A 72,089-nucleotide genomic window follows, 5' to 3' on the forward strand; every position below is an offset into this window, starting at 1 on the left:
AGAAAACTTAAATTGATGCTATAAACTTCTTCTCCCAATGTTTGTTACCAAAGACACTGCGTTAATGCTTATGGAGTATCCAAAGTTGTTTTGCTATTTATTATCAAATTTTGGAAGGGTCACCCACTTCTCTGGACCTCATACTTTAATCATCACGATTGTTGGTAGCAGAAAAATTTCAGTTCCTTTAGGTCAGGGTCTTTGTTTTGGACACGGAAGCATCACCAACAGCAAAATAGTACTTGACACTTAGTAGATGCTCAATGAATATGTGTTGAATGAAGGAATAAAACTATTATAAAATTATGAAGTATTTGGGTATGCAATATTTGCACTGGAATCCATTTTTGCATTTAAATGTAAGAAGATGGGACTATTTGGAAGAATTTAAGATATACCGTAAGGAGTGTGCATTTCCAAGGAAAGTTGATACATTATATTATTACATCTTTTTTTTGTCATAAATTGGAGTAACAGCAGAAATTTTCAAGAATGGAGGAGAAATCAGAACTTCTGGCTGTGCTTTCACTGTACGTACTTTTAAACTACAGAGATTGAGATGAATTTGTATCAGCCAACTGAAGGAAAAATGCTTTGCTTTGTTGATAAATAAGGAGTAAGATATGGATTTATCTTTAACATGATGCATGCCTGAGAGGGGAGATATCCAAATGGTGGTTGCAGGCTGTTGGATGGAGTCTTTTATATTTACTAGTTAGAACCAAGAAAGGCTGAGAGAGCTCAAAAGCTATTTGACTTGATGTTTAACTTTGAAAAGGGAATTTACCAACAGAGAAATCACAGGAAACACGAAGAGAGAAGGTCAGAGTTAGTTGGGGTATGTAATGGAGGAGAAATGGGGAAAAAGGGAAAAGGTGCTTTTTTAAAGAAATGAACTAATAGTGTGATAAATTCAGGGGAAACTGGTGCAAGAACTGGGCAGCAAATAATATGGGGGACAATGAGCGTAAAGAACTGGGGTTTTCTCCTTCTAACTGTCCAGAGAAAAATTCCTAACTTGGCAGTCACATACACTAGTCAATTGCATCTATTCATATCTTCTCTCCTCCCATAATCCTCTTTTGCTTTTCAAGCTCTACCCTACTCCACAGTTAAAGACTGCTTCACTTTTCATTCCAACTACTACTTCTGTTCTCAGCCGATACTTTATTATTGCTCCCTGGGATGGAATCAACTTTTTTATCATCTCTTCTCTGAGCCAGATTTGGTGACTAGTTTCTGCGGTTGTTTTAATAGCACTCTTCTATGCCCATAGTTTTTTCTAATAAAACATACAAACTCAGGAATGAATTCAAAAAAGGACATTCTCATAACATGAATACACTTGGCCTTGTCTGTACCCTCGTTCTTCAGCTAACACCTGGGAGAATCTGATCAGATTGGGTAACCTCCCCTGTGTAGGCTGCTGCCATGGCTTCTGGCACTTTATATTTCTGTGTTCCTCTGGGTATAGATCAGATTCTCTACCTAATTATCTGAATGTGGTATTTGTGGTTTAAACCATCTGACATGTTAGTTTAAGCTGTGGAGGTCATGTTACTCACATTATTCATCCCACGCACAAATAAAGACTTTTTTCCCCTCTTGCCAAAGTCAAAATCAGGTCAAGTTGTGCGATATGAACAGGTGTGGAAAAAATCACAATGTACGTCTTCCTTCTTATTTTGGATTTAGAGGTTCTACAGCAGAGAGGCTATAAAAGTACATGAAGATTTATTTATGTGGAAGTATCTTGACTCCTGCCATGTGAACTTTGGGGATCTACTTCTTGTTGGCAACTAAAATATGAAAAATCAAACTGAAGTCACTCTGAGTTAACTTTGAAAGAGAAATGTGTAAGTACCTCAACCTCATAGGGTTATTTTGGCTGTTAAATGGAAGATGTATAGAACAAAATGGACTGTTCAACATATGACAGTAAGACAAAAAACCCAACCATGAAGCTTGAAGATGTTTGTAGAATGAAGGGTTCTTTGGTGACAGAGGTAGATTCTGTAGATATGAATCCCTGCTAAGTCAAACCTGGAATTCAGAATTTGGGGTTCCTGCTAAATGTTGACCTTTTGGGGTATCTGCATATCTATTAGTGTGGATAAGCATATGCATTTTGTTTGTTTTTCTTAGTCTGGCTTTGTTGTGACTGTGGTTATTTTGTAGTTATTTTTTTTTCTGACCAAGAGCAGATATAAATAAATATATGTATAAATAATAATAATGTGTATGTGTGTGTATATTTATATATATGGAGAGAGAGAGAGAGGGGGAGGACAGAAAATTATACACAAGACAGAAGAGAGTAGGAGCGTGGAAATACATACCTTTTCCCCTTTACCTGGACCCAGGAATAATTGTTCAGTACCTCCAAAAAGAAGAAAAAAGTCAGAAACTAAACAAGTCAGTCTCATAGAGGACTTTGTGAGAACTGAAAGAAAAACAGTGCTGGTTTAGCACCCTGGGAAGCACCAGGAGTCACCACCCCAGGCAGAGCACTGCTTTTCTAGGCAATTAGCTAGGGTAGCTGACTCAGCAGAACCCTGGCAGGAAACTGCAGCTACTCAAGGAGCACTGAAATGCCCGATGGGTACAGCAGATCTCCAGTGGAGACCTGGCAGGACAACGTAATACTCAGATGGCATACATATATCCTGATCACATGTGCAATATCCCTTGGGGACTACAGGGAATATTTGAGAGCACAGTTATTGCAGAGTTTGGCACTTTGGGTGAGAAGATGAGGTCCAGAGCTGAACTAGAGCAATTTGCGTTGCCCTCCTAGCTATACAACCCCATGGAAAAACTTCAGTGACAGGGACTAAATTTCTGTCACTTGCTTTACCCAAAGGCCATCACCAAAAAAAAGCATTACCAACAAGTGTCATGTTAGGCAGTCCCTACAAGAACACTGAATTCTGATATATCACTACAGGCACATCTGCACAAATGTACAGGTTCATATGGAACTAACATTTCACAGGAACTCCACAGCTTGAGAACTAGAAAGAGCCTTTAGGTAATTCAATCCAGGTGATTTTCACATATATTCGAGCTGTGGAACTTTTTATCAAAAATGCTTTTCTGTTCAACATACATTTACTGAGCACACATGCGTGTATTTAAATATAAACATGAATAAGATGGTGCTTATCTCAGAAATGTTTCTGTTTGCTAGAGGAATCTCTCCTCTTTTACACATGCACACCCCACAAATTTACAAATATGAAGGAGTGATATAATGGGCAGAGGGGAAAGGGTGGGAAAGGATGGGGAACAAGTGGGAAAACAGGAGAAGGGGAGGTTTCATGGGAACAAACATATTTCTTGACCTGGGGTTTGAGGAATGGGGAACATTTTCAAAGGCAGAAATCGTTAAATAAGTCATTCACGGCATAAGGATAGATAAGCAAAGGCACTGGCTTAAAATATGAGGGGCTTAAATAAGTCATTCACGGCATAAGGATAGACGAGCAAAGGCACTGGCTTAAAATATGAGGGACTGTGGGAAATTATTTGGGGTGCAACATTACGGACCTGAAGTCTGACTTTATTTTCAGGACAGTGTGGGTCCATTTTCAGAAGGATATTGATAATGAAAGCTGTGCTTTGAGGAGGCTGTTCCAGCATCTGAAGATGCCCTTCCCCTGGTAAGGGCGGGGGAGTAGGGGAAGGGACAGTGTGTGACTGGAGCCTCACCCAACTGCTCTCTCCCCACAAACCTGCAGTGACCCTTGAGGTGACTACGAAAACTAAAAGCCTCGACAGACAGGACTGAAACCTTTTGATGAGTGTCTCTCCCGCTTTTTTACAACTAAATAAACTGAGGATTGGAGTTCATGCATGATTTGCATACGATCCTATAGTCATCAACTGCTGGGCATTGCTCCCCAACCCTCAGCTATAGATTTCGGATAGCTGAAAACTGCTTCAAGACGTTTTTCTCCTGGTTCACTTCATCCCTTCATGATCTGACTTTCCTGGAAATAGTCTCAGTCTTTCATGAAAATACCAGTCCTGTAGGTCAGAGTTCATAGACAAGGAGACTGGCAGACTACTGGTTACTGCAGTGTCTATACATTCTTGACCATTATTATATTAATTGTCATTGTTATTATTTGTAGGGATGGAGGCCGTGTGTGTGTTTTCAGAATGATAAAGGGTCTTGACATCTAATTCTTTTTAAGATCCAGAGGTTGGAAATGTATAGTTGAGGAGACATTTGGATTTTGACAACTCCTTTTAGAATGAAGTATTCGGTTAATATCCTATCTATACCCAAGGTAAGTGCAAAATTACACTATGATGTAGCTTTGTAAGTATGCTGCATTCTCTTAAAGATCAGATGGGCACTGCGCACACCTACCTGAGAGACAATCCATGAAACAGCAACTTCTAGAGTCCCTGGCAATGAAGTTACAGGATCCTGTCTTGATTTAGGTCAGAAATGTATGGGAGAAGCTGATACAATTGAAAAGAACTCTGATTTTGCTGGCTATTACTTTAGCCTCGGAGGGGAGAAAAAGGTTTTTCCTTGATCCTATTAGGGTCCATGGCTGGGTATGAAAATAAACTGACAGACTACCAGGAGAAAACCATACATGTTTATTTAAATAAGTTTTATGGGACAAGGATCCTTCATAAGGAAATGAAGAACCAAAGAGACAGACTTTGTATTTTTGTGCTAGGTTTGACAAGGAGTGGATAGTCATGGAAGAATATGATAGGTTAAGGAGTATTAGGTCATTGTAATAAACTGGGGGAACCTTAGAAAGACTTATTTGTTAGGATTCTTCTTTTATGTCCCTACTCCCTTCCTCTGGGTATAGGGAGGGTCCCTCTCACATGAGGATTTTATGATCCATTTCAGAGAAATAGGGTAAGGGGGGGATAGGAGAACAAAGAGACCTTTCTGCTTCTACCATTTCCCCAAACTCCTTCAGCTTAAGACATTCAATATGCCAAGCTGCCCTCTTTTGGGGTTGTATGTCCTGAGCCCCAACTGCCTCTTCATTCTTTGAGTCTCCTCCCTCTGTGTTGCCCAGTTGGGACTACTGCTATAACTCCTAGGGAGTATTCTGGTGCTTAACTGGGAAGGCAGTGGAAGTATTCTTTACACCATGGACATATTAAAGGGCTTACTGGATGGATTGAATTTAACAGTGGTTAATAGCTGGATAGGAAAAAAGTCTCAGTAGGTTCACTGTAATTAAATGCATTAGGAAAAACTGTAAACTAGGTATCCACTTGGCACATGGCTAAGGGACACAAGTGGTTATTAGATCATCCTTAATTTCCATCCCTCACCAAGATCCTAAGAGTCTACCTTGGGCTTTTAGTGACTCACTATTAGCTCTTCAACTCTCCTGTCCTTTACCCTGCTATGCCTGCTCCCCCAACCCAGAAACCTACTTAAGTCGACTTTTCAACATAGTTTCCCTCCTGGCTAGCAGACGTGTTTAGACAATTAAATGAAACCTACCCCTGCAAAAGTATCCTCTAAAGAAGATACTGACAATTTAAAAGTAGAGTTTTAGTAATTAAGACCGTTTTAAGACCCGAAGGAATAATTCCTAAAGGGCACTTTGGGTACTGTGGAAGAGGGAGGAAGGGGTTTTGAGGGGACTTCATGGCATACCTCATCCCACATGTAGCCATCTTCCTGTCTAGGTTAATTGTACAGCGGAGAATGAAACTGAGCCATGATTTCTTTTCCGCGCGGTGCCTCGTTACATATTTTTCCCTTAGGCTGAGTCTTCAATTTTATGCAGAGCCAGGTGTTTTCCAGCCGGTTGAAGTAACAAATCAACCCATTTGAGCTTTTGAAAATACTAATTTGCCTTCGGATATCTTTAATCCAGCTGTATATATCCCCCTTTCACAGCATTTCTGAATTTAAACACTATCCAAAACAACATGTGGCAGTTTCTCTAATTACTTATGATTAACAAAAAAAGCCAAGTCGGCCCCTCAAGGCATCAACACTTTGCCATTTTCCTGGAGAAATGAATGCTGCAGAGCAAAGCAGCTTGAAAATGAACGCGCGGCACAACACAGGACAGCAGTGCAGGATCGCATTTCTTTCCCGCACTGTATTTCAGAAATGTTTCACACAACAGGAAAAGGGGGAACAAAGAGCAGATGGAATCAGTTATAACAGCCATTGAAAACAATGGTGCAAAGACATTTCTGGGCGGTAAAAACCTCATCAAAATTGTCAGTCACTGAGTCTGTGGCAGAGTGAATGAGAGAATAGATGAAGAGCAGAAATAAAAATAGAGCTGTTTTGATATGGACCCTAGAAAATGACAGAAACATGGTTGAAAAAATTGAGAAGGGTGTGTCAACTGTTAGAAGTACCATGTGGAGTTTCTCCTTAACAGAAAACCATAGTAGAGAAACATATATATTTTGCAAACCTATGGTAATATTTTTCCAGGTCTTTCCTTAAGAAGTGATTTGTAATTTGTTTTCCCCTTAATGAGTAATTTATTCTTACTGAATTTGGGGAAAAATATTTCTCCTACTTGGTGGAAAGAAGTTTATCCTATTTGTCTATCAAAAGCTGAAGGTACAGAAGTGAATGCCAAAAATCAGCCTGGCAGCTGACCCAGAGCAAAATGTAGCAAAAGGCTTAAAGTGGATAATTAGCAGTTTTACAATTCCTGGAATAAGGACTCTTGGTATATTTTACTGTATAATTTTTCCAAGTTCAGCAAGGTTGCTCTTGTAATTCTAGAAATGATCTCTATTGACCAGCAAGTCATTCCCCTTACCTTTGAATAGACCTGGTTTCTTTAACATTTGCCACACTCCCCAATCACTTAGTAAAATTCTATTCTTGCATCTACAAAGGACCACACTCCATCTTCAAGGTGCATAAGGATTTATGGGGTACCCAGGGCAAGAAATACCCTGTGAAACTCTGTTCTCTAAAATATTATTTGCCTTGCAAATACTTCCATGGTCATCATAAGTGATGCGCTGTCATAAACTTGTCTTGTCAGAGATGAGAATCTTTGACTATGTTTAGCGACATTTCATAGGATTAAAGGAAACAAAGCTTAGAGAGTTCTCAGAGCATAGCCTCATAAATGATAAGGATAAATAGAAATGCCATCAGTAGCAGCTATAGAGGACGTTGAGCTGTATGACTTAGGCACTGTAATGGCTTCCTTGCTTTTGTGCAATGTTTATATCCTTTTTTTGAACAGGGGGGGTTGAGCCCCCAAAGTGAAATAAATGTGACACAAGAAATGGTGTGGATTAAAATCTGACAAGTATCAAAGAATGCTGATTGAGGTGGAGAAGAGGAGCCTGAGGCAAAGTGTAAATATTGCTGAGAACTTTAAGTCCAAACAAATTAAACTTAACCATTCTGAAGTTACAAAGTGAAGCAGACAGAACATCTAAGATCTGAAAGAAACTCATTAAAGTAGCACTTAAAGTTAACTTTGAGTCAGGGCAAGTGTAAAGATTAAATTTTTTCTGCAAACAGAGTACACTCTGCAATAAGGAAGTGACCAATCCGAACATGGATACCTTGAGACAAGTATGGAATAGGACCACTGTCCATTCTGGTGTGGGATACGGCAGAGGATCACACTTGGAAGAAGAGGATCTCAGTGGAGACCAGAAGTTTTCCTTTCACCATCCTGAATGCAAGACTATTACCTGGGCCGTACTGAATTGTGCTTGTGGCACGTTCAAATACAGAACTAACTGTAGAATTCGTTTCTTTTATTGAGTCGGTTGAGCAGTTTCTAAAAATCCCTTGCAGCCTTCAAAAAGCCCTAAATTATTCATTATAGTACTAGTGTACCTAATATGAATAATGTTACCTAACATTTATTTTGCATTTATTTGGCATCACTTCAGGCATCCTGCAATCGTCAACTTTTACTCCTCACGAAAACCTTTTTGGGATATGATTAGCCTTGTTTTAAAGATGGGAAAACTCAGGTACAAAGAATGTAAGAAATTTTGCTCAGATCACATAGTTCGCAAGTGGCAGAGAGAGAATTTGAGCGCCCGCAGTGGCTGCTAGGTTTTACTGTCGGAACCTCTACGCTGTAGTGCCTCAAGGTGTGTAGTGATCTGATGGGTTTTCCCTTTTATTCTCACTCTTTTTAATTCTTTCTTTCTCCCTTTCTTATTGCTCCCTCAGTATACTTAACTCCTTTTCAGAAATCTGCTGGTTCTGAAAAGCATTATGACTAGAAACAGCTGGGCTGGTACACATGTCATTCTCTTCAAGCCAGGAACTTCTCTCATGACTGGTTAAGAACACTTTTCTCTAAAATGTGATAAATGTACCAGGTGGGATAAATGAACATGATTTTAGTGGCAATGGAGTAATTTTTAAATTTAGTTTCATATTTATCTTAGTGTGTATTAGAAACTTATAACCAGCACATACATACCTTTTGAATTCACTGACACTATTACCGAAGATGAGACATCATAGTATTAAACGTAAACAAAGAAAAATGCTTAATATTTGTACCAATGGTGCAGAGACATTGCAAAATAAGTGTAGGTGTTACAAGAAATGACTAAAAAGTAGAAAAGGCCTAACTTAACCTTTGGTTCCATGCTCATTCCAGTGTGTCCCTCCCTCATTACCAGGACCACTTACCTTTAGGCATCTCTTGCCCTGACTCTCAGCTGGCTGTCAAACAACTCCCACAAAGGTGCTAAGGGTTAAGCACTGCTATCTAAAAGCATCTGTTTTTATACCTCACATTCTTGCAAAAAGGATTTAGAGTAGCTTAAGATAAAAACCGAAAACACAAGACAGAAATAGCTAAAGACCACACACACACACACACACACACACACAAGTACGTGTCAAACTACCATTGGTTAATTAATTTTCCAGATTCTGTTCATGATCCCTTCTCCTTATACTTTAAGCCTACGCTCTTAGAACTCCATGATTTTGCTATTCCTCTTGCCAGCAATTTCCTTGTCCACCTACTAAGACTTAAATTTTAGATTTCGGCTCAAATCTTGCTTCCTCTGGTTCCCTCGGCCAAGATTAAATTCTCCTTCCTTCATGCTTGCATACCTTTCTACCTATAGCCATCATAAAAATCAACACACTGCACTGCAATAATCTGTGTGTGTCCCTTCCTCCCCTGTGAGGATCCTGAAAGCAAGAGGGAAGAGATATGGGAACATATGTATATGTATAACTGATTCACTTTGTTATGAAGCAGAAACTAACACACTATTGTAAAACAATTATACTCCAATAAAAATGTAAAAAAAAAAAACAAACATGCTCTATTCACCTTAGGAGCTTCTGCAGTCTGCCACATTGGGGGAAATAGTGATAATAACTAACTTATTGTACAAAATTTTTAATATATTAACTTACTTAATATTTCCAGTGACCTCAAAATGTATGTTCCAGTATAATCCCCATGTTATATTGAGGCACTGTGATTATCTAAATTGCTTAAGTTTGAGACATAAGAAAATGGCAGTTTAGATTTTTAAATCTAAACAAACACTAGGGTCCACTTGCTTAATTCTACTTTGACCCTCAATGACTATAATGACAGAATTGTTAAAGAGTCCTGTAATAACATTTAAAGAAGTGACTCATAGTTTAAAAACTTAATATACAATAAAAATTGACCATGATATTTGAGGGGCCACGAGCCTATTTCCCAAGCCAGGGAGTAAAATGAAGATGTTTTTCTTTGAAGACAGGCCCAGAAACTGGTCACTGCTATTTACCTTTCAGTAGATGGGTGACAGTATAGATTTTCTTTGGAACTTTAAACCTCTTCCTACCCCATCCCCACTTTAGGGCGATGATTTCCATTGAACATCAAAGACTTGAGAGAACTGCAAAGTAGGTATTCAGAAGAGCTGAGAAAATTATGCCATGAAATTAAAGAGGTGAGCAGGAATTGAAATGAACTGTACAACTAGAGCAGCAAGGAACTGTATTTTCAGGGGGAAATGAAGAACAGAGACTGTAATGAGAGCAGAGAAAGGACCCTAAGTTCTTAATAGGAAATGAAGATATACCAGTCAGGACACTATAGGTTATATGCTAGTAGCAAACAACCCCCATATCTTGGTATCCTAATAAAAGTTTATTTCTCTCTCCTGTCCAAAGTGGGTGGACAGGGTGTTCTACTCATTATGGTCACTTAGGATTCAGGCCAACAGAAAGGCCTAATATCAAAGGGGGCAGGGAATTTGGGGGAGTGGAATCATATCAATTGCCCAGGAGGTGGATGGCAAGAAACATTTGGTGAACAGCACTAATTACTACTCCAGGAGTTAATGATAGTTTCTAGTCCCTAGGGTTTCTGTGTGTATTTAATGAGATCATGCTTAGAAAGTACCAAGTGTTAGCTATTAATGACAGCAATAAGCAGACCTATTTTCTCACAAGTTTTTTTTTCCCCCTAACGAGGAAAAATAGAACACATTATACACAGCATGTCAAATTGGCGCTCAGGCCAATCAAATTTAATTTGTGATTGGAAGTATTATCCCTCGGCCTTTTAACACAATTATAAATTGACTCTTGGCCACTGAGGACAAAGTTTTTTAAAGGCCTAAAGAATATCATAATAAATGTACCATATTTGCTAGGTTTAAGGTACTTTTTACTTCTTACCATTTTAATATTTCTTAGTCTGTGTTGTATTTTATAATCAATAGAATGTGAATACAATACACCTTTTCCATTTAAAAATTTTTGTTCCTGAAAACCTGCTAATAAATGATTGGTATATCTTAAAAATTTTGGTGTTCTTGAACTAAGAAAAAAAAGAGTTGAAAAAATGAGTTAATGTCAAAAGAAATGAAGTAGCTTTCACTACAATGCTCCTTATGAAATGATAAGCCCATGCAGGATTTGGGCTTCAGATGTGTAACTATGTGCATTCGATCATTCTTTCCCTTCTTGTTATTATACCAAAGTTTCTTTGTCTGCTGCACAAGAAATGTGATGCAAAAATGGTTATTTTTGCCATACTGAGAAATGTCTCCCAGTGGACTTTTTCTAAAAGGCAGCTATTGTGTTCTGAATCATCAGCTGACAGCAGCAAAGAAACAGCTTCCTCTCACTGGTGTGCAAAAGGGAAGCAGCAGGGATCTCCACATGCAGTGTCAGTCTAAGTAAATGACACCTGTTATAAAATTGTATCTGTGACCAAGACATCCATTAATGGATTCAGGCACACCTCAACTACAGAAGGCAGCTGCCTTATATAGCAGCAGGGTTCGCCAGCTACAACAGAATCAGTACCAGCAGTAATTTATGAATTACCTCAAATTAAAACTGCAAACCTTGTGGCTGACTTAGAAGCTTCTTTAACATGCCCTAGCCTAAGTTTTCTCACTGTTAGTTGATTGAGGAAACACTGAAGGGGCTGGCTTGTCCAAAGAAAATCCAAATGCATAACAATTGATTGTACTAGGGGAGCACACCTAACCTGGAAGATACCAAAGCAACTGCTCTGCTCTGTGGGTAAGATGAAGGCCAGGCAGCTCCACATCACGGTGGGTTAGTGAACAGGGAGACATCGCCAGCACTCTTGTCTGTGACTTTCCTATTGCCTCACTGGGAAAGAAACTTTTCAGACCATTTAAGTCTTAACCTAGGACAATGATTCTCAAATGTTGTTGTGCAAAACATTAGCCTGGGGAATTTATTAAATTTCCTAGGCCCTACCCTTGGACATTCCAATTCACTGGCACTAAAGTTGAGTCTCATGTAGAAAGTAAGTGAGCTCTTCTGTGGTGAACAAGGCCCCCCAATCAGATTTATTGGTTCTTCAGCAGGAAATCAACTGTGAAGCCAATCAGATTTATTGGTTCTTCAGCAGGAAATCAACTGTGAAGCTAACTAAAATTACTCTTGGTTTTGCTCCACTCTTAGAAGGTCACACTCTCCAGGACCCAGGACAAAAGAAATAACTTGATAGGAGACTGGGCCAAACCTACATCTTGGAGAGTCTCCTAGAGAGGTGTGTGTGTGGGGGGCGCTGTGGCTCACTCTGGGAACACAGACACTGGCAGCAGCCATTTTGGGGAGCTTATTCAACCACATGGACAATGGTGCTGGAGGCTGCCATTGTGGAATTCTCCTTCTAGCTCATCAGTGCCTAGACCTGGTCCTACCCAACAACCTGTAGGCACCAGTTTGGGGACGCTTCAAGCCAAGCAACTAACTGGGCAGGGATGTAGCCCCACCATCAGCAGACAGGCTGCTAAGACCTCCTGAGCCCACAGCTCCGTCTAGACATAGCCCTGCCCACCAGAGGGCCAGGACCCAGCTCCATCCACCAGTGGAGAGGAACTGGCTCTGCCCTCCACAAAACCTCCTCTAGCCTCTGGACCAGCTTCACCCATAAGGCGGCAGATGCCAGATGCAAAAAAACCACACTCCCGCAGCTTGAGGACCCAGCCTGTGCACAGCAGGCCAGACACTGCCCTGGGACCAACTGGCTCACAGCCTTGCCCAGTTGCAGGCCAACACAAGCTTCAGGACACCCTGGACCTCTGTACCACCTGTGTCAAGAACCTCTCGCCACCCCCAGCAATCTGACAGCTCTGGGATGCCCGGGTCCTGCAGCCAGACTCCAGGTGCCAGTTCTGCCTGCAGTAGTCTGGCACCAACCACCCCAGGACCTGGATTCACCCAACAGTGGGCGGGCAACAGCCCCAGAGTCTTCTGGACCCAACTCTGCCCAAACAATGAGCCAGCACTAGTCCCAGAGCCTCCAGGGGTTCTGCAGTAATCTGCCCCCTGGCTAGGCCTTACCAACCAACAGCCGGCAGCCTCTGCACAAGGCAGGGTCTGGCAACCAACCGGACCAGGGTCCAACCAAGTCTACCAGACTGTACACGTAGTCAGCCTACCACAACAGAAGGATGCACTCAGCCCTCACAGAGGTAACACCTAGAGCATATAGCTTGGGTTAGGAGAGGGCAGTACACTGCTGGGACACATAAGACATCTCTTACAAAAAGCACTTCTTCAAGTGGAGAAACATAACTAACCTATCACATATATAAAAATAAAAATAGCAACTTGGGCAAAATGAGGTGAAAGAGGAACATGTTTCAGACGAGGAATGAAATAAAACCCCAGAAGAACAACTAAGTGAAATGGAGACAGACAATCTACCCAAGAAAGAGCTTGGGGTAATGATTATAAAGATGATCAAAGAACTCGTGACCACCTGGGGGGGGGGAGGAGAGAAGCAAGAGGGAGGAGATATGGGGAATGTATGTATATGTATAGCTGATTCACTTTGTTATAAAGTAGAAAATAACACACCACTGTAAAGCAATTATACTCCAATAAAGATGTTAAAAATTTTTTTTTGTTTAAATAAAAGAAAGGATAACTAAACAGATAGCAGAATCACACCGTCAAGCCTAATACTGGTCCACTTTGGCATTATTAACCCTGGGAAATGCATCATTGCTTTGAAAAAATAGAGAAGACATATTTATTAAAGTCTAAAAATAAACTCTTAAGAAGTGACCACTTAAAAAAGTTAAAAAAAAAAAAAAAGAACTCAGAAGAATAGATGCACAGATCGAGAAGTCAGAATTTTTTAACAGAGAGTTAGAAAATATAAAGAACAGCCAAACAGAGATGAAGAATACAATAACTGAAATAAAAAATATACTAGAAGGAATCAACAGAGTACGAAAAGATACAGAGAAATGGATCAGTGAGCTGGAAGACAGAGCAGTGGAAATCACTGACACTGAAAATAAAAGAAAAAAGAATAAAAAGAAATGAGGACAATTTAAGAGACGTCTTAAATTGATCAAGTGCACTAATATTTGCATTACATGGTCTCAGAAGGAGAATAGAGAGAAAGGGACTGAGAACATATTAGAAGAGATAATAGCTGAAAACTTCCCTAACATGGGAAAGGAAACTTTCACCCAAGTCCAAGAAGCACAAAGTCCCATACAGGATTAACCCAAGGAGGAGCACAACAAGATACACTGAAATTAAAATGATGAAAATTAAAGATAAAGAGAGAGTATTAAATGCAGCAAGTGAAAAGCAACAAGTAACATACAAGGGAACTCCCATAAGGCTATTAGCTGATTTTTCAACAGAAACTCTGCAGGCCAGAAGGGAGTAGCACGATATGTTTAAAGTCATAATAGGGAAAAACCTACAACCAAGAATACGTTACCCATCAATGCTTTCATTCAGATTTTATAGAGAAATCAAAAGCTTTACAGATAAGCAAAAGATAAAAGAGCTCAGCACCACAAACCAGTTTTATAACAAGTGTTAAAGGAACTTCTCTAAGTGAAAAAGAAAAGGCCACAACTAGAAATAAGAAAATTATGAAATGAAAAAGCTCACCAGTAAAGGCAAACATATAGTAAACATAGGAAAACATCCATACACAAAGCTAGTAGGAGGGTTAAAGTAAAAGTAGTGAAATCATCTATATCCACAATCAGCAGCTAAGGGACACAAAAAGCAATTCAATGTAAAATATGAGAGCAAAAGCAGTAATCATGAGGAGAGGAGAGTATGAATGGAGGGTTTTTAAAATGCATTTGGAATTAAGGGATCAGCTATGTAAAACCTCATGGTAATGACAAACAAAAAAATCTATGATATACCCACAAAAAAGAAAAAGGAATCCAAACATAAAACTAAATAATAAAATAAGAATGGAAAAGACCTACAAAAACAACCCCAAAACAATTAACAAAATGGCAACAGGAACATACATATCTATAATTACCTTAAGTGGAGACGGACTAAGTGCTACAATCAAAAGACAGAGTGGCTGAATAGATACAAAAACAAGACCCATATATATGCTGTCTACAAGAGATTCACTTCAGATCTAAAGACACAAAAAGACTGGAAGTGAGAGAATGGAAAAAGGTATTCTACACAAATGGAAATCAAAAGAAAGCTGGAGTAGCAATACTTATATCACACAAAATAGACTTAAAAATAAATACTGTTATAAGAGACAAAGAAGGACCCTATTAAATGATAAAGGGATCATTCGAAGAAGGTATAATAATTGTAAATGTGCACCTAACACAGAAGCACCTCAATATATAAGGCAAATACTAACAGCCATAAAAGGAGAAACTGACAGTAACAGAATAACAGTTGCAGACCCTTAACACCCCATTTACATCAATGGACAGATAATTCAGACAGAAAATCAATTAGGAAACACAGGCCTTACATGACACATTAAATCAAAAGGACTTAATTGACATATATAGAGCATTCTATCTGAAAACAGCAGAATACACATTCTTTTCAAGTGTACATGGAACATTCTCCAGGATAGACCACATGCTAGGCCACAAAGGAAGCCTCAGTAAATTTATGAAAATTGAAATCCTATCAAGCACCTTTTCCAAACACAATGCTATAAGACTAGAAATCAACTACATGAAAAAACTGAAAAAAACACAAACACATGGACGCTAAAAATATTCTACTAAACAAACAAGGGGTCCCTAAGAAATCAAATAGAAAATAAGAAAATACCAAGAGACAAATGAAAACAAAAACATGACAATACAAAATCTATGGGATGCAGCAAAAGAAGTTCTAAGAGGGGAGTTTATAGAGATGCACACTAACCTCAGGAAACAAGAAAAATCTCAAACAACCTAACCTTACACCTAAAGGAACTAGAGAAAGAAGAAACAAAACACAAAGTTAGAAGGAAAGAGAACATAAATATCATAGCAGAAATAGAGACTAAAAAAATAGAAAAGATCAATGAAAGTGAAAAGATAAACAAAACTTATAAACCTTTAGCCAGACTAATCAAGAAAATATGGAAGAGGGTTCATATCTATAAAATCAGAAATTAAAAAGGAGAAATTACAACCCACACCAAAGAAACACAAAAGATCATAACAGACTACTATGAACAACTATACGCCAATAAAATGGACAACCTAGAAACAATGGACAAATTCTTAGTAATGTACAATCTCCCAAGACAAAATTAGGAAGAAATAGATAATATGAACAGATCAATTACCAGTAATGAAATTGAAACAATAATTAAATAACTTCCAACAAACAAAGGTCCAGGAGCAGATGGTTCACAGGTGAATTCTACCAAACATTTAGACAAGAATAAAAAACATATCCTTCTCAAACTATCTGAAAAAACTGCTGAGGAAGGAACACTTCTGAACTCTTTCTATGAGGCCAGCATCACCCTGATACCAAAACCAGTCAAGGTTATCACAAAAGAAGAAAATTACAGGCCAATATCACTGATGAACATAGATGCAAAAATCCTCAACAAAAGATTAGCAAACAAATCCAACAATACATTTAAAATGATCATACACCATGATCAAGTGGGATTTACCAACCAGGAGTGTAAGGATTTTTCAATATCTGCTAAGCAATCAATGTGATAGACCACCTTAACAAACTGAAGAGTAAAAACCATCTGATTCATTTGTCAATGGACACTTAGGCTGCTTCCATGTCCTGACTATTGTAAATAGTGCTGCAATGAACATTGTGGTACACGTCTCTTTGTGAATTATGGTTTTCTCAGGGTATATGCCCAGGAGTGGGATTGCTGGATCATATGGTAGTTCTATTTTTAATTTTTTAAGGAATCTCCATACTGTTCTCCATAGTGGCTGTATCAATTTATATGCAAAGAAATATGACTCAGCCATAAAAAGAAACAAAATCGAGTTATCTGTAGTGAGGTGGATGGACCTAGAGTCTGTCACACAGAGTGAAGTCAGTCAGAAAGAGAAAAACAAATACCGTATGCTAACACATATATATGGAATCTAAAAAAAAAAAATTGTTTTGATGAACCTAGGGTCAGGACAGGAATAAAGATGCAGACATAGAGAATGGACTTGAGGTTATGCGGAGGGGGAAGGGTAAGCTGGGACGAAGTGAGAGAGTGGCATTGACATATATACAATACCAAATGTAAAATAGCTAGTGGGAAGCAGCTGCATAGCACAGGGAGATCAACTCAGTGCTTTGTGACTACCTAGAGGGGTGGGATAGGGAAGGTGGGAGGGAGGTGCAAGAGGGAGGGGATATGGGGATATATGTATGCATATAGCTGATTCACTTTGTTATACAGCAGAAACTAACACAATATTGTAAAGCAATTATACTCCAATGAAGATGTAGAGGGGTGGGTTAGGGAGGGTGGGAGGGAGACACAAGAGGGAGGAGATATGGGGATATATGTGTATGTATAGCTGATTCACTTTGTTATAAACCAGAAACTAACACACCATTGTAAGGCAATTATACTCCAATAAAGATGTTGAAAAAAACATATGATTATCTCAGTAGATGCAGAAAAAGCTTTTGATAAAATTCAGCATCCATTCATGATAAAAACTCTCCAGGAGTGAGCATAGAGGGAACATACCTTAACATAATAAAGGCCATATGTGACAAACCCACAGCTTACAGCCTATTCAATGGTCAGAAGCGGAAAGCATTTCCTCTAAGATCAGGAAAAATACAAGGATGCCCACTCTCACCACTTTTGTTTGACAGTATTTGAAGCCCTAGCCAAAGCCTTCAGAGAAGAAAAAGAATTAAAAGGAATCCAAATTGGGAAGGAAGAAGTAAAACTGTCACTGTCCGCAGATGACATGATGCTATACATAGAAAATCCTAAGGACACCACCAGAAAACTACTGGAGCTCAGTGAATTTGGCATAGTTGTAGGATATAAAATTAATATACAGAAATCTTTTGCATTTCTCAACACTAAATATGAAGTATCATGAAGAGAAATTAAGGAAACAATCCCATTTACCATTGCATCAAAAAGAGTGAAAGACCTAGGAATAAACCTAACTAAGGAGGAAAAATACCTGTACTCAGAAAATAATAAGACACTGATGAAAGAAACTGAAGATGACACAGGTAGAAAGATATACCATATTCTTGGATCAGAGGAATTAATATTGTTAAAATGACCATAGTACCCAAGGCAAACTACAAATTCAATGCAATCCCTATCAAAATACCAATAGCATTTTTCACAGAACTGGAACAAATAATTTGAAAATTTGTATGGAAATGCAAATGACCACGAATAGCCAAAACACTCTTAAGAAAGAAGAACAGAGATGAAGCAATCAAACTCCCTGACTTCAGACTATACTAAAGAGCTACAGTAATAAAAACAGTATGGTACTGGGCCCAAAGCAGACACATAGATAAACTGAGCAGAATAGGGAGCCCAGAAATAAACCCACACACTTATGGTCAATCAATCTATAGTGAAAGAGGTAAGAATATACAATGGAGAAAAGATAGTCTCTTCAGTAAGTGATGATGGGAAAACTGGACAGCTACATGTAAAAGAATGAAAGGAAAACAGTCTCCAACACCATATACAAAAATAAACTCAAAATGGATTAAAGACCTAAAAGTAAGACTGGAAACCATAAAACTCCTAGAGGAAACCATAGGCAGAACACTCTGACATAAATTGTAGCAATCTCTCATTGGATCTGTCTCCTAAAGCAAAGGAAATAAAAGCTAAAATAAACAAATGGGACGTAATTAAACTTAAAATCTTTTGCACAGCAAAGGCAACCACTGACTAAATGAAAAGGCAACCTACTGAATAGGAGAAAATACTTGCAAATGACATAAATGATAAGGGGTTAATATCCAAAGTATATAAACAGCTCACACAACTCAACATCAAAAAAACAAACAACCCAATTGAAAATGGGCAGACACTTGAATAGACATTTTTTCAAAGATGACATGCAGCTGGCCAACAGGCACATGAAAAGATGCTCAACATCGATATCATCAGGGAAATGGAAATCAAGACCACAATGAAATATCACCTCACACCTGTCAGAATGTCTGTCATCAAAATGAACACAAATAACAAATGTTGGCAAGGATGTGGAGAAGAAGGAAGTCTCATACACTGTGGGTGGGAAGGTAAATCGGTGCAGCCACTGTGGAAAACATTATGGCAGTTTCTCAAAAAACTAAAAATAGAAATATCATATGACCCAGCAATTTCACTCCTGGATATACACCTGAAAAATCCCCACTAATTAAAAAAGATACAGGCACCCCAATATTCATAGAAGCATTATTTACAATTGCCAAGACATGGAAGCCTCCTACGTGTCTATCAACAGATGAATGGACAAAGAAGATGTGGTATATATGTACAATGGTATACTACACAGCCATAAGAAAGAATGAAATTTTGCCATTTGCAACAACATGGATGGACTTGGAGGGTATTGTGCTAAGTGAAATAAGTCAGACAAAGACAAATACTGTATGATATCACTTACATGTGGAATCTAAAAAATACAACAAACTAGTGAATATAACAAAAAAAGAAGCAGACTCACAGATATAGAGAACAAACTAGTGGTTACCAGTGAGGGGGCAATATAGGGGTGGGGGAGTGGGAGGTACAAACTATTATGCATAAAATAAGCTACAAAGCTATACTGCACAACACAGGAAATATAGCCAATGTTTCATAATCACTATAATTGTAAGTATAACCTTTAAAAATTGTAAATGTACTTTGTAAATGTGTTTTTCTTTTTTTATTAAAGTATAGTTGATGTACAATACAGTGATATTGTACATCAACTATACTTTAATAAAAAAAGAAAAACAATGCAGAAAGTACATTTCAATTTCCTCATCTCCCTTTCACAGATGAGGAAACTGAAACACAGAGATCACCAATCCAAAATCACAATATGAGTTCTATACACTTAGCTACTACACTAATGTAGAGCTGAAGAGAATTATAGGGTTTCTTAAATCTACCCCACATTTTTCTCAAGGTCCTTCGATGGGTTAGTGGCAGTGTGGGCAATGGTTGACAGTAGAAGGTGACTGCATGTGGTTTTGGGGTAAGACCAAGGAGGCTCCTCTAGTATCTACTTGTAGTGTGATTGTGGGCAAGTCACGTAGTATTTTTGTGACTCAGTATTTAAATAACCAACATTATCAGGATACTAATATTTGCTCCATGAGTATTTTCTGTGGAATAAATGGCAATGTGTGAATTTCCTAGTAGGTACTCAATAAATATTCATTGACTTCTGATTCTGACTGGCAGGATTAGAAAACAATCGTTCATTATGTACATAGTTCTACACTAGGTGAAGTAGATAATATAAAAATAAAAGATGATGAACACACTTATAAAATATAATATCAAACACAGTTCCTGCTTTAAGCTCATCATTTTGCACTGATAAGCACATGGGTAGACTCCTGGTACCTCTAATACTTCATGTGAAACTATGTCCCCAAAATGGACAACTGGATCAGTGCCAGGCTACTGACACAACTGGAGACAATCAGATTCTCTACCCTAGAATTTGGAGTCAGATTAAAGGTATGGATTTTGAGACTATATTAAGTATAAAATTTGGGCTAGCCACGTACACAGAAAAGCTTACAAATCAGATCGACCGATAAAAGCAAAATGAGGTAGAAGAGATCAAGGTGGTGGAGTAGAAGGACACGGAGCTCATCTCCCTGACAAACACATCAAAAATATATCTACATGTGGAACAATTCTCACTGAAAACCAACTGAAAACTGTTAGAAGGTTTCTTATACAACCAAAGCTGTAAGAAAGATCTCCATGCAACTGGGTAAGAACAACAACAATAAAAAAAGTCACTGGGACAGGACTAGTGCCCCTGGGAGGAAGCTGAGAAAGAGGAAATGCTCCACCTGTACCCTGGGAACTCCCTTTGCCAGTTGGGAGACCTGTGGTGCAGATAGGTAGCTGAAGAGGCCTGGTCTCCCTTGTGTGAATGTGATGGTTTGGTGGCAATCAGAATGGAGAGATACCAGTGCTGATGGCTGCCAGGCTGCTGCATTTCACAGCCCAAAACATGCTGGGAGGGGCTGCTGGTACATGTAGAGGCTAGACACTGAAACTTGGACTTCAGCGGACAGATCCTGGAAAAGGACTCAGTCTAGCTGTGCAGGGATAGCACGAAGGGCTTAGAGTGCGGTCCAGGCCACCATTGTTAGCATATGCAGGGAAAGGCATAGGTCTTCCATAGGATCCCCAGTATCAGTGCAGGCAGGGTGGGGTGTGGGTCCACAGTAGGAGCCACATTGACAGCTGCACATGACAGTGTGTGGCTCTGCTGGTGGGCGACTTTGTGAGCAAGCACGTGGCAGAGGGCAGGGCTGACATCACTGAAGCCCATTATCAATGCTCTCAGAGTGGGGGCGGGTCCAGCAGCAGTGGACCCACTGGTGCACACACCGGTGGCAAGTGGCATTACACAATGGCACATTCCCAGCAGACTGCCTCTGGGGAGGAGTACACAGTGGATTTATCTCCCAGTGGGAGTGCTCCAGTCCCACATACTTCACACCAGAGCCTAAAGCCAGACATGGGGTGGACAGGCCCTGGGAGAGTCCTACCATAGAGGCAGCCCAAGTTTTAGATGGCGGCACAACCTCCTCAATCCCTGAATCAATAACATCACCACCCACAGTGCCAAGCTAACACTAGGTCTGGGAGGAACACAACAAAGAACGGGGTGCAAACTTGGGCTACTTCTGAACAAAATGGAGGATGCCTGCATGGATGGCACATAGGTTCACTGTGACCGCATGGGCCTCGCTTGCTTCAGCACTCACTTCCTTGGGGATAGAGAACACACTTAAGGGCAACAGAGCCTTACTGAACTGGAACCTCAGAGTTTTTACTTCAAGAACTGAGGAGCAGACCCTGCCCCTGACAGAGCTGTGATAGCCACAGAACAAAGAGGAGACCCCACCCAACATCCAGTGCAGGCTCTGGTCACCACAACATAAACCACACCTCCTCATCAAGGGGATAATGGCCAGTACACTCTGAGGAAAGACGTGGCAGGCATCCATACCAAAATCAGCCCTCTCAGCAAAAATACTGGGCTCTCACAGTGATGTTCCCACATAAAAACAGCCCTTCAAGACCACAGTAGGTAACTGATTCTCCTAAATTCAAAGAGACAGAGAAATTTAAAATGAAAAAGTAGAGGAACTACTCCCAATTAAAAGAAAAAGGGAAATCCCCTGAAAGAACAAACAATGAAATAGACCTCTTCAGTCTACTAGATGCCAAGTTCAAAAAAGAGGTAATAAAAATGTTAAAAGCATTATGAAAGTTTATGGATATATCATTTTAACAAAGATCTAGAAACTGTAAAGAGGAACCAATCAAAATTAGATAACTCAATTGCTGAGATAAAAACTGAGCTAAAAGCAGTGAATAGCAGACAAAACAATGCAGAAGAACGAATAAGTAATCTGCAAGATAGAATAATGGAAGTCACTCAATCAAAACAGCAGACAGAAAGACAAAAGACAAAAGTGAAAGCAACATGTGAGATGTACAGGATAATATAAATTAGCCTATGCATAATAGAAGTTCCAGAAGGAGAAGAAAGAAAAAAGGGAATCGAAAATGTATTCAAGGAAATTATGGCTGAAAACTTCCCAAACCTAAAGAAGGAAACATATATCCAGGTACAGGAAGCACAGAGGGTCTCAAACAAGATGAACCCAAACAGACTCACACCAAGACATATAATAATTAAAATGACAAAAGGTAAAGATAAAGAGAGGATTCTAAAGGTGAGAAGATAAAACAAAGTCAGTTACAAGGGAACCCCCATAAGGCTATCAGCTGATTTTTCTACAGAAACTTTGCAGGCCAGAAGGGAGTGGCATGATATATTTAAAATCCTGAAAGGGAAAAACCTACAACCTAGAATACTCTATCCAACAAGATTATAATTTAGAATAGGAGAAAATAATAATTTCTCAGACAAGCAAAAACTAAAAGAATACAGTGATACTAAAGCTAACCTAAAAGAAATATTGAAAGATATTCTCTAAATAGAAAGAAGACTCTATAGGAAAGGGGAAAACACAATAGGAGAGGCAAATATATAAAAGTACTGAAGATCACTTAAATAAGCTAGTATATAGATTAAAAACAAATTTTTTGTACAAGCAATTATAACTACAATTAACAACAAAAGGATAAACATAAAGATGCAAAATAGGACATCAAAACCACAAAATGTGGGGGAGCAAAGTAAAAAATGTAGATCGTTTAGAGTGTGTTTGAACTTATACAACTATTCGTCTAAAGCAAATAGGTATAGTTATGGGTAAACATACTTGAAAACCAGGGTAACCACAAATCAAAAACACAATAGATTCACGAAAACCAAAAATAAAGGAACTCAAGCATAATACAAAAGAAAACTATCAAACTACAAAAGGAAAAACAAAAAGAAGAAGGAACAAAGAAGAACTAGAAAATCAACTGGAAAACAAGGCTTAAAATGGCAATAAATACATACTTATTAATAATTACTTTAAAAGTTAATGGACTAAATGTTCTGATCAAAAGAAACAGAGTGACAGGTTGGATAAAAAAGAAAGAACCTATAATATGCTGCCTACAAGAGACTCGCTGTAGTGCAAAAGACACACACAGATTGAAAGTGAGGGAAGGGAAAAAGATACTTCAGGCAAATGGAAATGACAAGAGAGCAGGGGTAGCAATACTCATATCAGACAAAAGAGGTGCTAAAACAAAGTTCATAAAGAAAGATAAAGAAGGAAACCATATAATAAAGGGATCAATACAAGAAGAGGACATTATACTCATTAACATATATGCACCCAATATAGGAGCACCTAAATATATAAAAACATACAAACATACATAAAGGAAAAAATTAACAGTAATATATTAATAGTAGGAGACATTAACACCCCACTAACGTCAGTGGACAGATCTTCCAGACAGAAAATTAATAAGTCAACAGATCCTAAATGGCACAATGGAATACTTGAACTTAATTGATACCTGCAGGACAAAACATCCAAAAAACCCCTAGAACACCCCTAGAATACACAGTCTTTTCAAGCATGCATGGAACATTCTTTAGGATAGGCCACATACTAGGACACAAAACAAGCCTCAGCAAATTTAAAAGGACAGAATTATTTCAAGCATCCTTTCTGACCACCCTATTATGAAACTAGAAATCAATCACAGAAAGAAAAATGGGGTAAAAAAACGATTACACAGAGACTAAACAACATGCTACTGAAAAAACAATGGGTCAGTGATGAAATCAAAGAGAAATACAGAAACTACCTCAAGACTAATGACAATGAAAAGCACAACGTTAGATCTACACGTGGAACAACTCCTACAGAACACCTACTGAATGCTGGCAGAAGACCTCAGACCTCCCAAAAGGCAAGAAACCCCCCACGTACCTGGGTAAGGAAAAAGAAAAAAGAATAAACAGAGACAAAAGGATAGGGACGGAACCTGCACCAGTGGGAGGGAACTGTGAAGGAGGAAAGGTTTCCACACGCTAGAAAGCCCCTTGCTGCGGGTGGCGGAGGGGGAAAGCTTCGGAGCCGCGGAGGAGAGAACAGCAACAGGGGTGCGGAGAGCAAAGTGGAGAGATTGCCGCACAGAGGATTGGTGCAGGCCAGCACTCACCAGCCCGAGAGGCTTGTCTGCTCCCTCGCTGGGGTGGGCGGGGCTGGGAGCTGAGGATCGGGCTTCGGTCACAGCGCAGAGAGAGGATTGGGGTTGGCGGTGTGAACACAGCCTGCAGGGGGTTACTGTGCCACGGTTGGCTGGGAGGGAGTCCGGGGAAAAGTCTGGAGCTGCCGAAGAGGCAAGAGACTTTTTCTTCCCTCTTTGTTTCCTGGTGCGCGACGAGAGGGGATTAAGAACGCTGCTTAAAGGAGCTCCAGAGACGGGCGCGAGCCGCGGTTAAAAGCGCGGACCACAGAGACAGGCATGAGACGCTAAGGCTGCTGCTGCCGCCATCAAGAAGCCTGTGTGTGAGCACAGGTCACTATCCACACCCTCCTTCCGGGGAGACTGTGCAGCCCGCCACCGCCAGGGTCCCGTAATCCAGGGACAACTCCCCCGGGAGAATGCATGGCACGCCTCAGGCTGGTGCAATGTCATGCTGGCCTCTGCCGCCGCAGGCTCGCCCCACACTCCATGCCACTACCTACCCCCTGCCTGAGTAAGCCAGAGCCCCCGAATCAGCGGCTCCTTTAACCCCATCCTGTCTGAGCAAAAAACAGACGCCCTGCAGCGACCTACACGCAAAGGCAGGGCCAAATCCAAAGCTGAGCCCTTGACAGCTGTGAGACCAAAGAAGAGAAAGGGAAATCTCTCTCAGCAGCCTCAGAAGCACCAGATGAAAGCTCCACAATCAACTTGATGTACCCTGCATCTGTGGAATACATGAATAGACAACAAATCATCCCAAATTAAGGAGCTGTGTGGATGAAAGGCTCTTGGTGCTGCAGCCAGGAGTTAGTGCTGTGCCTCTGAGGTGGGAGAGCCAACTTCAGGACACTGGTCCACAAGAGACCTCCCAGCTCCACATAATATCAAATGGTGAAAATCTCCCAGATATCTCCATCTCAACACCAGCACCCAGCTTCACTCAACGACCAGCAAGCTACAGTGCTGGACATCCTATGCCAAACAACTAGCAAGACAGGAACAGGGCCCCATACATTAGCAGAGAGGCTGCCCAACATCATAATAAGTCCACAGACACCCCAAAACACACCACCAGACGTGGACCTGCCCACCAGAAAGACAAGATCCAGCCTCATCCACCAGAACACAGGCACTAGTCACCTCCACCAGGAAGCCTACACAACCCACTGAACCAACCTTAGCCACTGTGGACAGACACCAAAAACAAAGGGAACTACGAACCTGCAGCCTGCAAAAAGGAGACCCCAAACACAGTAAGATAAGCAAAATGAGAAGACAGAAAAACACACAGCAGATGAAGGAGCAAGATAAAAACCCACCAGACCTAACAAATGAAGAGGAAATAGGCAGTCTACCTGAAAAAGAATTCAGAATAATGATAGTAAAGATGATCCAAAATCTTGGAAACAGAATGGACAAAATGCAAGAAACATTTAACAAGGACCTAGAAGAACTAAAGATGAAACAAGCAATGATGAACAACACAATAAATGAAATTAAAATACTCTAGATGGGATCAATAGCAGAATAACTGAGGCAGAAGAACGGATAAGTGACCTGGAAGATAAAATAGTGGAAATAACTACTGCACAGCAGAATAAAGAAAAAAGAATGAAAAGAACTGAGGACAGTCTCAGAGACCTCTAGGACAACATTAAACGCACCAACATTTGAATTATAGGGGTTCCAGAAGAAGAAGAGAAAAAGAAAGGGACTGAGAAAATATTTGAAGAGATTATAGTTGAAAACGTCCCTAATATGGGAAAGGAAATAGTTAATCAAGTCCAGGAAGCACAGAGAGTCCCATACAGGATAAATCCAAGGAGAAATACGCCAAGACACATATTAATCAAACTGTCAAGAATTAAATACAAAGAAAACATATTAAAAGCAGCAAGGGAAAAACAACAAATAACACACAAGGGAATCCCCATAAGGTTAACAGCTGATCTTTCAGCAGAAACTCTGCTAGCCAGAAGGGTGTAGCAGGACATATTTAAAGTGATGAAGGAGAAAAACCTGCAACCAAGATGACTCTACCCAGCAAGGATCTCATTCAGATTTGATGGAGAAATTAAAACCTTTACAGACAAGCAAAAGCTGAGAGAGTTCAGCACCACCAAACCAGCTCTACAACTGCTAAAGGAACTTCTCTAGGCAAGAAACACAAGAGAAGGAAAGACCTATAATAACAAACCCAAAACAATTTAGAAAATGGGAATAGGAACATACATATCGATAATTACCTTAAATGTAAATGGACTAAATGCTCCCACCAAAAGACACAGATTGGCTGAATGGATACAAAAACAAGACCCATATATTTGTTGTCTACAAGAGACCCACTTCAGACCTAGAGACACATACAGACTGAAAGTAAGGGGATGGAAAAAGATATTTCATGCAGATGGAAACCGAAACAAAGCTGGAGTAGCAATTCTCATATCAGATAAAATAGACTTTAAAATAAAGACTATTAGAAGAGACAAAGAAGGACACTACATTATGATCAAGGGATCGATCCAAGAAGAAGATATAACAATTGTAAATATTTATGCACCCAACATAGGAGCACCTCAATACATAAGGCAAATTCTAACAGCCATAAAAGGGGAAATCGACAGTAACACATTCATAGTAGGGGACTTTAACACCCCGCTTTCACCCATGGACAGATCATCCAAAATGAAAATAAATAAGGAAACACAAGCTTTAAATGATACATTAAACAAGATGGACTTAATTGATATTTATAGGACATTCCATCCAAAAACAACAGAATACACATTTTTCTCTAGTGCTCATGGAAAATTCTCAAGGAGAGATCATATCTTGAGTCACAAATCAAGCCTGGGTAAATTTAAGAAAATTGAAATTGTATCAAGTATCTTTTCCGACCACAACGCTATGAGACTAGACATCAATTACAGGAAAAGATCTGTAAAAAATACAAACACATGGAGGCTAAACAATACACTACTTAATAACGAAGTGATCACTGGAGAAATCAAAGAGGAAATAAAAAAATACCTAGAAACAAATGACAATGGAGACACAACGACGCAAAATCTATAGGATGCAGCAAAAGCAGTTCTAAGAGGGAAGTTTATAGCAATACAATCCTACCTTAAGAAACAGGAATCATCTCGAATAAACAACCTAACATTGCACCTAAAGCAGTTAGAGAAAGAAGAACAAAAAAATCCCAAAGTTAGCAGAAGGAAAGAAATCATAAAAATCAGATCAGAAATAAATGAAAAAGAAATGAAGGAAACTATAGCAAAGATCAATAAAACTAAAAGCTGGTTCTTTGAGAAGATAAACAAAATAGATAAACCATTAGCCAGACTCATCAAGAAAAAAAGGGAGAAGACTCAAATCAATAGAATTAGAAATGAAAAAGGAGAAGTAACAACTGACACTGTAGAAATACAAAAGATCATGAGAGATTACTACAAGCAACTCTATGCCAATAAAATGGACAATCTGGAAGAAATGGACAAATTCTTAGAAATGCACAATCTGCCAAGACTGAATCAGGAAGAAAGAGAAAATATGAACAGACCAATCACAAGCACTGAAACTGAAACTGTGATTAAAAATCTTCCAACAAACAAAAGCCCAGGACCAGATGGCTTCACAGGCGAATTCTATCAAACATTTAGAGAAGAGCTAACACCTATCCTTCTCAAACTCTTCCAAAATATAGCAGAGGGAGGAACACTCCCATATTCCTTCTACGAGGCCACCATCACCTTGATACCCAAACCAGACAAGGATGTCACAAAGAAAGAAAACTACAGGCCAATATCACTGATAAACACAGATGCAAAAATCCTCAACAAAATACTAGCAAACAGAATCCAACAGCGCATTAAATGAATCATACACCATGATCAAGTGGGGTTTACTCCAGGAATGCAAGGATTCTTCAATATTTGCAAATCAATCAACGTGATACACCATATTAACAAATTGAAGGAGAAAAACCATATGATCATCTCAATAGATGCAGAGAAAGCTTTTGACAAAATTCAACACCCATTTATGATAAAAACCCTGCAGAAAGTAGGCATAGAGGGAATTTTCCTCAACATAATAAAGGCCATATATGACAAGCCCATAGCCAACATCATCCCCAATGGTGAAAAACTGAAAGCATTTCCACTAAGATCAGGAACAAGACAAGCTTGCCCACTCTCACCACTCTTATTCAACATAGTTCTGGAAGTGTTAGCCACAGCAATCAGTGAAAAAAAGAAAATAAAAGGAATCCAAATCGGAAAAGAAGTAAAGCTGTCACTGTTTGCAGATGACATGATACTATACATAGAGAATCCTAAAGATGCTACCAGAAAACTACTAGAGCTAATCAATGAATTTGGTAAAGTAGCAGGATACAAAATTAATGCACAGAAATCTCTGGCATTCCTATACACTAATGATGAAAAATCTGAAAGTGAAATCAAGAAAACACTCCCATTTACCATTTCAACAAAAAGAATAAAATATCTAGGAATAAATCTACCTCAGACAAAAGACCTGTATGCAGAAAATGATAAGACACTGATGAAAGAAATTAAAGATGATACAAATAGATGGAGAAAAATACCATATTCTTGGATTGGTAGAATCAACATTGTGAAAAATGACTCTACTACCCAAAGCAATCTACAGATTCAATGCAATCCCTATCAAACTACCTTTGGCATTTTTCACAGAACTGGAACAAAAAATTTCACAATTTGTATGGAAACACAAAAGACTCCGAATAGCCAAAGCAATCTTGAGAACGAAAAGAGGAGCTGGAGGAATCAGGCTCCCTGACTTCAGACTAAAGCTACAGTCATCAAGACAGTATGGTACTGGCACAAAACCAGAAATATAGATCAATGGAACAGGATAGAAAGCCCAGAGATAAACCCACGCACATATGGTCACCTTATCTTTGATAAAGGAGGCAGGAATGTACAGTGGAGAAAGGACAGCCTCTTCAATAAGTGGTGCTGGGAAAACTGGACAGATACATGTAAAAGTATGAGATTAGATCTCTCCCTAACACCATACACAAAAATAAGCTCAAAATGGATTAAAGGCCTAAATGTAAGGCCAGAAACTATCAAACTCTTAGAGGAAAACATAGGCAGAACACTCTATGACATAAATCACAGCAAGATCCTTTTTGACCCACCTCCTAGAGTGATGGAAATTAAAACAAAAATAAACAAATGGGACCTAATGAAACTTCAAAGCTTTTGCACAGCAAAGGAAACCATAAACAAGACCAAAAGAGAACCCTCAGAATGGGAGAAAATATTTGCAAATGAAGCAACTGACAAAGGATTAATCTCCAAAATTTATAAGCGGTTCATGCAGCTTAGTAACAAAAAAAAACCCAAACAACCCAATCCAAAAATGGGCAGAAGACCTAAATAGACATTTCTCCAAAGAAGATATACAGACTGCCAACAAACACATGAAAGAATGCTCAACATCACTAATCATTAGAGAAATGCAAATCAAAACTACAATGAAATATCATCTCACACCGGTCAGAATGGCCATCATCAAAAAATCTAGAAACAATAAATGCTGGGGAGGGTGTGGAGAAAAGGGATCCCTCTTGCACTGTTGGTGGGAATGTAAACTGATACAGCTACTGTGGCGAACAGTATGGAGGTTCCTTAAAAAACTACAAATAGAACTACCATATGACCCAGCAATCCCACTACTGGGGATGTACCCTGAGAAAACCATAATTCAAAAAGAGTCATGTGCCAAAATGTTCATTGCAGCTCTATTTACAATAGCCCGGAGATGGAAACAACCTAAGTGTCCATCACCAGATGAATGGATAGAGAAGATGTGGCACATATATACAATGGAATATTACTCAGCCATAAAAAGAAACGAAATTGAGCTATTTGCAATGAGGTGGATAGAACTAGAGTCTGTCATACAGAGTGAAGTAAGTCAGAAAGAGAAAGACAAATACTGTATGCTAACACATATATATGGAATTTAAGAAAAAAAAATGTCATGAAGAACCTAGGGGTAAAACAGGAATAAAGACACAGACCCACTAGAGAATGGACTTAAAGATATGTGGAGGGGGAAGGGCAAGCTGTGCCAAAGCGAGAGAGAGGCATGTACATATACATACTACCAAACGGAAGGTAGATAGCTAGTGGGAAGCAGCCGCATAGCACAGGGAGATCAGCTCTGTGCTTTGTGACCGCCTGGAGGTGTGGGATAGGGAGGGTGGGAGGGAGGGAGACGCAAGCGGGAAGAGATATGGGAACATATGTATATATATTACTGATTCATTTTGTTCTAAAGCAGAAACTAACACACCATTGTAAAGCAATTATACTCCAATAAAGATGTTAAAAAAAAAAAGCACAACCTTAAAAATTATCTATGGGATGCAGCAAAAGCAGTTCTAAGAGGGAAGTCCACAGCGATACAGGCTTTCCTCAAGTCATAAGAAAAATCTCAAATAAACAACCTAACCTACCACCTAAAAGAATTAGAAAAAGAAGAACAAACAAAACCTAAAGTCAGCAGATGGAAGGAAATAATAAAGATCAGAGAGGAAATAAGTAAAATACAGATCAAAATAACAACATAAAAGATCAATAAAACCAAGAGGTAGTTTTTTGAAAGGATAAACAAAATGGACAAACCTCTAAGCAGGTTCACCAACAAAAGAGAGAGGACCCAATGACAAAATAAGAAATGAAAGAGGAGAAATAACAACTAATACTGTGGAAATACAAAAAAATCAGAAATACAATGAACAGTTTACATGCTAACAAACTGGGCAACGTAGAGGAAATGGACAAGTTTCCAGAAACATATAAACTGCCAAAATTGAGTCCACAGGAAGCAGATAATTTGAACACACCAATCACTAGAAGTGAAATAGAATCTGTAATTTAAGAAACAAAACAAACAAACAAAAAACACCCTGCAAACAAAAGTCCAGGACTGGAAGTCTTCACTGGGGAATTCTACCAAACATACAAAGAACTTATACCTATCTTTCCCAAAGTGTTCCATAAGATTGAAGAGGCAGGCACACTCCCAGAATCTTTACAAGAAGCCACCATCACCTTGATACCAAAACCAGACAAAGGTACTACAAAAAAGAAAATTACAGGCCAATATCTTTAGTGAATATAAATGAAAAATTCTCAACAAACATTTAACCAACCGAATCCAACAATACATAAAAAGGATCACACACCATGATCAAGTTGGATTTATTCCTAGGTCTCAAGGATGGTTGAACATACGCAAAATCAATGGGATGCATCACATTAATGAAAGAAAAGACCAAAACCCACGTGATCATCTCAACAGATGCAGAAAAAGCATTTGATAAAATTCAACATCCATTCAAGTAAAAACTCTCACCAAAGTGGGTAAAGAGGGAACATATCTCAACATAATAAAAGGCATTTATGACAAACCCACAGCCAACATAATACTCAATGGTAAAAAGGTTAAAAGCCTTCCTGCCAAGTTCTGGAACAAGACAAGTATGCCCACTCTCACCACTTCTATTCGACATAGTATTGGAAGTCCTAGTGACAGCAATGAGACAAGAAGAAAAAAATAAAAGGTATCCAAAGTGGAAGGGAACATGTAACATTGCCATTATATGCAGATGATATGATACACTATATAGAAAACCCTTAAGACTCCACATAAAAACTATCCAAACTAATAAATGAACTCAGCAAGGCAGTAGGATACAAGATTAACATACAGAAATCTGTTGCATTTCTTTATACCAACAGTGAAATATCAGAAAGTAAAAAAAAAAAAAGTCCCATTTAAAATCACATTAAAAAAATAGCCAAGGAGGTGAAAGACCTATAAATTGAGAAGTATAAAACATTTATAGAGGAAACTGAAGAAGATTCAAAGAAATAGAAAGATATGTCATACTCTTCAATTAAAAGAATTATTATTGTTAAAATGGCCATACTACCCAAAGCAATCTACAGATTTAGTGGGATCCCTGTCAAATTACTAATGACATTTTTCACAGAACCAGAACAAATAATCCTAAAATTCATATGGAACCATAAAAGACCCAGAATTGCCAAAGTAATTCTGAAGAAAAAGAACAAAGCAGGAAGCATAATCCTCCCAGATTCAGACAATACTACAAAGCTAGAGTCATCAAAACAGTGTGGTATTGGTACAAAAACAGACATATGGATCAATGGAACAGAACAGAGATCCCAGAAAGAAATCCACACATCTATGGTCAATTAATCTTTGATAAAGGATGCAAGAACACAGAATGGAGAAAAGACAGTCTCTTCAGGAAGTGGTGCTGGGAAAGCTGGAGAGCCAAATACAAATGGATGAAGTTAGAACATTTTCTCACACCATACCCAAAAATAAACTCAAAATGGTTCAAAGACTTAAATATAAGACCTGATACCATAAAACTCCTAGAAAGAACATAGGCAAAATGATCTCTGGCATAAATTGTAGCAATATTTTCTTAGATCAGTCTCCAAAAGGCAAAAGAAATAAAAGCAAAAATAAACAAATGGTACCTACTCAAATTTAAAAGATTTAGCACAGCAAAGGAGACTGTCAACAAAATTGAAAGATAACCTAAAGACTGGAGAAAATATTTGCCAATGATGTGACTGACAATGGATTAATTTTCAAAATATACAAACAGCTCATACAACTCAATATCGAAAAACAAAAAACCCAATCAAAAATGGGCAGAAGAGGACTTCCCTGGTGGTCCAGTGGTTAAGAATCCATCTTGCAATGCAGAGGATGCCAGTTCAATCCCTGGTCAGGGAACTTAGATCCCACATACCATGGGGCAACTAAGCCTGTGCACCGCAACTACTGAGCCCACATGCCACAACTAGAGAGCCTGTGTGCCACAACTACAGAGCCCACATGCTCTGGAGCCCATGGGTCACAACTAGAGAGCCTGCGTGCCACAACTAGAGAGAAGCCTATGTGCCGCAATGAAAGATCCAGCATGCCACAACTAACACCTGATGCAGCCAAAACATTTAAAAAAAACAAGAAGACCTAAATAGACATTTCTCCATAGAAAATATACAAATGGCCAACAGGCACAAAAAAAGATACTTAACACTGCTAATTGTTAGAGAAATACATATTAAAACTACGATGAGGTATTACCTCACACTGGTCAAAATGGCTGTCATCAAAAAGTACAAATAATATATGCTGGAGAAAATGTGGAGAAAAAGGAACCCTCCTACATTGCTGGTGGGAATGTAAATTGGTGCAACCACTATGGAAAACAGTATGGAGTTTCCTTAAAAATCTAAAAATAGAGTTACCATATGATCCAGCAATCCCACTCCTGGGCATAAATCTGGAAAATATGAAAACTCTAATTCAAAATGATACATGTACTCCAATGTTCATAGCATCACTATTTACAATAGCCAAGAAATAGAACAACCTAAGTGTCTGTTGACAGATGACTGGATAAAGAAGATGTGGTACATATACACGATGGAATATTACTCTGCCATAAAAAAGAGTGAAATATTGTCATTTGCAGCAACATGGATGGACCTAGAGAATATTATACTAAGTGAAATAACTCAGAGAGACAAATATTATATATCACTTATATGTGGACTGTAAAATATAATACAAATGAATCTATTTACAAAACAGAAATAGACTCACACACATAGAAAATAAAATTATAGTTACCAAAGGGGAAAGGGAGGGGGGAATAAATTAGGAATATGGATTAACAGATACACACTACTACATATAAAATAGATAAGCAAAAAGGATTTATTGTATAATGCAGGGAACAATATTCAGTATCTTTTAATAACCTATACTGGAAAATAATCTGAAAAATATAATTGAATCACTTTGTTGCACGCCTGAAACCAACATAACATTGTAAATCAACTACATTTGAATTAAAAAAATGAGGTAGACAGACAGAAAGAAGCAGGTTGAGAAGCCATTTGTCAGTAGAGAGAGACAATTTTAAAATAACTGTTTAGGTTCCTGACAGCTTACTGTTTGCTCTTCCCACCTGTCTTGAGACCTAGTTGATTATCTTTTACTTGGATTGTCTGAGTTTGCAACTCAACAACTTTCATTTTATACCTAAACTAGTTTAAATGAGTTTCTATACTTTGACACAAAATAACCTTGACTAAGATACTGAGGTAGGAAAAAGAGGAAGAAACTAATACCTGTTAAACACTTCATTTAATCCTAAAACAGCCACGAAATATAGGCATTATTATCCACATTTTAGTGGCTAAGAAACTGAGATTGAGAACGTAGAACTTCCTTAAGGTCAAATTTTTATATATGATAAAAACATCAATCTTTTGACACCATATTCCATTTTCATCACCACCTTACTATACAGAAAATATCCTTATACCACATAATGATGTGCTAAAATGAATAATTCAAGGTCATCTGGGGGAACTGAGAGGGGGCAAAGCTCATTATATGTAGAAATGGTCTAATAGGGATATTAGTATACAATAAAGAATATTTTATAATATGAGGTTTCTAATTAAAGAAAAATTCTAAAAATACAAATAAACTCACTTAACAAGTATATGAAGATAGTCTAGAAATTCAGAATGAAAAGTTCCTGGTCTCCACGTTGTCCCCAGCAAATTTTGCTTTGCTTACTTTTCCTGTGAGGAATATTAAAACTTGAAGATTTAACTATATATTTTGGCAACTTAAAAGTCCTTTAGGGCCTTCCCTGGTGGTGCAGTGGTTCAGAGTCCGCCTGCTGATGCAGGGGACACGGGTTCGTGCCCCGGTCCGGGAAGATCCCACATGCCGCGGAGCGGCTGGGCCCATGAGCCATGGCCGCTGAACCTGCGTGTCCGGAGCCTGTGCTCTGCAACAGGAGAGGCCACAACAGTGAGAGGCCCACATACCACCAAAAAAAAAAAAAAAAGTCCTTTACATTTTCTTTTTAAATTTATTTATTTTATTTATTTATTTTTGGCTATGTTGGGTCTTCATTTCTGTGCGCAGGCTTTCTCTAGTTGCGGCAAGAGGGGGCTACTCTTCGTTGCAGTGCGTGGGCTTCTCATTGAAGTGGCTTCTCTCGCTGTGGAGCATGGGCTCTAGGCACGCGGGCTTCAGTAGTTGCAGCACGTGGGCTCAGTAGTTGTGGCTCACGGGCTCTAGAGCACAGGCTCAGTAGTTGTGGCACACGGGCTTAGTTGTTCCGCGGCATGTGGGATCTTCCTGGACCAGGGATCGAACCCATGTCCCCTGCACTGGCAGGTGGATTCTCAACCACTGCGCAACAGAGAGGCCCTTCTTTTCTTTTTAAAAGATAAATAATTACACAACACTATCTAGTTTTTGTTTTTGTTTTGGGGTGTGTGTGTGTGTGTGTGTGTGTGTGTGTGTGTGTGTGTGTGTTTAAGTTAGAAGATATTTCTTCAAAACAAGCTGTTTTGCACTCTGGAATTGTAGGTTGATTCAAAATATTTACTGCCATGTAATAGTAATGAACATTTTCCTGTGAGAACATATTGCTCATCCTCTAGAAGAGAGGTTTAAATATAATGCATAACACACACTGCTAGGGTGTTAGCATGATCAGGAGAGAACACAAGATCAAAAATAAAACAGAGTCTAGTCTCACGCTTCATTCTACTACTCAATAACTGAATTTAGACAAAGAACCTGAGGTTCAGTTTTTATCTGTACAATACAGAAGAAATACAACTAGGAATTGTTCTTACATCACTGGATGTATTAATCGCCTAATAGATTATTCAGATAAAGTAGCTGCTATGCAATGCCTGCTAGATGATGTAATGGCTAAGTATCCAGGGCTTGCAGCCAGAATAACTGGATTCAAATCCTAGCTCTGCTACTTAATAAAATGTGAGACCTTGAGCAAGCTATGTAACCTTGCTAGCTATATAACCTTGACTTCCTGAAATGCAGGTAATCTTAAAACCAACATTCAATGTTGTTTTGAAGATTAACTGATTACATCCATGAAGGGCATTTAAAATAATGCCTAGCACATAGTAAGTACTCAATAGATAAAGGCTATTTTTATTAGAACAGTGTATTTGCAATCTTTATTGCAAATGAACTTAGATACATATCTGGTGCCATACTGGAGCCTACAGATATGATGACTTCTATGTGACATAATGATTCACTTAGCAGGAGTAGGGGAGTGAAGAGAGGGGAAGGATTTTAAAGGATAAAGACTGTGGTAGAACTAAGAGAACATGTAGGTCAGCCCTTGCAAATGGGAAGCAACAAGCAGAGGAAGACGATCTTTCAGTAGAAGGAGATGCCAAGTATATTAAAAGCTGTTGTTGATGTTAACTTCTGCAAGGGTATGTAGAATCTCTAGCGATGGTATTCCTCAGATTATCACAAGAATGACCCCTGCCCTGATGCTCTGCTGCCCTTCTAGAACATAAAGAATAAAGTTTTAGGTGAGCAGACAGATCAACTTATCTCTAAATATCATTACCTCTACTTACCTTAAAAGCAAAAAGAGGAAACTACTTGGAAAATATTGAATGTGAAATACGGCCAAATTATAGAAAATTACTGGGGGCTTCCCTGGTGGCGCAATGGTTGAGATTCCGCCTGCTGATGCAGGGGACACGGGTTTGTGCCCCAGTCCGGGAAGATCCCACATGCCGCGGAGCAGCTGGGCCCGTGAGCCATGGCCGCTGAGCCTGTGCGTCCGGAGCCTGTGCTCCGCAACGGGAGAGGCCACGGCAGTGAGAGGCCCGCATACCGCAAAAAAAAGAGAAGATTACTTAGTTTACATTTCTTTTCAAAGTTGGTCATATTTCCAAAACATGGTGAGAAAATTATCTCAGCTTCTACGAGGTAGTGGGAAATAGATAATCGAGGAGATTCAGGCAGATAAAACAAAGAACAACGAATAACTGGGGAAAATGTAATTTTTCATCATGAAGTGGAGTGATGTAGTAGAAAAAACAAATTGAAGAGAGATAGCTCAGGTTCAAATTTTGGGTAACCTAACTCAAATTACCTCAGCTTTCTGATCTGCAGTTTCTTCACCTGCAAACTATGGATTTAAGTACATATAAATTGTGGATTTAAGTATATCAGAGAGTAGATATATGGTTAAATGAATTAATATGTATAAAGTACTGAGCCTATTGCCTGAAACACAGGAGGTTTTAAATACACTAGCTTCTTTCATCCCTCTCAAAGGCATTAGACACTGAAATATTAAATGAAGGCAAAGAAAAATCTCATTAACTGAAAGAGGGAAAATACCAATCTCTCTCTGGTCTCAGGAGTCTATCTTCACGTCCCTGACTCGATACCATGAAGCAGCCCTGCAAGTCTGCTCATGTCAGAATAAGAGAGAGTGGTGTCTGTGGTGCTTGGCTGTGATATATGTCTGCCAACTTGGATTGCCAAGGTCTCTGTCAGCTCTGGCGTGGCAGCTAAAAGAAGCCTTTTCTTCTCACCTGAGTTCTTTCAACACATTTGCTATGGAGAAAAATTCTCCCTTTCCACCACTTGACTAAATGTTTCTTATTTGCCTTAACTCGTTATTCACATTTCCATAATGTTGGATAATCGCAAACCACATAGAAACATTTTGATGCACAGCCGTATATATATGGTAACCTCACTGAATGACATTTGCTCGGCAGCACTGCATTGCTGTTGATGAATAACACATGGCATTACATTTTATACATTGAGGAAGAGGAATTAGAAATAGGGAAAGAAAAAGCTCTATTCAGTTATTCCAATCATTCCTTGCTATGATGTGCTGCTGAGTGTCACACGTTTTAAAATGAACATACAAAATGTAAGAATTTTGTATTTATTTCAGATTATTGTACAAAATGTAATCACAAAAATGCCAAGATAGACTGTAGGGTATCTCTTGACACATGGATATAATGATGAGAATAGTTATTAGGCAGCACATCTGCTTATCCTCATACATGAATGGAAGACATGTAGCATAAACGTCATCACTTTTCATCGCAGTACCTATGGCAGCATCACTAACTGACCATGAAATGCTTTTGACTGAATCCAGAGGTAGAAAAATGCCATCTTAACACAGTGCCCAGGCAGTCCCTACCAAACGTTGTTGGCAAAGTAAAACTTCTTTGCTATAACTGACCCACAAATTTGGAGGCTGTGGAGGAGTGCAGGAGCCTGAAGCTCTGGCTGAGGTCAGACAGCAACAGTCTGAACACACTTGAAATTTCTTCTGTGTCAAAACAGTATACAGACTTTTAAAATCCAGTGAGATATTATCCATATCTCCTTATTCTGTCATATTGTGATCAATTTCCCAATGGTTCTCCCGTGTCACCTAATTTAGTTAACAACTTTATAGAGTGCCCATAATATTAGGTATGTCAGTCAAACACCTGCTCTGCCAACCTCCCCTTCAAAACCTACAAATTAAGTTTATTTCTGCATTAAATGATTCATGGCAGTAGTTTCCTGTTTGGGATGCCATACTAAACTTCTCAAGATGCTGAGATCTTAACTTGTTGGTACATCTATGGAAATTTGTACCAGAGTAAATTACTGTGTGTTTAAATCAACTCTCACAATTGATTATTACATTAAGTCATTCTCTAGAGTCTAGGAAAAGTTAAACATGCACATATGGGTAGAAGTTTGGAGGCGGGAGTTGGTAAGAAAAAGACAAAGACTGGTGTCAATAGTTGAGCAAGTGAAATCACTTTTGCCTTTGCTCTGAACACTTTGCAAATATATCCCTCTAGAAAAAGGCAAAACAAGACTTTGGGAGCTTCAATCTTACATAATTTGGGGGACATCTCCAAGAAAAAAGAACAAAAAATTACAAATTCAGTTAGGTATAGAGCTTTAGAAGGGGCACATGCAAGTAAAGAGACCTGAAACTTAAGCATCATTAACTTCATGGTCGATCTGGTAAACCAGAAACAAAAACAGATAGATTCTAGTAAACTAGAAACAAAAATAGTAATTTGCACAAATATGTGTAATAGAGTGAGAGGTGGGACCTTTATAGTCATCCTGGGGATTTGACGACTGCCCCCAAGTTTGAGTAAATTATGGAGAGTGTTCCTACATTTTAACAAGTGTGGCTACAGACATCTCTGTTGGGCTAATTGAAGAGGAGACCAAATTCACTTTACAGAAAATATCCATCTTCTACATATACATGAGTAAAACAGAAAAGTATTCCACAGAGACTTCCTTGAAGAGAATATGTGAAAGACAGAGTTTTTTGTGCACTTCCCTCCCCTTCCAATAAGTGAAGAGCTGTGTTTTACCTTGTCTCAAGCCAAGTGATTGGGGCAAATGGAAAACATTCATAGAGATAAGACGAGAGTGAGAGAGTGAAAGAGAGATTCTCCTGTAGGCTCAGTAGCTGAGACTGTCATATGGATAGGACTCTGGGCGTCGAGGTGAGAGTAACATGGGGGAAGAGACCAAGAAGTTTGAATGACGTCAGCCATATAGTGCATTACCATGTCAGAATGGTTTAGAGTGAAGGCTCCTGTGACTAGTCTCCTAAAATCCTTCAATGTACATCCGATAAAAGACCCAACATTTGGATCTCTGACTCAGCAATCACCAGAGGACTATAGCCAGCATTAACCAAGTAAAAGGACTTTGCTAATTTCTTTCTCATCCTTTCTCTCCTCTCCCTTACCTCACAAAGTCTGTGGAGTGGAGAGGAACCATGCCAAAATCCTTCTTTCCCCTTGCTGGTTCCCAAACATTTGGTCAATTTTGAACAGGGGTAGGGAGAAAATGCTTGAATTGTGTGAGAGGTGGGTTTTGATTTAGATTATACTAGATATTTTTATCCTGAAAATGACACTCTTCTAAAACCTAGAAGTTATCAGAAAAGCAATCTATCTGTTAAAAATATCCAGGGAGAGGGGATGGAGATCTCACAGAGGATATCTGAAGGCCCTGGTGGTAGGAAAACAAAATTATTTTCTGACTGCATCCTACCAAGTTTAGGGTGTTTATTAAACCTGTTAGACATCCTTATTTACTTTTATTAAATGTTTTGCCACAGAGCATTCAATTGTGTCCAATTTTCTTCTCCACTGGAGCTATGTTCTATTGGTAGCCTGCTATGATGAAAATTCATTATTTTAATACAGCCATATAAGAGCTATTATTTGAAGGAAAATACATGAACTTCTAGAGTGTTGTATTCACTAGGTGAAACAAATCCTCTAAAAAGCCCTCCACAAAAGCACTGAAGAATTACGTTAAGAAATAATTAAACTTGCTGATGACACCAAGTTTTAATCCATTCCCTCACCCTGCCTGGTGCAAACTTTGTCATTTCACTGGAATTATACTGCTGTGCACCACCAGATGTTACAAGCATACCTCTGGGTAGTTTTATTACGCATAAAAGCTTGTGTAGAAAGGGGTTATGTTAACAAAGACTGTTTCATGACAAAGATCCAAAAAATGTCATTTACTACTGTTTATGGCTCTTGTATATGAGCAGTGCTAAAGAAATATAGCCATTTGTTAGTTGATATATCTGACTCTTCACTGATTCAAGGAAACCCAGTTATTTAACACTGTGGCGTTCTATATTCTTCAAGTTTTAATTTTATTTATTTTATTTATTTATTTTTTTTGTGGTACGCGGGCCTCTCACTGCCGTGGCCTCTCCAGTTGCGGAGCACGGGCTCCAGACGCGCAGGCTCAGTGGCCATGGCCCACGGGCCCAGACGCTCCGCAGCATGCGGGATCCTCCCGGACCGGGGCATGAACCTGCGTCCCCTGCATCGGCAGGTGGACTCCCAACCACTGCGCCACCAGGGAAGCCCTAGGTTTAATTTTTTAAATGTAAAAAGTTACATAGAATTTATTTCAGTAGTAAACATTACCCTTCAGGGCCATGAATTCTGTGTGCACTTAAATATTCCAAGGTGAGATTTTTATCACTACCATTAAAAAAATTAACATAAAATTTTACCTTATGAGGTATTAGGATGATTATGAATATAAAGATGATGTTGACCTGCTCACAGTGCTTTAACTGATACTTTTATGAGCCCTTTATTGGTTAAAATTTCACTTGTGTATATTATCTCACTTTATCCTCATGACAATTTGATCTATAACTAGTTGGTCATAGATACCATAAACTTGAGATTTGACATTCAGAGAGGTTAGATAAATTTCTAAGACCATGTAAGTTAGAACCAGAAAACGGTAGAGCCATTTCTAATTCTAAATCTCATGAGCTCCTAAAACTGAATCCCACGCTCACTCCCTTTCACCATCACAAATATACCTGCCCTTAAGGAACTTGGTCTAAACAAGGGATATTAAGCAAGAACGTATTTATCCTCAAGGCCAGCTACTAACTAAAGGTTATTAAGATCTGTACAAAGAGAATATCTGGGTAACTACTGGTGATTCCTGGTAGTAGGGATGAGGAAAAGTTTAGTAGCATTTAAAATAAGCCTTGGGCTTCCCTGGTGGTGCAGTGGTTGAGAGTCTGCCTGCCGATGCAGGGGACACGGGTTCGTGCCCCGTCTGGGAGGATCCCACATGCCGCTGAGTGGCTGGGCCCGTGAGCCATGGCTGCTGGGCCTGCGCGTCCGGAGCCTGTGCTCCGCAACTGGAGAGGCCACAACAGTGAGAGGCCCGTGTACTGCAAATAATAAAAATAAAAATAATAAAAAAATAAAATAAAATAAGCCTTGAAGGATATTTTAATTCCTTAAAAGTGGAGGATCAACTACTAACATTTTCCTGCCATAGAATAGTAGGTGGAGGCTAAGCAACCCTGTTTTCCAAGTTGAGGATAAAAAATGAGAGCCGTGGAGTGCTTACGTAGCTGGAATTTGCAGGGCATTCATTGTAAAAGAGAGAGCTGTACAGAGGGAACACTTCAGAAGTCTGTGTGGTCATTCATTGTGGATCCTTGGCCAAGAGCTGGGCTGCACACGTGCAAGGTGAGATTCCCTGAGGCCCAGCAGAGATTCCCTGCTGTGAGGCTGAAAGCTGAATGATACCAGAAGTTGTGCAGTGCTGGGACTGTAGGTTGTGTAGTTCTGAGAGACACTGGCCTTCCAGTCCAACCATAATGGAAAGACCGTGCTGAGCACCTTGTGTATACAATGTTAAGTCCTAGAAAGGTCACACCGCAGTGGTGAGGATGCCTTACTACAGTGAGGAACTTCTCTAAGGCCAAGTTTTGAATGGCAATAAATCTACCCTAACAAAGGATATAACTAAGCCTGGAAGGACCAAAAAGACCTGTCAGCAATTTAACTGCCTGCTAAAAGTCAAAATACTTTTTAAAAGGTGGCATAAGTTAGGCTCCCTTCAATATATGACACAATGTGAAGATTACATTTTTTAAAAATTCATGGATAGCCAAAAATTATGAAAACATGATCCACTTCCAATTTTTTTAAAAAAGGTGATAAACACAAATGTTGGTATTAGCATACAAAGAGTTTAAAAGCAGTTATTATTAATACGTTTTAAAACAAAGGAAAAAATTGGTGATAAAGAGTAAACAAATGGCAAATCTCAGAATAGTCACAGAAGCTATATAAAGAACCAAATAGAAATTCTAGAATTGCAAAATACAGTATCTGAAAATAAATTACAGGATAAACTTATTAGAACCAGAGTCAGGAAATGAAAGGGACATTAGACTTGAGACATTCAATGGAAATTATTCAGTCTGAAAAATACAGGGGAAAATGTTGGAAAAATGAACTAACAAAACATTAACTCAGTGACTTGTAGTTAATCTCAAACAATGTAACCTAATGTAATTTAAGTCCCAGTAGGAGACGAGAGAGGGGATGGTCAATGAGAATACTTGAAACGTAATTGCCAAAACTTTCCTAAATTCATAAGAAACATCAATTTATATACCAAGAATTGTTGATTTCCAATCTCAAGAAGGTTAAATATAAAAAAAAAACACATGACATGGTACACCATGCCTAAGTATGCTTAAAACTGAAAATAAAGAGAAAATCTTAAAATCAGGCAGAGAAAAAGAAACATTAGATATAGAACAACAAGATTATGAAGGATTGATGACTTCTCATTGGAAACAAGGCAGGCAAAGGAAAATGGATCAACATATTTAAAGTTCTGGATGTAAAACAGTGCTGAATGGTCAACCTAAAATTCTGAAAGTAATGACAATATCCCTTAAAAAGACAGAAAAAAAGGTATTTCAGATAATGACAGCTGAGAAAAACTGTCAGCAGCACACCTGAATTTCAGGAAATGAGGAACTTTTGAGATTGAAGAGAAATTACAGCAGATGGAAACTTAGATCTTCCATAAGGAATGAAAAACAGAGGAAATGGCAAATATGTAGATAAATATAAAATACATTTTTTCTTTTAATTTTTCTAAAGATGATTAAAACAAAACGTATAACATTATATTGCCAGATTTCATAAGCAGATGTAAAATATATGAAAACAATAACACTAAGGATGGGAGATAAATGGAATTTCACTACTGTTTTGACATTTTACTTGTAATTTTATAATACTGAACCTAGGTAAACTTGGGTAAGGTGCATATCATTACCCCTAGGAAAACTAATAAAATTATAATTTAAAGAAATACGGCTAAAAAGTCTATAAAGAAGATAGAATAATAAAACGTATTTGATCAACTCCAAAGCTGTCAGGAAAGGAGAAGAAGAAAGCCAAAAGCAGATAGTATCACTAAAGGACACATTGCAAATAACTGAATTAAACCAACCTATACAATTAATGATATTAAATATAAATGTACTAAACATTGTAATTAAAAAGCAGAGATGGTCAGACTGGATTAAAAAGACCCAACTATTTTGTGGTATCAAGAGCAAGCACTTTACATACAAAGATAGAAGTAGGCTGAATGTAAAAGGATGGAACTACACACTAGGAAAACACTAAGCATAAGAAATATGGTATGGTTATATTAATATCAGACAAAGTTGACTTAAAATAAAAAAGATAAATAGGGACCACTCAGAATCATAAAATAACTAATTCATCAAGAAGATATATAAATCCTAAATGCCTATGAATCTAATAACAGAACTATAAGACACATTAAGAAAACAAAACTAGATAGAAAAATAGACAAATGCACATTCATAGTTGCATAGTTAACACCCTATTTTCAGTAATGGGTAGACAACTGAGACAAAAGTATCAATAGCGATATATAGATACAGAAGTAGTGATGGGATATATAGTAACATACAAGAACTGAACATGCAATTACATAACTTGATTACATTTAATTTATAAAACATTAAACCTAATAATCGTAAAATGCATGCTCTTTTCAAGTGTACATGCAGTGTATACCAAGATGGACCATATACTGGGCCATAACATGAGTTAAAATATAGTGCAGAGGTATCTGGTCTGCCTGGATAATTCCATGCACACCACATTAGTCCACTATATAAAGATATCAGGTTGATCAGACTGAATAAGCAAAAAGTGGCAAGTGTGCTGGATGTCTTGGTAAGGCATGTACAATCTTTAGGAAAGAAGATAAACTCTATGAAGATTCAAGAGCTTACCACATCAGTGAATTTTTCTAAATGCCCAGTGGTATGGTGCATGCTAGGATATCTCTCCAAAGGGGCACCTTTTACCTGCCTACAAAGTAGGGTCTAAATTCACAAGTAAGCAAAATGACGTGGCCAGTTGACATTAACTAGTTTCTTCATTGGTCACCTCGGTGCTGGGATAGTGGGCACATGGGAGGAGGAGCCGTGATGGCAAGAATGGATGCTATACATAGGCTCAGTAACATGGGCTCCAAGGCTGAGGTGGCTACTGCTGCTGCCATATGTCCAACTGCTGTCGACCAAAACCTACACTGGGTTCCCAATACAGCACCATCTTTTAAGGGATGGTCATTTAATTGCTTCAGAAAGGACAGCAGTTCACCTTGAATGGAATCAACATTCTGGGATTGAGTTTTTCTTTCCTCCTTACAGGGTTTTAGCCAGTACCATTCCCAAGGATTTACTGTTTGGTTCACATATGGGATTACACGTAAAACTGCATTATACTAAGGGATACATTTTATAGCTACTTTATTTATCTATGGTGGCATAAAAATGCACCCAAATTTAGTGGCTTAAAAAAATAAACATGTATTTATTACACAGGTTTTTTTGGGTCAGGAGTCTGGGAGTTGCTTAGCTAGATGGTTATAGTAGCTAAGGTTGTACTCAACATGTCATCTGAGGCTTTAGTCATCTGAAGGATTAACTGCATGTGGAGATCTACTTCCACGATGTCTCACTCACGTACCTGGTCAGTAAGCGCTGGTTTTTGTAGGGATCTCAATTCCTTGTGACATGGAACCTGTATAAGGTTGTCTGGACTTCTTTGGACGCTGATAAGTGCTTCTGCCTGAGCAAATGAGCTATTAGGGAGCAAGGTGGAAGGAGCATGTTAGTGGAATAGCTCTGGAAGTCACATAGTATCATTTCCACAATATCCTATTGGTTATATTGGTTAACTCCATTCAGTGTGAGAGAAGACTATAGAAGAGGATGAATATATGCAAGTAAAACTCAACGGTACCATCTTGGAGGTTGGCCTTCATAAGAACCAGTAATGGTGAGGCAGTGGGTACATGACTCTACTTTTCTTTGGGGGGGAGGGCGGAGAATTTTAATACATTTTCCAAATTAAATGAAAGGACAAGACCATACTGTAGATACAAACTTAAGACAATTTTATGATTCTAAGACAATTTAGAATCATAAAATGTGAGGTGGACTAGTGAAATTCCATGTTTGGATTAGGAAAATTTTACAGTAATAATGTAGGTGCTTCCTTTTCTAAAACTAAAAAAAAGAAAAGCTATTGCATAAATTAAAGCATGTGGTCAAGGGATTCACTGGTCTTATCACTTACAATACTCCACAGAAGTACAGATTCACACTGATAGAGTGATGGAATGGTCTTCTGAAGGCAAAGATGAGGTTCCCACTTTGAGATGTTATGCTACAAGAATGATGCTCCATCCAACCAGGATGCAATGGCCTTATATGATGCTGTTTCCCAAACAAGTAGAATACCTGGGTTCAGTAGTCAAAGTATAGTAGTAGTAGCCCTACTTGTCATCATTCTCAGTGACCTGTTTGGGGAATCTGTACTTCATGTTTCCATGAATCTAGCCTCTATGGGTCCAGACTCTCTTTGTTACAATGACTTTTTCCTCTGAATTGCTCTGGTCAAAAAATCAATTCACTCTATGTATGGTTCTATTTCTAGTCTCTCAACTCCAATCAATTGACCATGTGTTTATCCTTCCACCAATACCATCATATCCTGATAACTGTGGCTTATAGAGTAAAACTTGAAATCAAGTAGTGTAAGTTGTAACTTTTTCTTCCCAAAGAAAAAAAGGCTATTCTAGATCCTATGCATTTTTATGCACATTTTTAGAATCAACTTGTCATTTTCATGAGAAATCTATTTGGATTTTACTAGAATTGCACTGAATCTACGGATGAACTTGGAGAAAATGGACATCCAACTTAGCTTGGGTTCTGTGTGATATGGGTTCTGACACACTGATATTTACACCTATGAGATTTATTGGTGAGTCCTCTTGAGAACAATTCTTCAGGGGCAGAGATGCAGGTCTGGGCAACAGAATAGGTTGACCCATGATACATCTCCTACAGAGGCCACAGTCAATTGCTTTGAGAGCTCTGGAACGGGACCATATATTCAGAATTTGCTTGTGATAATCACCACATCATACTAAGTCCCCATTGTTGCCAAACAGACACTGATGAAGTTGTCAGAAAAAATAAATACAAAAGAAAATATAAAACAAATTAAAGGTAATACTGAGCAGATATTTGTAACTACAAATATTTTTAAAATCCTAGCTTCCACATTGGTAAGACAATAAGCTAGCTGTGAAGGAATAAGCATTATTTAACCAGGTTTGTGAAGCGTATCTTTCTCAAGCCTCTATTTCTTCTGGTTTTTTTTTCAGACATCAATTCTCCTTTTAGTAATTTAAGAATTGACTAGAGACAATTAAGCTTGCAGCTGTTTATAAGAACTTGCATCTTGATTTTCAATGTAAAAAACTTAGGTCATTTTATTTTCTCAAATTCCAAGAGAATAAAACATACTGTTACTGTTCCAAACTGGATTACAATGTGTCAAGTTCAAAGGTTTAGAAGGAATTTATTGAGGAGGTGATCACATAGTGTGTTTTATGAGTTGCTACAAATTCTGTGGTCACAACATATTAGGGTAAAGTGCTTACTGAGCATTATTAAAAGTTTGATATTGTCACTTTGCCCATTGTTATAGAATCTGGTAGATAGAATGGTAATTCCCCAGAGAGCGATCTATCCCAAGGACTGCATCACTGCTGATTTATTTCCATTTAAGATGGTGTTGGTTGTACCCAGGGCCTGCTTATTTTCAATTATTGCTGTTGGAGGGAGACATCTTCTCTGCTCCCTGTAACTGGAAAATAACCTGTCACTTGGCATATCCCATTCTTAAATTCTGAACTCAGATATCATATCCTTCATGAAGCTGCCACTTTATCTCTTTTCCTCCAGTCCTTTTCTCTTCTGAATTCCAATATATTTATTTGTAGATGACTTTATTCCCTACAAACTGATTGCAGCCATCATATGCTAGGAATGTTGTTTTCTAATTAGTATCCTCCACAGTGTCTAGGAAAATACCATACATGAGACATTTAGTGACTCAATGAATTAATCTTATCCAAGGTAGGTAAACAGAGATAATATATAAAAAAAAGAAAAAGAAATGTCAATTGGTTTATTAGAGTACAGTTTTTTTCTATCCAAACAATATGTCAAAAATATTTGGGGTTAATATTTTTAAATTGAATTAAGGTATTAAAGTTGATTATAAATTTGTGAAACAGGTGGCAGAGAATTTTGGTTACTAAAGACTGCAGAAGGAGAAATTCGTATTTTATGTAATAACAAATCCAGTATGTATTTCAATTACCAAAACAGCATACAATGTGTATTTATCACAATATGTTCAGATGTACTCTAATCAAATGAAGTAAATCGCTCGGTTAAAATATTTTCAGATATCTGAAATGCAACACTAGCCAATATTTTACAGGCAAAGATCTGTCTATAGCCATTTTGTTAAATGCCTAAGAACTGTTAGGTCTTCTCCAATTAGAAGACTTTTTCTGGAAGGCCAGACCTCTAGCAGTAGCTGTGCCCTCCACATTTGCAGCTTGGGGACCCTGACCCTCCTTCTTAGCCTCAGGTCTCACTGAATTCTGGAAACTATTCTGTCCACTTGCCCCTTCAGTCCTCAGCATAAAACTAATACAGGTTAGTCTCCTTTCAAAAAGTTCATTTCTAATGGAAAGCCGGGTCTCCTCCTTCTGCCACCTACTTAAGCATCTGTAACCTGCTCCTACACTAACCTGTCTATAGTGGCTCTTCTATCAGAGATCATTGTCAACCTACTCAGATGTTAAATGAAGCCATGAATTTTTCCTTGTCCACTTGGATGTCATTAGCCCTGCTCCTCTTTCATGAAACTATCTCCTTCCCTATTTCCCATGAATTTGTTCATCTTCATTCTACCCTTTTCACCGATACCTGCATACACATCACATCCTCTTGTTACTTTCTCCCCTCCCACTGCATAGTTCTGGCTATATCCAAAGTCACATTTTCAATACTATTTCAGCTTGAGTTATAACCTCATGGGAATGACTTCTAAATACTTACCATTACTAACTTTTAAACTTTGGCTTGCACTTTTGTCTGGCTGCTGGCTATCTATTTTTGATGCCATAAAAATCACTTCACCTACATCCTTAAGGCAAAATGATCTCACTGCAGCATCTCACAGCAGAACACAAACTTCAGCCCTTTTCTGACTGCCTAAGTTTAACACAGTTTTGTGCAGATGTTGAAAAATTAAAGACCACGGGTCAAATCCAGGCTGCCACCTGTTTGTATACAGCATGTAAGCAAACAATTTGTTAGACTTCAAAGAGTTGAAAAAACTGAGGGGAGAATAATATTTCATGATGTAAAAATTTTATGAAATTAAAATTGTCTATAAACAGCACTTTATTGGAATACAGCCATGCTTATTTGTTTATATGTTGTCTATAGCTCCTTCTGTCCTATAATGACAGTAGTTGCAACAGACACAATATGGATTGCAAAGCTTATTTACATCTGGCCCTTTTGAGAAAAAGTAAGCAGACTCCTGGTTTAATGCATGAAGCCTGAGTTTAAGAGTAGACGGACAGAGCTACATATAAATCTTAGATAATCTTTTCACTAAATGAAATCTCAGAGAAAGTTACTTAGCACTAATGAGCCTTTGTTTTCTTATCTGTAAATCAGAAGTACCAACAGTCACTTCCTTCTATAAGGCTTATTTCATCTCAAGCCTGAGACTATTACCATAGACTTTTAATTATTTTCTCAGTTTCTTCTTCCTAATAGGTGTGGTGAATCAATGGCAGACAAAATATATTTTAATATGGTATCATCTCAGAAATATTTCATAATACCTCTGTTGTTCAAGCCTGCTTCAGATTCAAGTGAAACAATCTAACCTTGAATTAATTTAACCAAGTAAACATATTAAACAATTGTATTTAATTTTAGAATTTGCTTTTTTCTTTTTATACACATAGTACATATAAGCATATATGGTATATAATATCTATATAAAGTGTATTACACATATGGTGTTATAAAAATGGCTCCTTTAAAGTGATGTTGGAAAAACTGCCTTACCATCTTATAGTACTTACAAAAATAGAATCCAGTTTTATTTAAAGGCCTAAGTGCGAAAGTTACAACTCCCTGACAATAGAAAAATGTAGGAAAACCTCTATGACCTCCAGCCTCGTAATTTATGAAACAATTTTATTCTAACTCTCTACAACATCAGGTCATTGGCAACACAGAAGCCCCTTTTTGTTCCCTCCAACAGTTTTTAGGGCACGGTAATTTTGTTTTCCTTGAAGTTGTTTTAAGATGCAACACTTTTTATGACAAGCCATAAGTACCCAATTATCTAAGATGAAGATATTTTAATTAATCCTCTATTTAAAAAAAAACTTTGCACTCCCTTAAACTTCAAAGTATCTTCTGTTTTATTTTGTTAGTTTTTCTGTATTCCTCATCCCCTTGACTATCTGTGCTGGGCTACACCCTGCAGGCCTGCAAGCCTTGTAGCTGCCCAGCCTCGAGACAGAAGAAAGAGCAGAGAGACAGCGACAGAGACATCAACAGCTTATTGGACAGGGGATATTACACATCCAAACCCAAGGTCCTGGAGCGTAGGCAGCAGAGGACAGGCAGGACACAGTAGCAATCTTTGCTACTTGGGGGAGAAGGAAGCTATCATTTATAGGGGGAATTGATTTCAGGTTGGCTCATCAGTTACCAGGGAAACAAGCAGCTGGGCCAAGCAGGTAGGTGGTTACTAATTAAGCCCCATAATTAAGAGGAGTCATGTGAGTGAAGCAGACACTGGTTGAGCAGGGAATGTACAGAGAGTAAGAGAACAACCATCTCAAGTGGCATATATATTGATATCTCTCTATGCACGCTGATCTCTCTAAATTATATATATGCACATAGTATACATAAATATACCTATAAGTAATAGATGCATATATTGGACACATATTATGGATTCCTTATAGTAGCAAGAAGCAATCAATTAGATTTATAATTCACAACATGGATAGATCCTAAAACAACATTTTTTGAATTAAAAAAAAAGACACCTCTCTCTCTCTCTCTCTCTCTCTATATATATATATACACACACACATATCACTCAGTATATACGAGTTGATAACTTGATAACTCACTCTCTTGGTCCTCAAAGTCTACAGTCAAATAAGGGGAAATGGGAGTAAAAAACCAAAGCAAAATTAATGTATGTGTGTATATCTATCATATATAGTATATATGAGCATAGCAATAGGTTCATATTCGTAGGTACTATGGATCACAACCAAAAGGAAGTTTTAAGTACTTTGTAAAAGAGCTACAGATCATAAGACAAACTTCTGCCATGATGTTATGGTAGAAATTAACATAAATATGGAGCTTACATAGTTCACATCGAGTACCTAACTTGTATAGCTTAAGTTAGTGCTAAGTGTTCCCCTATCATTTTATCAGTATAAATTCTAACAAGGACTATGGTGTGCATGCATTCAAAGGATACAGAATTATTCTTTGGAAAATTTGGCTAAGGTAATGAGATTTCAGGAAAAAATATTTAACCTTTAAATTGACTTAGGTATTTATTTATAGGTTACTTAGGTTTTCTTTTTATTACTGTGCTTACCTTTTTCCCTTTAATTTCATTTTAAGAAATGACCACTCTGCCCCTCCTCTAAGGCTATTTCCACCTGTGCCCGTTTTAATTAAATCTATTATTCACTCAACTTGCACTTGTGTTATATAATTTCTCTTGTGTAATTGGAAATTGTTTTATCCAATAATTATCAAAGGGATGATTCAGAGATGCTGGCTTTACTGAAATGTGTGTGGAGGAATGTTTCATGTAAAGCAGAGCAATCTTTTTATTTCAGGCTCCTTTCATTATATTAAGTTCCAGGAGCTGTTATTTAAATGAAGTTGAAAGAGAACCTATTTACTGGCTGGCAAACATAGACTGAGCATTTGGAGTTCTTGTGGTTTGATCTCACTGTGTATTATTTGAATAGAATGCATCAAGTGAAATATGGGGAAGTGCAAGATAAATAATTGGCAAACATAAAGGTAAAATACAAAGATGCTGTCTGCATATTTTGCCTTTGCATCATGGTCCTGATATATTACAAATGTATTCAAGCATGTGTTCAAAGTATTCAGTAGTTTACAAATAATTTAGTGAGTCAGAATTAAAGCAATGTTCCCCTCCAAAGTACTCTTGCTGACTTCATAAGGGAAAATTTCAATGTTGATAAATATAAAACTTTTAATAATAAAGTGTTGTTTCAACTACGTATCTTTGGATTATGTGCAGTTTCTTGATGAATGTAACCAATACTTTTCTGTGCATTATGAAGCGAAGAGTGGGGGTGGGTAATAGTATTAAAATCCCTTTACGTTTTACAAAGTTCTATTATATACATTTACCAATAATCTTATGTGGGTGTCTGGGCAGGTATTATTACTCTTCTGACTCCAGTTAAAATTTCTTGCATACATTACACTGCCATTCTTTTGCTTTTTGAAAATATAACCAAATAAATTTGCAATTATTGGAGTTATCAAACAGTCTGTAAATATAGGCCCATGTGAACCTCTAGTTTGTGATTAAATATATTTCAAAGGGAAAACTGAACAAATTATGCTACTTGGCAGCCAAATCTATTTATTGAAAAAATGGGTTATACAGAACGCTCAGGTGAACATTTCTGATATTAATACAGTTGCTGATTATACAAGGTCTATCTGAGAAGGAAAATAACTCTTGTCATATTCTAAGATGCTGGGTGGGAAGATCAGTTGTCATATAGGCGTTCCCACAAAGAAACTTCCTGGATAAAGAATATGAAAGGAAAGAGAAGAGATATTATGTTAGTGGGTTCTTTAAAGTTAGTATGTAAGAGCTGGAATACATTCTCCTTCAGAAATCAAACTAAAGTTTTCCAACAGAGTGTGGCAAGAACGCCACTTTCTTAGGGCATTTAAAGAGGTCAAAGAGGCAAGATGATATTGATAGAGATGGGGAGGGGTGAGAGACAGTGGACTTGTGTCTGGGGACATCTTATGGAGTAGGTGCTTTCGAGTCAGGTTGACCTAGGTTTAAATCCTGGACCCATTACTTTTCAGTGATATGAATATAATAGCAAGATCAAACCAAACATAAAATTCCAAGTGATAGGCCAGAGCAATATGAAGTTTGCAAAGGAAATATTGGAAAACAAGTGCATGATTCTGGAAAGCCCCCCAAGGACATAAAAACATTGAAAGAAAGGCCTGAGAGAGGATATGTGAGGGTTCCATCTTTGGAGAGAGTTATATGTGTGCTGTGACTCCCACCCCAAAGCAGAAGGACGAGGGTGCCTGTGGCCAACCTCAGTTCTAATGAGAAGGGCTTCCATGGGATCCCGTGTAGAGCCCGGTGTTTTCTATAATTGTAGGGGAGTAACACAGTGAACTCTTTTCAGGAATATAAAGGCTATAGCTCTCATATCAGCTTGAGCCAACAAGGTGGGGACAGGAAGGAGAGGGGGGGCAAAAGGAGAAAGTGGGGGTGGGGAGAGATAGCCACTTGTACGTTGAGCCACAGAAACACTTAGTGATGCCAGAATAAGGAGGTGGAAATGGTTCACCAGGTGTCTGTGATTTGAACAAAGAGCCAGTCTGAAGTTGTAAACAAGCAGGACCCTGCGGGGCCTTCCCCGAACAGACTCCCCACCCCCATGGCCTCTGCCCGCCTCTTCTTTGTAGAAAAATTTTAGCCTCCTAGGCCTTCCCGAAGTTCCAAAGAATGAATTTAATAAGAGAAGTGATAAAATGCAGAAACAAAGGAAAACAGTCAGGGAAGGCAAAATAATAACAGTTTAGTCATAAAACAAAATCAAGGACCTTTAGTTCCTTCTCAAAGACTATAGATAATATTCTGAGCCACATGCTTTGAGCCGTTTTGCTGATACTGAAATCCCCACCAGGTGAAAGAAGTTACCTGTACGCTGCCCACAAGCAGGTAGATCCCAGACCGGTTGGAACCAGCAGGTTGACAATGTTGACTCCCAGTTACCTCATCACCAACCAATCAGAAGAATGTCCAGGAGCTGATCACACAACCCACAACCCCCAACCCCTCCCTCACCCCGTCTTTAAGAACCTTTCCCTGAAGGCCATCAGGGAATTTGGGCCTTTTAAGCACTAGCTGCCTGGACTCTTTGCTTGATGCCCTGCAATAAACACTGCAACTTTCTTTCCTCACAACCTGGTGTCAGTACACTGGCTTTACTCTGGGCAGGTGAGCAGAACCGAGTTTAGTTCAGTAATAAAGCCATTTTAAACACTGATCAAAAAAACACTTAAAAAAACAAAAAACAAAAAACACCTGGAGGGGTGATGGAACCCACCCCCTGCCCCCAGCTGTGTAGAGCAGAATGGGGATGGGTGGATCCTGAATAAACCGCAAAGGTGATCAGAGATGAAAACATGTGCTCTGAGCATTTGTCAAGGTGAACGGATTTCAAGCCTCCCCACAGCAATGCCTAATTTAACAAGAACTATATTTTACTCTTATCTGTTCTCCCCAACATAGCCCATCTTGTACCTCTGTCGGAAACCAGAAACCTCAGTTTTCTCGTATTTTGAAAGCCCTATGTGTATATAGCACAGTGGATTACCGGTTACTCTTCACAGTGGTGCAGGAGGTGAGCAGAGCGTGCAGGAAGCAGCAGACACTGGCAACTTCGTGGGAGAGACTGCGGGAGGCGGCACTCAAGGCGGTCGCTGGAGCCTAAGAGCACGCGCATGCGCCTGGGGGCACGCAGCTCAGCTATCGCGAGGCTCACGCTGCGCAGCCGCACTCTTTCGTGTTTAGCCGAGCTGCGGAGAGGCGGCAACCTACAGCTGCTCCGGCTGTTTGCACGGTCTCGTGGAGCTGCTCACAGCCACCGCCTGCCTGCGGGGACGAAAGACAAACTCTTTGCAGGATTCTGTGGTACTGGCTGGGTCCTGCCGAGTCACATATTTACTGGTCTTGAGCAAAATGGAGACCAGTATTTACATTAAGCTGATGCACCTCCCTGGAGGCCCCACCTTGATCTTCCAGACGAACACGTACAAGCTGGTGGATGCTGTGGTTTCCTCGCTGTACCCGTGTGCTTGAGTGGCAGTTTGCCCATCCTTCCCTTCTGGTGCTGAGCAGCCTTGGCCCCCATGATGTGCACGTGAAGCTCATGGCCACCGTGAACCAGAACCTGTTTTTCCATCTATGTGCGCAAGGCGAACGTGAACGCCGTCAAGCGCCAAATTCTCATCAACTACGGTCCCTACTCCCAGGAGCTGGAATCCCGCTATCATAGCATGAAAGTTGTTGTGGGAGCATGTTGCGGAATGATGAAGCTTCTCAGGAGATGAGCTCCCTGCAGGACATGGGTGAGTTCTGGCCATAGGCTTGCGCCTTTGAGGCAGAGCTGGATTTCGCGCACAGTGTTACCGAGCTGCCCCAGGTGGCTGCCCGGCGCTACCAGTACTGGGCCTCGCATAACCTGCAGCTCATCAGGACCCAGGAGGGTGTTGGGGAGGGGAACATGCTGCCTACAGTTTCCTGCACAAGACTTTGGGGGAACTGCAGGCCACCCTCGTAGCCAAGAAGGAGAAGCTGCAGCTCAAGGCCCAGAGGGAGGACAGGCAGGCCCAGAACTTCCAGAACAAGTAGGAGCAGTGAGAGACCCGTTAGAAGAAAATCCTGGGGGCATGAAGAGGGCACGGGCAGAGGCTAGTGGAGACTGTGATGCTGAGGACCCCGGGGGAACCCCTAGAAGCAGAGGGAGCCAGCCAGCAGGAGGGGGGCAAGGTGAAACCCAGTATTCCCGTCAGGCGGTGGGCAAGGAGCCTGACACCGGTCCCGAAGGTGCACAGACAGCCCGCCAGGCCTTCAGGCTATAAGTAACCATGAAGGAGGGCAGACTGAGGCAGGGGCCTACATGGTGACTGGAGGCTTCCAAAGAGCACTACTAAGAGCATTTTTACACTTTTGTGAGTTTTTTTAAATTGGTGTCTTTTTGTCTCAGTTTGGTGGTGATGTACTTTCCAGTGGGAGGTAAAATGACAGATATATAGGCAAAGTTAACTTTTCTACAAACTCTAATCCCACGGCTCCAAAAGTTTGATTAGATTCAAAATCATTTCAGCAGAACCTTATTATAAATTTAGACATTGTTCGGTTGGCTGTTGTCTCCCATTCGCCTCTTTAAACAAGGTTCTTAAGGATGGGTGGAGGACAGTGGGAAGAGAAAGGTGGAAAGGATGCCACGGCCAGGTGGAAACACAAATATAACCCATTTGGGGGCACACAGAGCTCAGTCCTGGGTCCTAATGGCCCACTCTTTTCCCAGTAAATTCTCCTGGGACAAATAAAAAAGACAACTTCCTAGGAGATTCTAACCATGGAATAACAATATGGGTATTTAAGTTATCAACTCTCACTAAATGGCTCCTGAAGGCAACTGGATTGACAAAGTTTTAAATCCTGTAGCCAAAACGAGGATCTGTGTCAAACAGCAGCTTGTTTCTCATTCCCATAGCATTTCATGGCATTGAGTTTTTGGATCATATGTAGTGTTTTATGGAAGGGCTTTATTGTTGTTACAAAGTAAATATGAAATATAATAGAAAACTCAGGTTGCAGACAGTTAAACTGTGTAATAAGGGAATTTATAGGGAAGGAGATAAATAGCTATGGGAAGACTGGGTCTGTAAAACATTTCTAGGACGCCATGATTGTTAGTAGGGATAAATTCCTTTTCTCTTAAGAGAGTAGTATTGTGTGTAGAGGTCTTAAAATATCTGTGAGGCTCCCTAAGGGAGAGAGATTATATTAAGTTTAATGGTGAAACAGAAATAGAAAAATAGTAGTAAATCAGTAAAGAATTTAGATAGAAAGGTATTGAATTTATTTTCCATTTAATTTTCATGCACGTACTTCTGTGATCTGTAAACATGTTATCCATTTGAAATGGAAAGTGCCTTTTTTTGTTTTGTTTTGATTTTTTTTAATGAGCATTAAGAGATGTGAGGATTTTGATGTAGTCAATTACAATTAGGAAATTGATTGTGATGCTCTGTGTTTTAGCTGATGTTGAGTCAAATCACCTAAAGTCTTGTTCAATTATAGTGTTTAAATACTAAAAGGAGTTACTGTTTATCATTCATTCACCCATTTATTAGACAAATATTTATTGAGAGCCTACTATGTGCTTGGCAGTGTTGTAGGTCCTAAAAATACAGCCATACAATAAATATTCAGAGGACCTCCCTTCATGATGCTTATATTCTAGAAGGGACAAAAACTACAAGCAGCTAGAAAATTAATGTATATTATTCAGTAGTAAGAATAAAGTTAGTGGGGCTTCCCTGGTGGCGCAGTGGTTGGGAGTCCGCCTGACAATGCAGGGGATACGGGTTTGTGCCGCGGAGCGGCTGGGTCCGTGGGCCGTGGCCGCTGGGCCTGCGCGTCTGGAGCCTGTGCTCCACAGCGGGAGAGGCTGCAGCAGTGAGAGGCCCGCGTAACGCAAAAAAAAAAAAAAAAAAGAATAAAGTTAGTTAAAGGGACATAGAGTGACGGAGTTTGCTATGTTAGAGGGCTCAGGAAAGGCATCCTTGAGGGTGTGTCATTTGTCTTGAGTGAAGTGAGGGAATAAGTTATTTGACTATCTATGTGAAGAATATTTCAAAAAGGAAGACAGGAGGGGCACATACTTTAAGTTGCAATATATTCTCTGAGTTTGAGAAATTGTAAGATCAGGTTGATCAGTAATCAAGGAGAATATTGGTAGGAATGAGACCAGAGAGATAGAGGGGAGCCAGATAATATAGGGATTTGTAGGAGACTACTGAAGGATTTTAGAGCAGGAGAGTGACATAATCTGATTTACATTTTAGAAATATTTTATGTGTGAACAATCGTTAATAGGAGGAAAAAAGCAGAAGTGGAGAGACCAATTCAATAGCTATTTTAGTTGTATGGGAGAGAATGTTGTTCCCATGGGCTAGGGAGATTGCCTGGGAAGAGGTGAAAAGTGGTCATATTTCAGATATATTCTGAAATGTCAAAAACTTTTGATAAGTTCTTATATATAATATCTAATTTAATCTTCAAAATAACTGTATGAGGAAAACAGATATTGTCATCACCTCCATTTCTAGAGGAGGAGTCTGTGGGTGAAAGATATCAAGTAATTTTCTCAGTGTCCTTGCATTGGTAAATGATAGAATTAAACATGATTAAACCTGGATTTGGCCATCTCCATTACTTGAGATTTTGCCCATAACATTACATTGCCTTTTTTTTTTTAAACCTAATCCATAAAGTAGACCATGACAGGACAACAATAGAAAAATGGCCTCAAATGTCAGGCATAGTTGCAGTGAAATGGAACTCATTTGTTGTATTGTTTACTTTGTTGCTGTCAAAGATGGATTCCCTGCAGCACCACCTTTGAATAAAACCTTTAATCCCAGAACTGGAAAAGGAAAGATACTAGGAATTGCAGATAGTAGGCCTGTAGATAGAGGAGGAAAAGGAATGTCACATCCTTCCTGCCCCCGACAATCCACCATGAGAACAAGGACAAATTATGTTTTATTTATTTATCCTTTTTTAGGCTGAAGAATTTATTTTCTCAGCAAATTATCTCAATTAATGATCAATTTGTAAGGTAAATGAACCAAATTTAACAATGGTTTCTGTCAACAAACTTTTAAAATATTTTATAATTTAAACAAATGTACAGTTGTACAACCTTCACCATAATGCAGACTTAGAGCATTCCACTGTTCCTCAGAGTTAATCCACACTCGCACACTCAACTCTAGGAAGCCACTAGTTTTCTTTCATTACCTATAAATCTACCTTTTCTAAATTATTCTTATAAATGAAATCATGCATTGTAGTTTTTTTACGTTTAGCTCCTATCTCTTAGCCTACTGTTTTTGAGGTTATCCAAGTTGTAGTGTGAATTGGTAGTTCATTCCTTTTTATGGCTGAGTAATATTCCATAATATGGGTGTACCACATTACTCATTTGTCAGTTGATGGACTATTGGGTTGTTCCTAATTTTGGACAGTTAGGACTAATGATGCGTGAACATTCATACGCGTGTTTTTATGTGGACCTGTTTTTTCATTTTTCTTGGATTGATTCCTACAAGTGACATTGCTGAGTTGTATGGTAAATAACTGTTTAATTTTTTAAGAAACATTTTCCAAAGTGTCTGTACCACTTTTATCTTCCCACTAGCAGTGCATGATGGTTCTAATTTTTCAGTATCTTCTCTGACAGTATTGTCTGACATTTTCATTAGAGCCATTCTAATGGGTGTGTAGTTGTGTCTCTTTATGAATTTAGCATTTTCCTAATGATTAATAATGTGAGCATATTTCAAGTGCTTATTAGCCGTTCATATATCTTTTTTGTTAAATGTTCAAATGTTTCGCTGATTTTTAAGTTGGGTTGTTTGTCTTATTGAGTTGTAAGGATTATATATTGTGCATACAAGTCTTTATTATTAGATATATGATTTTCAAATATTTTTCTCCTAGTTTATGGCTTGACTTTTCATAATGATATTTTTTGAAACACAAAAAATAATTTTGATGAGGTTGAGTTTATCAGTTAATTATTTTATGGATCACGTTTAAAGTCTAAGAATATTTTGCCAAACTCAAGATCATAATGATATTCTGTTATTTTCTATAAGTTTTGTAGTTTAATTCTTACATTTAGGTCTATGAGATTACTTGATCCATTAACATGGTTATTTTCCCATTTATTTAGAACTTCCTAGATTTCTTTCAACAATGCTTTGTAGTTTTAAGTATAAGATGCACTTCTTTGAATATTAAGTGTATTCCTAGGTATTTTATTCTTTGATCTTACTGTAAATGAAATTGTTTTCTTAATTTCATTTTTGTATTATTCACTGCTAGTATATGGAAATACAATTGGTTTAAATATGTTTGTCTTGTATCTTGCAATCTTGATGAACTCCTTAATTAATTCTAACAGTATTTTAGTGACTTCCATAGGATTTTCTATATAGAAAATCATGTCATCTGCAAATAAGATAATTTTTCTATATCTTTTTCTTGTTACATAGCCATGGCAAGAATATCCAGTACAAGGTTGAACAGATGTGGCAAGAATGCACATAGTTGAGTCATTCCTCATCTTTGGAGGAAAGCATTCATTTTCACCATTAAGGGTTATGTTAGGTGTGGATATTTCATAAGGGTGTAGCCCTCATGATGAGATTAGTGCCCCTATAAGAAGAAAGCTATTTCTTTCTGTTTTCCATCATATCAGAATACAATGAGAAGGATGCCATCTACAAACCTGGAAAAGGGCTCTCACTAGGAACCAAATCAACCAGCACCTTGATTTTGGACTTCCCAGCCTACAGAACTGTAATAAATTTCTGTCGTTTAAGCCACCTAGTCTATGATATCTTGTTAGAGCACCCTGAACCAACTAAGACAGTTGTGGTATATAATATACTTTTTCGTGGTATATATATATATATAATTTTGTGATATATATATGCATATATAATTTTTCCTTCTTGTTTTGGTAATTTGCGTTTCTTGAATTTTTCAAACAAAAAGCAATGAGTTCCATTGATTTTCTCAATTGTTTATGTGCTTTTTATTTCATTGATGTCTCTACTAATATATTTTATTTCCTTGCTTCGGGTTGTTTTATTTGCTTAGTTTGCTAATGGTTATCTAGTTTCTTAAGGTGGAAGCTCAGGTTATTATTTTGAGATCTCTTTTTCTGATATTGGTCATATAGGTATAAATTTCCCTCTAAGCACTGTTTCAGGTACATTGCATAAATCATATGTTGTATTTTCCTTTTCATTCATTTCAGAATATGTTCTATTTTGCCTGTGATGTCTTTTTTGATCAATGAGTTATTTGGAATGGTGTTTTTAAAATTAATAATATCAGGGGATTTTTCGTATTTTTTGTTGTTGTTGATTTCTAATGTATTTCCATTGTGGTCAGATCACATACTATGTATGAGTTCCTTACTTTTAAATGTATTATGACTTGTTTTATTGCCTAGCATATGATCTGATCTATTCTGGAGAATGATGCATGTAAAGAATGTGGATTCCACTGTTGTTGGGTAGAAATTGCTATAGCTCTCTGTTAGGTTGATACTGTTCAAGTCCTGTATATAGTTCAGGACTTTTTTGATTAGTTCTACCAATTATTGAGAGCAGTGTATCAAACTTTCTCACTCATTTCTCTGTTCAATTTTGTTCATTTTTTGTTTCATATATTTTGGGGCTGTAAGTTACATATATGTTTATAATTATTGCATCTTCCTGATGCATTGACCCTTTTATCATTATCAAATTCGTTGTTTGTCTCTAATAATATTTTTTGCCTTAAAGTGTATTTTGCCTTATATTGATATAGCATTCCAGCTGTCTTAATGCTTACTGTTTGCATGATAAATCTTTTCATATCCAGTCTAATTTTGTCTTAGTCTAAGGTGGATATATATAACAGCTTGTAGTTGGTTTTGGTTTTTTATTTGTTTACAGCCTGAGAGTCTTTGCCTATTGATTGGGGTATTTAGACCATTTGCACTCAAAGTAATTATGGGTATGGTTGGATTTATCTTTGTCATTTGTAATTTGTTTTCTAGATGTTTGATCACTTATTGTATCTCACTGTTTCTCCCTGACTGCACTTTTTGGTGATGAATTAGTATTTTTTAATGTACCATTTTCACTCCTCTGTTGATTTTTAAGTGCATGTTTGCATTTTTGGTTGTTTTCCACGTGGTTGTTTTAAGAATTATAATATGCTTATTAATTTGTCACAAGGCACTTCATATTAATACTAACTCAATTTTGGTTAAAGTATCAAATTTTGTTCCAGTATACTTTTATTCCTTCTCCCTTTCCTTTTGCTGTTATGGTTATGTATGTTATATTGGTATGTATCAGGAACCCAAACAATAGATTGTTATAATTATCACTTTATATAGGTTTTTGCTTTATATAAAAGTTAAGAAAGAAGGGAAAATATATTTATATAAATCTATAGAAAATGGATTTGGATTTATATTGTTTGTATTAACTCATATATTTGCAACTTCCCATGATCCTGTGAATTTCAGTTGCAATCTAGTGTCATTTTTTTGTCAGCCTGGAGAAATTCCATTACTATCTCTGGTAAGGCACTTCTGCTAGCAATAAATTTTCTCAGTTTTTATTTAACATTTATTTTTGTATAATTATTTTGCAATGTATAGAACTTTTTGTTATCCTACTTAGGTTTGTTGAGTTTCTTGGTTGTGTAGATTTTTGTTTTCATCAAATTTGGAAGTTTTTAGTTATTATTTTATCAAATATTTTGTCAGCTCCTTCTTTTTATTCCTGTTAACAGTAATCAGTCTCAGGAATATGCTTGTCTTCTGACCACATTATATCAAGCTAGTAGACATATGTTGACCTCTCCCATTCACCTGCCTCTGAGAAGTCACATCTCTGCTGTGTTGCTGGGCATGGGTGATACCTGTCACTCCAAATAAAGTTAGCCCATTTTGCCCACTGCAGAGAATCTTATAGTCCTTGTGACTTGACCCATCCTGGCAGAACTGCCATGGTGAGCTGGGGTTGGGGTGGGGAAAAGATGGGAGGCCAGGCCAGAATGCATAGATCTCCACTTTTCTTATTCAGCGTCCAGCAGTTTTGAAACCATAAATACTTTTCAGATTGATTCTGCCTTTGGGTTATTTTTGAGAAGTGAAATTGTTTTCTTGGTTTTTGTTTTGTTGTGTTTTTGGTCTATTTGTTTGGCTTTTCAGTTGTTTTTGAGGAGAGGATTTGCCATTCTTTTCAATCAGCCATAGCCATAATTCCTGCCACTCTTAAACAACAACTTTGTTTTGACTGATGAATGAATTGGGTTAGAGTTTGGGCCTGTAGATCGAAACAATTTCCCACCAAACTGCATGACACACTGCTTTCTGATGTGGAGGGGCTATTAATTAGGACACTTTGAGATGAAAAGCTGATTTCTCCCTCAATTCTTCGTTCAAATACGATGCAAAACTTTTTAAAAATATCAAAAAAGTCAAAGCTTGCACCACAGACTGTGGAGGCATAGATTGTGAGAAAATTTGCCATTTAGGAGATTTTAAAATTTATCTTTGAAGTATATTAGTTCAAAAAGTTATTTACTGTTTTTTGTTTTGTTTTGTTTTCCTTTCCATCTCTTGCAAGAAAGGAGGTTCATGCCAGGCCACATCGTACTTTCAGCTGTTTAAAACTTTCCGGTGCTTTCTTGCTGCCCCATCAGGGGATATCATTTGCTAAAGCAATTCAGTTATCATGCTCTTTATTTTACTCAAACCCTGTGAGAACTCAGAAGTGTGCTAAATTGGGAAATTTGATGAAGGAACAATATCTTAGAGATAATCATCTTGCTTCAACGAAATGCTTCTTTATTTTAATGGGGCAGGATAAAAACGAACATGCATTTTAAATGCCCTCACCCATGTCACTAATTGCACCATAAGTTGCTTAAAAGAAACAATTACTACAATTCTGGTTGACTCAAGTATTTCACTAAACTTGGCAAGGCTTCCTCTTTCAACTAGAGTATTATGATTATGAAGCAGTAACAAAAAACAAGTTATTTCTGTCTGAAAATTTATAAGAGAACTAAAGAAAAATTATTTACAGTAAGTAATTATACCCTTAAAGTATTTGCATTTATATGTTTCATTTTTATTTAAATAGAAGTCAATTTTTGTAGCTTTCTATGACAGAAACTGATACTTATACCCCAATATCAATTTTTATCACCCTCCTTTTAATAATAGTATTACCTCCATTTTACCTGGGTTTATACCTGCTCAATTATAGACTACATTTTCCTATCTACATTGCATATAGGAGTGGTCATGAAACTCAGCCTCAGAGAGGTTAATTGACATGCCAAATGTCACAAAGTAGTTTCTTGTGGAACTGGGACATGAAACCATATATTCAACTCTAATAAAAACTTTCGATGCTAAAATAATCTAAACTTTGGGTATATGTTAACTCAAAATTAGCCACAGTTTCCTTCTACTATGGATTTCATTCTTAACAGACAACAGTTATATTATTCACATTAATATTTTTTCTTTTTTGATCTTTAGGAACAAAATAAAAACTATTCTCAGTGGAGAGGGTTTATTCATATTCATTTTAAACCTAATCATGTTTAGATAATGTAATAATAATGAACTGAAAACGGTCAAAGAGGGCTCACTATTCAAATGGTAATAGAATTTCCATCAATCGTAAGATAAAATACCAGACAATGAAGATGCAACTGCAGTATAATAAGTCATTCTAATGCTGTGCGTGCAATAGAATCAACAGACTATTAGTTCAGTTTTATTCACAAAAGAAAGGAAGAAAATTAAGAGATCATAATCTTCCGGTCAACCTCTGAAGCAGAGAAGATGTTGACTTTAGGTTGCATGTGGCCCATTTAAAATGATCCAATATCAGGGATCCATATGAAAGCAGACATTTTTATTTGGAAGTAATTTAGCCATTTTATTATTTTTGTTATTGTGAGTTTAGGTTTCTAACTCTGTCCTCTACCTCCTCATACTTTAGAATGGAGGGAGCTGTTTTGGTGGATGGAAAATGATAGGAGTTAGAAGATACGGAAGCAGAGGTTTCTTTATTGACTGTTGACTAACTTAGTCAAGTTCAGTGAAGTAGCTGTGTCGAATCTTTTTACTATACCCGGTTGGGTTCCTTTACCTGAAAATGAGAATAGTTTCATATTTCATCAATTCTAAGACCTATTTTTCTGTTTCCAATTTTATCCTTTTTTAAATTGGAACGCATAGAACAATAAATAGCATCTTATAAGTGACAGCATGTTTTCATTCTTAGTTGTACTTAAGATGGTGGTGCATCTTTTAGTTGATGGTGCCATTGATTTGATCAGATCACTTTGGATCTTGTAGAGAAAATCTAGAAAAAAGTTAAAAGCGGGATGCCATTTTAAGACATCAGAAATATTAGAGATATTGAAATTACTTCAGCTTTTTAAAAAAGTGCCTAAACAATTGCTTAAAAGCAAGGCTGATTGGAAGGGGAATGAAGTTCTTTCTCATCTTTCATAGCATAGTCACTTGATACAGTTTCAGCTTAATTAAACTTGTAAAGTGTAGTTAAAAATGAATTATTTCAACCTCAATATTTCTCATGGTTTTTAATTAAATTTTGTATTGAATTATTTTAGCAATACCTTTACTGTTAAGAAATAATTCTTTAAATTTAGTAACTATTTTAGTTTAGGTATAAGCCAACATTTTTGTTAAATATATTAATTTTCATTGAATAATCTCAATATTTTATTTTTAAAATATAAGGAATATGAATCCATGTTTAATAATGTCTTTATAAATAACAATCTTGTGATTCATCCTATCTATCTATACTGATAGAATGACTGACAAGATCACAAGATATGTATAATGTCTCAGTATCCTGAATGAAGTGCCCTGAATGTTGATAATTGTTATTTCTCAGTGGCAGGATTTGGGGTGATTTTATACCTTCTTCTTTATCCCTTTATTATTTTTTTAAAACTAAGAACATATCTATTTATAAATCTAGAAATGACAATAAAATTAAATAAACTTCTGTATGTACACATATCTAACTAAATCCTATCTGTCACCCACATACCCCGCTACACTTGTTGCAATCTGCTTCTATCTTGTGTGACTATACTCTTGAACTCTGCTGGTTGTAGCTGCATTTTGCAGTTATTCCTTCATCGGTCTTGTATAGTTCATCCCAAGATGTGGACAGCTATCTTACATTGTGTTCTTTAATAAAGTACCCCTAAAGAGCAATTGAAAATGCCTTTGTAAAAAAATCTAGCATTGGCTTATCAACTAGAAAGTCAGTCTTGCATAGTGGTTAAGACGATGTCCATTGAGGTCACGTAACCATTAGGGCACTGCCAATTACAAAGTACGTGACCTTGAGCAAGCTACCTAACATCTCTCAAGACACAGTTTTCATTTCTAAAATACTGACTTAATGAACATACGAAGCTCAGAGAGTTATTGTAAAGATTACATTGTAAAACATTTGCAAAGGGCTTCCCTGGTGGCGCAGTGGTTGAGAGTCCGCCTGCCGATGCAGGGGACACGGGTTAGTGCCCCGGTCTGGGAAGATCCCACATGCCGCGGAGTGGCTGGGCCCGTGAGCCATGGCCGCTGAGCCTGCGCGTCCGGAGCCTGTGTTCCGCAACCGGAGAGGCCACAACAGTGAGAGGCCCGCGTACCGCAAAAAAAAAAACACAAAAAAACAAACATTTGCAAAGCACTTGGCATAATGACACACATGTAGAGCTTAGTCAGCAAAAGCCACACAAATAATCAGTTGCCACTGTCCTGAGTTCTGCAAAGGAGATGTACTGGACAATGTGGGAGCACATGGCAGAAGGTCCAGACTATCAGGGGGGTCAGCGATGCTTCTAGTACGCTGTGAATCATCCATCCGCACCAGCATTTCCACAGATTATCTAGAGTTGTAGGAGACCTCTGTGAGATTCTGATGATGGTGAGGAAAAATAATTTCAATAATTAGAAATTGGTTTTCTGTTATTATTTTTAAAAATTCGGGAGATGTCATGTAAGTCTGTAGGAATCACTTGCCTGAGAGTAGCTCATTAGGTAATGAGAGGTCAAGGAATCTTACCCATATTGTAACTTACGATAACTTTAAGCTTAAAAGTGTTTTTCTCCTTTTTTTAAAAAATTTTTAACAAGAGGTAAAGGAAATTGAAAGAAAACTGAGATATACCCTGAAAAGTGGAGTTCATTACTCAAAGGAAAAGGATTACCAAAAAAAAAAATCCCAAACCAACCAAACACCACCACACACAGCTAAAGATATTGGCATTTTCAAATACATATCCTGATGGCTTTTCAGTTATCAGTGAGTTTAATTGTTCTGACTCAGACACCTGCGTTTGATACATTTTCATAACCATGCCTTAAATATTACAGACAGCTTCCCAACAACTGACATATTAGGAGATATACTGACAGTTGTATTGATAACACTAAATGGATCCTGCCCAGCCCAGTGCTAAAATGCCTGCTGGTTCTTCTTGCTGGAAAAAATATCTTCACTCTGCATATTCTACAGAGGGTCAGAATAGTATTTGAGAGGTGGTGCAGCTACCTTCCTTGAAGACTGTCTGGGAATGGCTGTAAGGTGGACACAGCAAACACAGCATTCAAGCTTTGGGATGATTGTTTCAAGCACCATGCTTTAGAAAGTCTAAACTGACTGTTGCAAAGTCACAAAGCATTGACTTAGGAAGTGAAGCAGTTGGGGAAAGGTAGTGAAATGAACAAAAGAGCTGCTTCAACAATTTGAAAAACCTCGAAGTCCTTTCCACCAAAGCACCAATAAATCTACAGGGCAAACAGAATTACTCCAGCACCTTCACAAACATGTTCCCAAAGCTACATTTTACTTTGTTTGTTTTTGTTTTCAATCTTTAATCATAGCTTTCACATAACTTCCTGGATAGACATATGTTGGGGGAAATGAGGGACCGTAGTGGTCACTGCTCAGTGCTCTTACATAAGTAACTACACCTGGAATGATACCCATTTCTTGCAGTCCCCACCCCCCAGGTTGGTAGGTACAACAACTGAGCATATGTATTTGAGGTTTTCACAACTAAGTTGATAAATCTAATAAATATGTTGAAAGCAAAAAGTCATCAAGAGTCAGTTTATATCCATCCTCTACCCGTCCCCGATGAGACAATTGCTATAATTGCTTCTCTTGCAGAACGTTATCTAAGTGCCAAGTTATGCAGGGAATGAAGCGTTACCTAGCAATATGGCCAACTTTCAATTATCCATGGCAATGGGAGTCAGGGATAGTAGAGACAATTAAAATTCACAGACTGTCTTCAAACTTAAGTTTAATCACTTACATCCTGCTCCCGTTGCACGAAGCACACTAGAAGTGCTACCTGGAGATGATATCTTTTGATTCAGGTTTTCTCTCTTTCCATGTTCCTTGTCCTCCAAACGGGAAACAACAGAAAGCCTTATTTCATCTTTATATCTTCAGGGCCTAATAAAAAATTTGGATCATAGTGGATGTTCAAAAAATATTGAACTGTTAGAATGGAATGGAATGGGAGGAAAGGATCTTTGCTATTCCTGAACTGGAAACTGGATGTGAGCCTTACTTATTTTTGCAGGCGAGACCAACCCGACTTTTATAGAATCCAAAGAATACAACTAGCTTTCCCTTTAAAGTTATTATACTTACACCCATACATTCATTCATTCATTTATTCATTCACAGATGTTTATTAAATGTTTAAAATGTGCCAGTCTTTGTGTTTGAGTACTGGATATTTAGCAGAAAAAAGATAAATAAGATTCCTTCCTTCATGGAGCTTAGAATTCTAGTTGGAGGAGTCAGATTTAAAAAAAGCAAATAAAAAAAATGTTAGTGGCATGCATTAGTGTCATGAGGAAAATGCATGGAGACAAATACAATGTAATTTGTGTCATGAGAGGCACTAATATAGCAAGATTAGGAATTCCTGTCTGTTGGAAGATAGACCCTGCCACGCAAGGGGTCAGAGAAAGAGAGTTCCAGGTAAAAAACTCTTAAGCAGAGAAAGAATTTTGAATCTGGGGAGCAATGTCAGGTAGTGTCAACTCTCAACTCGTACATCACTCCTCCAAACTGGGATCAGTTGTGAGCCAAAAAGTACTCTCTTTCCTCAGTTTCAAATAGAAGCTTTAAAATCCTAATTCCTAGGTCAAAAGAACTGATTTGTCACCATATTTAGGCCATAAATCCATCTGAGACTCTAATTAAATGTATGACTCTTCTGTCAACTTGTAATATACACACACAAAACACACACATCCTGTGTGTGTTTTAAATAATGATGGACTTAAACGAAAACAGATCATTTTGTCATTGGAAGCTCAGAATACTTTATTCAGTCATTTATTGAAGGCTGCTTTGTGTTAGGTTCTACTCTACATACTGAGGTTGAACACAGAAAAGACGTAGTTCTCATGGAGCTCTGTCTAGGGCATAATTTTTAGGTGGCTTTACAAATGCCTGTGACCTTGTTTTCTGCTGTCACTGCTTTTTTGGGCCACACATTCTTGTAATTGCCCACTGCCAGCAACATGCTAATATGTCCACATAATCTCAATTTTCTAGGTCTGAGTGTCTCCTCCCAGTTGATGGTTTACTCACCACCAATAGGTTCAGTATGTATTTTTCCTTAATAATTTTTAAGAAATAATTGACATGTAATAAATTGCACATATAGAAAATGTACAATTTGATAAGTTTTATCATATGTATACAACTGTAGAACCATCACCACAATCAAGATAATATATTCATCATCCCTCAAGTTTACTGCTGCCCCTTTGTAACCTCTTCCTCCTCTCATATCTCCCATCGGGCAACTACTGATCTGTTTCCTGTCAGTACAGATTAGTTTGCATTTCCTAGAATATATTAATAGACTCTTAGAGTATTACTCTTTTTTTGGTGTAGCTTCTTTCACTCAACATAATTATTTTGAGATACCTCAATATTGTTTAATGTATCAATAGATTGTTCATTTTTTATTACTGAAATATAATTCACATACTATAAAATTCACCCCTTTAAAGTATATAATTCAGTGATTTTTAGTATATTCAAAAGATCAACGCAACTGTCTAATTCCAGAACAATTTCATCTCCCCCAAAAGAAATCCCATACCCGTTAGCAGTCAGTCCCATTTCGTCTTCCCCCAAATCCCGGGAACCACCAATATGCTTTCTGTTTCTATGAATTTGCTTATTCTGGACATTTCACGTAAATGGATCATGTAATATGGGGTCCTCTGTGGCTTCCTTCACTTAGCATAATGTTTTCAAGCTTCATCCTTGTAGCAAGTATCAGTGTTTCTTTCTTTTTCATGGCTGAATCCCACTGTATGGATATATTACATTTTGTTTATCCACTCTTCACTTGATGGGCACTAGGGTTGTTTTCACTTTGGGGCTCTTATGAATAGTGCTGCTATGAACATTTTGTGTGAAAATACGTTTTCAGTTTTCCTGGGTATATACCTAGGAGTGGAATTGCTGGGTCATAAGGTAACTCTGTGTTTAACTTTTGAGGAGCTGCCAAGCTATTTTCCAGGTGGCTGCAGCATTTCACATTCCCATCAGTGATGCATAGGAGTTTCAGTTTCTCTACATCCTTGCCAAAACTTGTTATTGTCTGTCTTTTTGATTATAGCCATCTTAGTGGATGTGAAGTGGTATCTTGTTGATTTTACTTGCATTTCCCTAATGACCAATGATGTTAAGCATTTTTCCATGCGCTTATTGGCCATTTATGTATTCTTTGCAAAAATGTATATTCAAATCCTTTGTCCATTTTTAATTGAGTTATTATTAGTTTTTATTTTGGAGTTCTTTATATATTTTGTATACAAATCAGATATATGATTTGAAAGTATTTTCTCCCATTCTTTTGTACTTCCACTTTTTTTTTTTTTTTTTTTTTTTGTGGTACGCGGGCCTCTCACTGTTGTGTCCTCTCCCGTTGCGGAGCACAGGCTCCGGACGCGCAGGCTCAGCGGCCATGGCTCACAGGCCTAGCCACTCCGCGGCATGTGGGATCTTCCCGGACTGGGACACGAACCCGTGTCCCCTACATTGGCAGGCGGACTCTCAACCACTGCGCCACCAGGGAAGCCCTGTACTTCCACTTTTGATAGTGGCCTTTGAAACAAAAAAGTTTTTAAATTTGATGCAATCCAATTTATGTACTTTTTTCCTTGGTTGCTTGTGCTTTAGGTGCCATTTCTAAGAAACCATTGCCTAATTCCTGGTCACGAACATTTATGTCTGTTTTCTTTCAAGAGTTTTAAAGTTTTATCTCTTACATTTAGCTTTTTGATTAAATTCAAATTCATTTTGACTATGTTGGGAGGAAGATGTCCAACTTAGTCATTTGCAAGTGGATATCCAGTTGTCCTAGCATCATTTGTTGAAAAGACTATTCTTTCCCCATTAATTTGTCATGGTGCCCTTGTGAAAAATAATTTAACTATAAATGTATGGGGTTATTTCTGGAATCTCAATTCTATTCCATTGATCTATATGCCTATTCTTTTGAGAGTACCCTTTTGGTTATGGAGAATAAACATGGGATTTTGACCAATAGGTTGGTACAGTAGATAAAACAAATGGAGCAGCAGGAAAGGTATTAAACAAATGAATGGCAATTCAGAGTCTACAAAAACATTCTTCATTAAGGAAATACAGCATATTATTGGCTGAGAGAAAAGGGAAAGATATGAGAGTATTTGAGGCCTAATTCTGTTTACAATTTTATTTTAATATAAAATTCCAACTTTTGATGTCTAAAATTGTAACATACTTCAAAAAAAGACATGTTAAATGTCAAAGTCATTCCTGGACCTTTCACTTACTCATGGATTATAGGTTGAATACCTTAGTTACAATCTGATAGGCAAGCACAGAGATGCTTTCATCCCTGGAATTAATCAGCTCTTCAGACATAAGGAATT

General features: G+C 38.1%; 1 pseudogene; it reads left to right on the top strand.

Annotated features, from left to right (window-relative positions):
• Positions 1-12,602: 12,602 nt before the first annotated feature.
• LOC114887592 lies at positions 12,603-56,331 on the top strand (annotated as a pseudogene).
• Positions 56,332-72,089: the final 15,758 nt, after the last annotated feature.

Source organism: Monodon monoceros, unplaced genomic scaffold (assembly GCF_005190385.1).
Source record: "Monodon monoceros isolate NGI ecotype Baffin Bay Population unplaced genomic scaffold, NGI_Narwhal_1 Super_Scaffold_7, whole genome shotgun sequence".
NCBI classification, from domain to species: Eukaryota; Metazoa; Chordata; class Mammalia; order Artiodactyla; family Monodontidae; genus Monodon; species Monodon monoceros.